A 72,089-nucleotide genomic window follows, 5' to 3' on the forward strand; every position below is an offset into this window, starting at 1 on the left:
ATACTTCGACTGTGAAAGTTAGGTTTAGCAATCATAGCCTCTGCTCCGTATCGACCTGCCCATTCCGTTAACAGTTTGACTTGGACGTGACTACGAACATCCTCCATAGTTTTTCCAAACACGGCATTATTCATTAATTTGAACAGATTTTTTTCAAAATCATTTTTCGCACGTGTACGAAACTGTGTATTCAAATCAATGTATGTTTTGAGCCAGGAAGATTGCTTAAACTTCAAGACTCTATGAATTTTAGTGATTGTCAAACCATGTTTCAAACACTGCTGCAATGCACGATAGTGGATGACATATCGTTTTTTCGCATTCACCGTGGCAAGAAGCTTCTCTTGCTTCGCGCCCGGAGGTTTGTCATGCGTTGGACAAAATGGCAAATCACTATGTGCATCGTGCAAGTGTTTCGGATATTCCAGATCAACCTCAAGAATATAGCCAATTTCAGATTCAAATGGATGAGACTCGATGTTGAAGTTGGCAAGGTCTTCAATCCATTCGAAATCTGCATACGGCAGTGGTTGACTCATTGCCCAACCATACAAATTGTTCACATCAAAATACATCAAGTATGACGATGGAATAGATGGGTCATACGAGTTCATGTACTTGTTATTGGCACGGGCATGTCTTTTGGAGCATTGACTAAGACCACCTCGGATACCTCTCTCCACAAACAATACCATGTCGATGTCTGTGAGCAATTCAAACTTTACTTTTGTATATTTCATCATGGCATCCCAGGTATATCCGGGGAGAGTGTAGTAAAACGCAGGGTCAAGACCATAACTTTTCAGGCAAGTATCGCGAAAATTCTCAAAGATATCGGCTAATAGTAATACGTCAGTCTTCAAGTATAAATCGCTGTATTCGCCGAGCGTTCGCGTTGAAAATCGTTCCCACAGATTTTTCGCATGTGCATACTCCTTCTCGGAAACTGTTGAATCAGTTAAAGAGCTGTAAAATGCTTCCCGCGGTGGAAGCTCCGTTTCATCCAACTTTTCGAAACTGTCAATATACTCGTACGGGAAGACACCTTTCCGTGTTAATAAATGAAAATGGTCTACATCTTGGAATTGCGACTTTAAAGTCGCGAGTTTATCTACAATTAAAAAGGATGCTAATTTGTCTAGGCTCGTATTGAGAAATCTGAGCGAGTCAATGAAACGCAATTTTATATTTTTCCGCGTGTCTTTGCCTGTTTGAACCGTTTTCGAGAAGGAGATGTACTTTTCTTTTGTTATTGGGAGCAAGTCGATTTTCCCCGCGAACGCAGTTGATACTTCTTTAATTATAAAATGTGCATCATAACCGGATAAATTGTGGAAAACTATTGGCATGAAAAACGAATTCTGATAGTTTAAATTACAATTTGAATGAGCCGGACCTCTGAATTGCCCTGTCAGGTGGCAATGATCGCGAACACGCTCATCACCCTCGACAAAAGGTTTCTCACAAATATGGCACTCTTTTTCTTCCCGAAATTTCCTCCATTCTTGCGGAGACAATTCTTTCATCGGAACGTTCGTAAGAAGAATCTTTTCTACGCGCAAAGCTAATTGTTTAAGTTCTTCTACGAACGATTCCACGCAGTCCTCACCTCGGCGTTCGTGGTATCCCGAAAGCGAATCATCGTAGGAGCACTTGACATAATATCCAATGCTGAAGACGCGATGATGTTGGCTCTTATTTTTCTCCCTTTCTTCAGCGCTGGTCTTCTCCAAGATGCATTCGAGGTCGGCGTATACCACGAACGGGAGACGCTCCTTCCGATTGGCATTGGTAAACTCCAACCATTTGTCGTTCTCAGCTGGTAGTCGAACGGCACAATCGTTGATAACGCCACAATCCACCTCATGGAACTGCAGCTTATTAATGGTTGGGAAGTAATGAAGGCATCTATAACAATAAAAAATTTCAAATATTTACAGTATATCAAGAGACTCGGTAGAGTCTCGGGACAAGTACATTGACAGCCCTGTCGTCTGCTGGCCCGAGGCTCACGCCGAGTATACTTTCTCTGAATAAAACGATTCGCCGTGGTGGGGGTAAAATTGGCAAGTGATTTTTTTGAATTACCGAAGTTATGAGTCATCTAAGGCATTGAAAATTGAACTTTCAGCTAATTAAGAAATTCTCTTTAGATTGCGCCCAAAATCAACACGATCGGTGGCGTAATTGCTGAGAAAAAACTTTGCACGGGCTCAAGATTATGCAAAAGTTACTGACACATCACGAGTTCGACGTATACGTATACGCGTTTTGACGTAGTTAGTAGTAGTAGAGTTGTTGCCTCTACGCATTCTGATTGGCTCAACGATGTCGGCTCCTCCAGCTGCTAGGCCGACCGCGGGTGAGGCTCAAGTGTTAGAAGGCCTAAAATAGCGAACAGGCATTCTGTATATCTATATATGCGTTATACAGAATGCCTGTTCGCCATTTTAGGCCTTCTAACTATTGAGTCTTACCCCGACCGCGCTCAGACTCCGTGAATATTATATTATATATAAACCATGTGTCAGTTTTCGATCATCGTATAAACAGAGTTTTGACACTATGGAATGCGTGTGGGATAAATAAAAAAAACTTTCGTCATCTAACGAAGTGCATAGTATTAAAACCTGTGGAATGCTAAACTAAACCGGTATAAAAGCAGTCGCGTAAATGTAGTCTGTGATCTGTGTGTGAAAAAGAATAAAATAAAAATGAAATGCATGTCGACGAAACTTTTTAAGATTTCATTAATTCGTTTGACTGAAAATAAGTTTATCATTTATATCATTTGTAAATAGGTTATATGATATCAATACATCGATACGCACATCCGAAACCACCTGAAACTTGTTTTCATACTGAACGTCATTTTGACAGGTGAGGTTATAATCCCCAAAGTGCTGTTGTGTGCAGACTCTAATTAATAAACGAAAATGGTTAGTGAAAAGTGGTTAATATTTATTTTGTTAAAACTTGTGGTATACTAAACCGGTATAAAAGCGGCCGCGTAAATGTAGACTATGATCTGTGTGTGCTAAAAAATATAAAAAAATGCGCGATGCATATGTCAACGAAACTTTTCAAGATTTCATTATTTCGTTCGATTGGAAATAAGTGTCAACTGAGATAATCTTTCAATTAAACCAGAGTTCGCGGAATATTGTCCAGTGTAAATATATCATCAGTTGCGTGATAACATATCATATGTAATAATGTAGGTCATATATACGAGTTCCCTTTGATAGCTGTGTGGTAACGAACCGGCCGGGGTTTGACGTTACGAAGTGCGGGACAAATGTAACAAACGTTCGCATAGTTAGTGAATAATATAAATAAGGCAAATCAGTTCATCAAAAATAGGTCTGGAAGTTGTAAGAAAAAATGTTCGTCAACCTATAACGTCAAATTTTCTTTTTGCGATCTGAAATATTATGGTTGATATTTAATAAAACAAGAACATACAGAACTGTTAGTATATATAATGTGAGAAACTCCAATCGAATAAATGTTTTCTAATTTATTTCTTGTGTCATCATTATTTTTGAATATTCCCATATTTTGCTTCCTATTGAGTTTGGCTCTGCTCTATCCGATCCTTGTTTTGACTCCATCGGTTTGCAGCGGATGGATACATATTATTAATTGGTTTCCTAATATGTGTCCTATGATTTTCTAATATTTCTTCATGCTGATTGTGGTCACGTAATTCAAGTGGTTTCCGACTATGATCATCAATCGCACATTTTGTATATCTGATTCTCAAAACAGTTTCTAGTGTTGATATAAGTGTAGTTATACTTTTTCCACCTGGTCTGTCGAGTAATAAATTTTGAAACTTGTTCCAAAAAGTCTTTGGATGTTTTTTTTGCTGATAGTATGAAAAGTTGAATCTTCGGAATGCGGTAGGCAAACACAAATTTTGACAACAATACTTATGAAATAACGTGTATGTTGAGTATTCCTACTCCGCAAACTGCAAATGTGGAATTATTGGTGAAAACATTCATTACGATATGTCTACAGTTGCTCAGTTTTGGATGCGATTAAGTATAATGCCTGCCAACATCATGGAAACCTACAGAATTTCTAAATGTTATGTGCACTATGTCATTTTAATGTAACATCATGACTTTGAACAACTTTTCACTATAATACTATATAGATTTGGATCATTGAAATACAGCAAAAATCTGCAAACTATAAAATTTATATACTTTGCCATTCATTTTACTTTTTGATTCTCACTGCAACATAAATATGAAGTGAAAAATTCATTAGAAAAGTCTTCAGTTGCTCATTTATGCTTTGAAATTTGATTTGAAATTGCTGTTTCCCAAACTCATTGCGCAGATACATTGAATTGCAGCAGATAGCTGCGAACTTTAAAATTTCTGTGGATAAATATATGTGCTAAGTATCACCTCCTATCTTTAATTATGGTAATATTGAGTATTCCTACTCCGCAAACTGCAAATGTGGAATTATTGGTGAAAACATTCATTACGATATGTCTACAGTTGCTCAGTTTTGGATGCGATTGAGTATAATGCCTGCCAACATCATGGAAACCTACAGAATTTCTAAATGTTATGTGCACTATGTCATTTTAATGTAACATCATGACTTTGAACAACTTTTCTCTATAATACTATAGATTTGGATTATTGAAATACAGCAAAAATCTGCGAATTATAAAATTGATATACTGTGTCACTCATTTTACTTTTTAAAACTAACTGTAACATATATATGAAGTAAACACTCATCACAGAAGTCTTCAGTTGCTCATTTATGGATAGATTTTAAATTGCTGTCTTCAAAATTTATTGCGCAGATACATTGAATCGCAGCAGATACCTGCGAACTCTGAAATTTCTGTGCATAAATATGTGTGTTAAGTATCACCCCCTATCTTTGATTATGAGAATGAGTAATAGAACTTGGTTTAGTAAGTTTTAAAGTATTTCTTTTTAAATACTATTGAAGTTTGTATTACTGCGGTATGAAGCGAATACCTCCAAACTTTCATATTTTTGTGTCGCAGCATGTGTGCCAATCATTTAAATTCTTTACTCCAACCGTAACATGTAATCTCAAAAATTCATCACAAACGTCTTCAGCTTCTCTATATTCCTAAATTTTCTGTTTTCTATTTTATTCTGAGATTTTATATTTCTAAATTCATTTTTAAATTCTCCTGAAATTGTTTTTCTCCAAAACCAATGCGCAGGTACCTTAAACGTCTTTGAATTCGGTTGCTCTGTTGAATTAAGTACGCTCAATTTTTTTTGCTTCTTTGAGTTCTGACATAATAAATGTTTCCAGGTGCCTTTTTTCTGCAACTATCAAACTGGATAATTGGATCTCAGCGGCCACTTGCAAACTTTGGAAATATATTTCATCGGGGACACGTTTTGAATGACACGAAAATGTCTAGATTCAGAATGCAAAAGCAACATTTAAAAAGGGCCAATTCTGTTGGATATGTTGTGTCTTGAATTTGATGTATCTTTCCTCTTTTCCTTTCTTTTTCCTAACGTTATCAGCCGAAAATCATATCTCGGCCCGCAACACGCATTGCTCCATGCTCTTGAGTTCCCAATGGACGAAACATATTAGAAGACAAGGAGAAAAATCACAAAAGTCCAAGACTAAACCTCTATCGAAATATTTTCAGTACAATTTCGACGAAAAATAGGTCTTTTTTCGTGAAAACCAACGTTATACGCCGAAAATTATAAACAATTCATAGAAATTTAAACTAAAATCTTACAGTCATCTGAACATAAATAAGGATCTTTTGAGAAAAAAGACGTGATATCAAACCATAAACTTCCCCTAGGGAAAAAAAAGGTTGGGACAAGTACATTGATGGTCCCTCGTTTGCTGATAATTCCACCCATAAAAAAAACTTAAAAAAAATTTTTTTTTAATTGTAAAAAAAATTATTTCATAAAAAAAATTATTACTATATATTTTTTAAAGTGTCAAAAGAATCAAATAACAAGTAAAAAATAATAAACCGAAAAATCGCCCTTGAAATCATTTTGGAAACCGATGCCTCACTCTTCTTATTTGATTCGAACAGCTAAATCAACTGAAAAAAACTCCATCTAATTTACGTGCGGCATTAAAATTTATTATATTAATTCGAGGCCAAGTATTTTCTAATGAATTGAAAAAAGTTACCATTTGAATTACGTGCAGCATTAAAATTTATGATTTCAATCGGTGGACAAGTATTTTATTAGTAAATCCAAATTTTGACATTATTAAATTCTTCTAACAAGGAACATCACTTTGGTGTCCCCCTCCGATTTTCTTGAAACTGCTGTATGTGAAAGAGCATTCGAAAGTAAGAGACACGTATTTTTTTTTATCGGCGGAAAAACGGTTTTAAGGGGTGAAACCACCCTTGAAAGTAAGGCATGTCAGGGGGTGATTTTGCAGTTTCACCAGCAAGCACTCAACAGATTTTGATAAAACCAAAACCAAAATGTTTCTTATCTGAAGTGATGAAAAGTTCACCCTGTGCACGAAAAAAAAAAAAAAAAACAGGGGGTTAACCACCCTTACATTCTTATATTTCTCACGCCACAATGAAAAGGAACGAATATGATGGAATGAAACGGGTTCTATTTCCATGAAAACATGAAAATAAAGTTCACATGTTTTTGCATTTTTGCAAAATAGCAGTCTTAAGGGGGTAAACTACCCCTTTTTTGAATTTTCGTACTGTATGTGGCTTATTTCTGTTTTACATGTTTTTGCTGATTCGAAATATTATAATAATTTCGAATCAAGATTTTCTGAGGTATCAAAGTCAATACAAGACTCTGAAAGTGTGAATCTCCCCCACTCGATTTTCCTCTTTATTCGCTATTTCAAAATTTCTCCCTGCATTTCGTTCAATTTGGTTGCTCTGCATCGAAATTACGAATTCAATAATTTTAGGAACGTATAATGATCGTATTGACCTCAATCTTGGCGGGCAAGGGAAGGAGGAGGGGAGCCATTTGATATTTACTACGATTCAACTTTGAAGTCTGAATAAGTCTATGCTGTTGATCTTGTTTACTAACGAACATTTTTTAAATGAAACTTCAATACACATTAACAATTCATTAACCGTCTCATAGTATAGAATCGGATTTTATTAGATAAGTACATATATCGAAATAAAATATAATAAAACCTATCATTTCCAGCAATTATGGCTCATACGTTGTACAATAATGATATTCATCAAAAAAATGTTTCAAACACAAAGATTTTTTGCACCATGCACATTTTATAATCGCTATATTATTGCAACCAGGTATTTCACAGTGTGTTTTTGATTGACCGAACCCAAAATCAACAGGATTTTCGAAATATTCCGGTTTTTCCGTAATATAATTACTTTTAAACCATGAATATTTGAAAAGATTGATATAGCGTGGAGATGACAATTGATTGTGGGCCAAAGATTGCAGTTTGATTATATTATTCCTCAAATGTAAATTTATATCAGCATCCACTAATAGAACACTATCTGAAAAATGTCGTACAAAATTTTTCCATATCCTGAATCCAAATACATCAAGCGGTTGAATTTTTCCAGTTGTACCTTTTGGGATAATCATTGTGATGATTTTTTTATCATGAGGGGTGGCTTCACGTACAACTTTGGGGCAGTGTCCACTCCAGGAATCAATCAGTAATACATTGTCACTTCCAACATTCGGAAAAAAAACTTTTTCCATCCAAATTTTAAAATGATCTGTAAACATATAACAAATTATATATTTATAACTATATTTTGGAAAAAGTTGATGCACCCTTAACGATAATACGCACCGGAAGTAAGTTTCCCAGATTTCGATGCTGTTACTATGACGTTATCTGGCTTAAACAATTCGTTCGTTACTCTCGGTCCAAATTCACCTTTTGCCTCCTTTAATACTATGAAAAGTGGAGAAAGTAGTTTCCCGTTGGCATTTATTGTTGGCTGAATCGTGTAGCTATGGGTCGTTGAAGACACTGATTGTACAACGCATTCAACTTTTTTCGATCCTTCCATCGCTAAAGTTCGTGCTGAATGGATTTCCAGTTGAAAACCGCTTTGGTCCGAATTATATACATTACTTGACCCATACTTTTCTATTAGTAATTTAACATCTTGAACAAATTTGTCCGCATTTGTTTGCAGAAGCGCTTCTTCCTCCACAGTTTTTCTCGTTATAAATTTATTAATTTTTCTGGAAACAATGCGATGCGATTTCTTAAATTTCCATAGCCAGTTATGAGAAGCTTTGAATCGTATATCTTCATGGCCTATTTCTTTCTGTGCCTGTAGAGCCCACTTTCGAAGGTCAATATCATGAACAATGACACCCGCGTCTACAGCAGTTTTCATATTCCGTAATGTGTATTCAGAAATTCGAGCAAGTTTTTCTTTATATGTACCACCCTTGTTCAGTTGTTGTGCCCAGCGTCGTAACTGCCGTATGGATTTTACAGATTTGTATTTTTGTTTGACGGTTTCAACACTGTAATTCTTTTTTTTACCAGATCTCCAATATTCAACAGCTTTTTTTTTATAATCATAGCTCAGCTCATCGTCACCAGAACAAGCGTCGGAATCGACATCATCATCCTTTTGCCATATCATATCTTCAACAGCAATTGCTTCGAACTCTTTAAATGGTTCTTGAAAATCAAGAGTTTCTTCCTGTATCATCTCAATCCCGTTGTAATCTTGCATAGAATCGATTAAAATTTTTTCGAAATTCTCCTTCATCTCTATTTCTGCATTATTAACAGGAGTTTGTGCAATGTTCATAGCTTCAAATGTAGCCAGTAACAATTTGATAACGTTGATTGGGTTGACTTTCATGCTGGTAAAAGTAGTAGGCACAATACACCAAAAGCACAGAAAAAGCACGCACGATTTGGAGCTCACTCAAAAATGCACTAGTACAATGCTAATGGTTACCGCCTTCGAAAATAAGTATCGAAAGAAAAAAATATTTATTAATCTCACGATGCCTGATAACGTTTTTATCTGATGCATGACTCAAGAATATTCGGAATGACTAATGTTATTCGGTGTGTGAGAATGCCAAAAATATCAGGTGATCATAACTACTTGATAACATTTTTATCTAGCACAAACACCGGGATCATATGTCTACGCCTCTATTTTTCCGCCAAAGTTATGAAAGTGTTTTATAGAGGCATTTTTATCTGTAGCATGGTACCTATTCATTTACGTGCAGTTTACAAGCTTTCTATGATCACCGAAAAAGTAGTTGTGAGAACTTCCCCCCCCCCCCCCCCCCCCCCCCCCCCGCCAAACCGACACCATCCAGGTCAATACGAGTTTTATATGTTCCTAAAATTATTAAATTTGTAATTTCGATGCAGAGCAACCAAATTGAACGAAATGCAGGGAGAAATTTTGAAATAGCGAATAAAGAGGAAAATCGAGTGGGGGAGATTCACCCATTCAGAGTCTTGTATTGACTTCGATACGTCAGAAAATCTTGATTCGAAACTATTATAATATTTCGAATCAGCAAAAACATGTAAAACAGAAATAAACCACCTACGGTACGAAAATTCAAAAAAGGGGTAGTTCACCCCCTTAAGACTGCTATTTTGCAAAAATGCAAAAACACGTGAACTTTATTTTCATGTTTTCATGGAAATAGAACCCGTTTCATTCCTTCATATTCGTTCCTTTTTATTGTGGCGTGAGATATATAAGAATGTAAGGGTGGTTAACCCCCTGTTTTTTTTTTTTTTTTTCGTGCACAGGGTGAACTTTTCATCACTTCAGATAAGAAACATTTTGGTTTTGGTTTTATCAAAATCAGTTGAGTGCTTGCTGGTGAAACTGCAAAATCACCCCCTGACATGCCTTACTTTCAAGGGTGGTTTCACCCCTTAAAACCGTTTTTCCGCCGATAAAAAAAAATACGTGTCTCTTACTTTCGAATGCTCTTTCACATACAGCAGTTTCAAGAAAATCGGAGGGGGACACCAAAGTGATGTTCCTTGTCAGTCTGGGATCCCATCCGACCGTATATAAAAGAGCTGTCAGTAGTGGCATACCTGCGCCCAGGGTTCCAGCAGGCCTTAGGGGAGTTGGCCCGAGACCTTACCCACCAGGAATCGGGGTATTGCCCCATATACGAAGGTGTTCGACATCCACTCGCAACGGCCATATCATCGGACGTACGCGACTACTCCTTCCCCACGGGAGCGGTAGCCACCCAAACCACCAGCGTAGAGACGGCCGACAAGGCGACCTCCACCAAGCCGCAAAGGCAGGAGACGGGCACGCAAGTCGACGCTGACCTAGCGCCTAACCCCGGCCCTCCCACATTCGTAGTGGCGACGAGCCCGTCCAAGGCCCCAAAGGACCCCAGGCCCGCCACACCAGCCACCCCACCGGCTACGAACTCCGCAGCCCAGACTCGACCAACCACGGTACCAGATGGTTGGCCATTCGAGCCGGAGAATATGGGCCTGAGACTATGGTTGTGCTTCAACTGTGGCGATTGGCGACATGATTGGCGCAAACCCAAACAAATCCGCCAATACCTTGGCGGAGGTATTGGTTTACCATGACCCCGACCGTCGCTAGCATAAGTCAGCATTTATAAGATAACGAAATGTGAGGATGAGATCAGCGGCAATGCGCGTCTTTACGAGGATGATTTTTTGATACCGGTTGCTTTTCCCTCTTCCCGCTGCTCCACCATTAATAAACCAGCAGTCCAGGACGTGGTGGTTCTGTACTCCCACAAGGCGCTGGAACGATCGTTATGAGAAAGTCATTTTTTTAATCTCACAGCGCTATTGAGAGCACACTTGAACGAGGTGTTTTTGTGTAGTAAGTCGTGAAATATGCAAAAAGTGCTGCTCTCAGGGAGGTTACGAGACAGTGGTTCTTCGTCCTCCTCTAGATTTATAACGAAGCAGTCTGTTAGCTGTGTCAAATATGCGGCTGCATCAGACCCTCTTGTAAACAGGCGATCGGATTGTACCGCGATTTGCTTTAAAGTAGCTTCGATCGCACGCAAAGATGTTTCACCCTCGAACTAGTCTATACCGTGATGATTGCACTTTAGCCACGTGTTTTGTCGTTTCACACTAGGAGGCAGCACGTTATAAGCGTGAGGCGGTGATATGACCCAGTGTGCTAAGTAAGATGTTTTCACAGAGACCACGGCAATTTCTTTAGGCACGAAGTTATTATATTTATCCTTCAGGCCTTCTATATCAACGACGATGTTCATGATGCCTCCCGATCGACGTAAAGTCTCAAGCCTTGAACGCCAACTGACGATGAGCGTTGAACGCTCTGCAGCTGTATTAGAGACAACAGCGCTGATCGTCAGCGAAATCTGACATCCGACCCACGTCACCACTCGTACAATTTTCGCCGAAAGAAACGGGATAGGAGACAGACACAGGATTTTAAAACGGCGCGCGTGATTCTTGTTGAAAGCAGCGAGACAGTCTTTAGAAGTAGTATTCAAAATTTTATTATCATGTAATTACCGAGAACGAGAGCAACAGTGCTGTATACAATGTAAATGCTTAATCCTATAACCCCTGCCGATACAGTCATCTGTATCGGAAACCACGCCCTTAGATTTACCACCCTTGCTGCTATACGCATTATAATACTCATGAACTATTTTATCGTTTCGCTGCAAATCATGCGAAAAAACATCTCTAAGTCGTTGAATACCGAGACCAGTAACCATATAATGAAGAAACATAACACAATACTGTCCACAGCACTGCGAATTAGGGCCTTGGAGCTGAACCGTGTTGCAACGGAGTGTCGACAGTTTCTTCGGAGACGCGCGAGATGCTGTGGGATGATTGGAGGTAGGCCGTAATTATCGAAGAACCATCCGTGTCCATTTCGATCGACGTACATGGCGACCCAGTGGGCCCCTGGCTGTTTGTATCCATCGGTGTTAACCACGAATGCCGTCGGTTTCGTCCACACCTTCGGGATACGATCGGCCGGGTAGACGCTTATAGCATGCTCCTTTTTGTTTTTGAGAGATTGTAAGATTTGAAGACTGTTCATGATTCGAGGGTTCTTTTTCCTCTTCGGTCCTGGTCTCGGACATACCAATGCTCCACGACGTGGTAGTCCTATACTCCCATAAGGAGGTAATCCGCTCGCTTTGACAGAGCCAGGCTTTGATTCTCATAGCGTTGTTCAGGGCGCATCTGTAGGCTTGTCTGTGATTTGCGACGCAGTGGTGCATACAGCATGCGTCGCTTCTAGGCAGCTGACGTAATGAAGGAGCCTCTTCATCATCTTCTAAATTTATAATAAAATAGCCCGTGAGCTGCGCTAGATACGATGATTTGTTAGAGCCACGCGTGAAAATCCGTGTCGCCTGACCCGCAATCCTTTTCAGATTTGTTTCCAACGCTTGTAGGAATGTATCGCCTTTAGACCATTCTATACCATGGACATTATCGCATAGCCACATATTTTTACGCTTTACAAAGACTGGTAAGTTATCGCCCGTATAGGGCGGCTTTACAACCCAGTGGCCATAGTCTTCAGTTTTTACCGATACGACGGCTACTTCTTTAGGTATAAAGTGGTTATCTCTACCTCTCATACCCTGCACATCAATAACAATACACATGATGCCGTCTTTTTTATTTTACCGTCACTCTTTGAATGCTCAGTGAAAACTGAAGGTGCTTCTCTCTCGCTCATCAACCACTGAAATCTACGATGATCTGTCTGGATGAGTCAATCTCAAGCACATTATCATATTCAGCGTACACAATACAGTTAATCATTGTAGGTAAAGACCCCGTGAAGCGTACTTCTATCCTCACGCTGCCATGCCTCACCAGGTTCCAGTGGGTGCTGCTATTAGCCGAGAGATCGGGTGTCAGATCAAACGCGAAAAGGCAATGGCCGTATGGGTAGTTCAAACGCGAGATACAATTACCGTCGTTGAGAAAGTGAATACCCGAGCCAGAAAATAACGTGTGATATGCATCCACATACATATTACTATCTGTGAAGTCTGTCTGCAGAGGTTTTGACGGTATCTGTTGGCCGTCTACTGTGACGTGACATTTCTGCCCCGCCACTCGTACGATCTGTGTCGACCAGTGGACCGGGTTTACGGTCCATTTTGGGACGCCCCTCGACTCACTGGCGATGTTCGGAACAAGACTCAGCGTCACGTATCTTTAAGTAGTAGTTTATTAACCCGTGTATTACCTTGCTAGCGAAATTTACCTGTGTTACCTTCTGTTACCTCCGCGTGCAAAGTAGAGAGAGAGAATTTTAGTTTGCCTGTTTTGAGCCCTAATGACGTTTGTTTTGACAGCTTCGTGTGATAGTGGAGTGATTTGGGGTTGCCACCCGCCGGGGTCCCCCCCCCCCCCCCCCCCCCTCATCAGTATTATTTTGCTTGAGGCTCGCCGATTGTCTGAGCCGATCTCGCTCATAAGGATCACCCCTCTCACACCGTCACCGAGCATCGAATAACATTCTCGACTTGCGGGCGGCTGAAAGAGCACGCTGGCATAGGCCATATTTTGAACGCAGCCCGTGTCTTTCCCGCTGTAGCAACCCAGAGTTGCACCGCCCGCACTACCGTGGATTCGGGTGTCACAGTCCGTGTGAACCGGCGCCTCGTCAGGTGGGATCTGGGGGAGTTTTTCTGGAGGCGAGGTGCTGTTGTACCTGGTGGTTTATTTTGTGGGCCCACCACGCCTCCGAGACGTCCGGAGTCGTGAGGGAGGCCTCCCCTCGTCCTTCCGGAGCTGCCCGCCGGATCCCCAAGAGGAAAGACACCCGGATCACGGCTATCAAGTCGAGAGAAGTGTTCCGAGTGAGCGGGGAAGGTGAGGACAAGAGGTGAGTTGTTATTAATCCGTTCAGGCAAAAGGCGTAACCACAATTACGTTCATTGCGCGCTCCTCATTTGAAAATCCCGCGCGAAAGCGCGAGCCAAGAGTCCGCGCTCGGGCTCGCGCCCAGCGTGAGAGCGCTGCCGTACCGGGGCCCGGTGGTGGGGACAACGCCGAATCGCGAGGACCGCTCGCACGCACAATTAGTCGAGTTCCGAACATCATTCCGGTGAGTCAGCGTCCAGTCGAGTCCAACGACCACCCCTTTGTGCAGCGAGCGTTCCTCGGTAAGTCCAACTCGTTATCTCCACCGAATTCACTGATCTAGTCGAGCCCTTTTCTTTTCTCTTATTGTTTCGGAATATAGTTCCGGTTTTTCATAGTTTATGTTGCGTTTAGGGGGGCATGAGGGCGAGGTATCGAGGGAGATTGCGGCCGATATTTCCCGTGTTTCCCGTCTTTTGATATTGTCGTTTTGAAGGGCTCAGCTTGATCAGTTTTTCGTTATTAATTTGGTCTCAGTAAATTCTTTAAAGTTTCGCGCTAAAGTAGAGTCAATCATAGAATTCGAGTCTTTGTGAAATTGCGTCGTACGCGCTGGAATGTTCCACGCGACGACGCCTCTCTCTCTCTCTCTCCCTGCACGCGCCGAGGCTCTAGTGAGCACGTTACCTCGCGTTTGTTTGCGCTCTGTCTCTCTCGCTCGCGCTGGCGAGCATCGTTTATACGGCGTTATATTTTGTCTTTCGTATCGAATCTTTTTCAACCGTTATTTTTACCTTCGCCTATATTGTTCTTTCTCTATTTCGTGTGACGCTTACCGTCTTTTCTGTTACCTTTTTCTGTGAGCATTATTACCTTGTATTATGGCATCATCTCTGTTATCTTCGCCAATATTAATCCGACGCTCATTATCCCTATTTTATCGCATTCTTTATTCGTGTCAGCTCGTATTACCTCCACTGAACGCGCGGGAACTTCGGCGTTACCTCGCGCTTGGCCGAAGTTCGTCCCGCTGTTACCTTCGGTTACCTTTCATCGCGTATCGCCGGATTCCTCGCGATCGAACGGGTGCCAATTACCTTTTACCTTGGATTACCTAGGGCGCTGGCTGTTCTGGCGTTGCTTACCTTTTACCTTTTACCTAGAACATCCGCCTGGCGGACGGCTGATTACCTTTTACCTGCACGCCAGAGCATCGGTTGTCGATTACCTACGGCACCCGGGAGACCACGAGGCGAATCGTTAACCACGATATTACTCGGTGAATTCGGGCGCGCCCCGCGCGAAGCCCCTCGTTACTGCACGAGCAGTCAAAGTTTTGCGACCTGATGCCCCCCCGAATTAATTTCACTCAAACTTTATTTTGTATCGAGTCCAACCCGGTTATAATTTATCTCTTTTGCTGTATTCGAACTTATTCGGTCACTTTGAATAAAGCCTGAAATATGTCCAGAATTCTGCTTTGTCTTGGCTTATTTTTTTTTTGCGAGGCGAATTGCTACCTTTTCCCCAAGGATCCCCCCCTCTACCTTTCAGTATCTCAGATGAGCTGAGTAGCCGGACCGTCCTCAGTCACGCGTGTCTCTCGTTCCCTCTGTGTCGTACATTATATTATTTAACGTTACCATCGTTGAGAGTGAATGAATCAAAAGTCGAGTAATCGGCGGTACTTCGTACCTGGCGCCCAATTCACTCTCATGGCCGGAGAATGGTGCGAGAGGACGAGACGGGTGAGCTGAGAAGGGACGTGATCGTACCCATCGGGGGAAAATCATTGTTACACTACATATAAAGAAAGATAATTGATTGAGTAGTGGTGAAAATTGAACGGATTTTTTCCATAATCACCGTTGAAAGCCTTATTATCGACAAATCCAATTATTATACTATAAGCAAATTGCTATAATTTAAGTTTGAAATCGGTGAGGATTCTTTTATTGAACAAACTTATCTAAATCAGGACGGAGAATATAATTTCACATTTTATATAATCTTAATCAAGTACATGAATATTAACATAGTAATTATTCTCCCATCGACGAGCGGGATTAAATCGTGAGATACAGTTGAACAAATAAATGAACTTATCTGGTAAAGAGGTGTAAATTCGCTTTGTCGTCCCGGGACCCCGATTTCCTTCCGATGATCAAAACGAATAATACCACGATACAATTTTATTCCAAAATCGAGGATGGCCAGTCCGGGATTTGATTACGTGATTATAAGTGAAGTAATCGGTTGACGGTCCCGGCACGAGTCAGTACTTATTACAGGCGAAGAATTGTCGGCGAGAAATATTTCGTACATCCACCCAAAATGGGGATTGGTACTTTGGAGGGGAGATTTGGAGCGGCGAATATTGAGATTATTATTATTTGAGTTGATAGTCTCCATGCTTTTCAAATCTCACAATACGTTTTGGTAGTTGGCCCAGTATGACGTTATCAAGAGTATCGCCGTGTATTCCGGCGTGCATTGATATAGCTTTAACCTCGACACGTGTCAGCGGATATTTTGCTGTAGATTTAGACAGATCTCTCGCATGAGACAGGAGTATACCGGGCACTATTTTAACGCGTCGCACGATTAGCGCTGCTTCTGTAATGCGGATTTTACAGTTTTTCAAATCAGTCATGAGACAGAAAGCGCTATTGTTCTGCGCAAGTCGCAAACGCACCTCAACACCGTTCAGCAAAAACCTTTCCTGATTGAAGATGTCACAATGCAGATTTCCAGGAAGATCGATCGTTCTATCCTTGCCTAATACATCCCGTCTCTCTACAAGTCCTTTGTTACCATCATCCTTATCATCCATTGCTCCCTCTGTATCACTATACCATAAAGCGCTCGTAAGATGCGAGGTCTTCGCGGCGTACGCGTAGTTCGATAGAGTTTCAATATAAGCTCTATAAGCATAAGCATTGTTAGGCGGAGACACAAGTTTTTGATTCAAAAATACATCGATCTGGCTGAACATTGAGTGTAGGAGATTATTGACAGGCCCTACATCGGGTGATACGCCAACTAACTCCGTCTTCTTTTTATAATCTGGAGCATCTATCTTAACGCGTATACTTAGCATTGTATGCGCGAAATCAATGTACTCATCCCCCTGGCCTGGGACGACAAATTCTATCGGTGAATCATCCGTCAGCGATGAGATTGGTTTGTAGTATACAGAGTGTGTCCCCGCGATCGTTGTCTGGGTTGGCGGTAATGAAAATAATTCAAACTCCGACTTAAGACACTCGCACGAGTGCGCGTGTAGGAACACCATTTTTCAGAGCTCAGTTTAAGCAAAAATATCAGTCACTGTTCTTGGCTTCTTGTTACGTCTCGTAACGCGTGGTTTAGCCGATGATCTTCTACCTCTCACAGCCTTCTTCCTCTTCTTAACACACTTCGTTCTCGCGCCACCGTCGCTTGAACGTTTTCGCGATTTCACTGCCTTTCTTTTTCTTTTCACAGAGCTGTGCCGTGATACGCTCCCAGCAGCAGAATGCATGAATTTATTAATTTTGCTGCTTTTATAGCCGGAGCCCTTCATGAGCGATGTAATTTTTTCCTCAGCTTTACGCCTCAGGTTTTGTCCTGATTCGCGCAGGCGCGTTTGAAACGCTTCTCTCGGTTGTATGCCGGAGTTAACGACATCAGAGGCCATGTTAATCCCCGAGCGAAGCGCCTCTCTACCAACAGTCCGAGCCCCCTGTTTCAAGAGAGGTATGAAATGTCGAAAGAGACCCCCTAAAAAACTTCCAATACCATGACCTCGCTGGTTTGGTGAGCCGATATACACATGGCTGATACCACCATAGCCTGTTCGAGCCCCACTCCCCGTTTGCACGTCGAAGTACTCGTCATAGTAATCCATTGTAGATACACCCAGGTCAATCTATACGTTTGAACTGTAACGTCACCATCAGCGTCCCGTGCTCGAATGGTATTGGCTCGCCAAACTCATTCCTTATATCAATGGTTATTGTTTGAAAACTAGTATATAGTAAGGGAACATAACGCGGTGGCGAGAAGCTTCTTATCCTCACAGATCCGTAATTATGGGCATCGGCGATAGCAACAGGCACAACACGTAGCAATGGTGTGCGAACATCACCGGTAATATAGGGCTCACAGATATCGGTATAAACGTACATCATGTTGGGGGTTCCGTTGGCTAAATTGGCAGGCCTCTAAGCAGTGTATCCTCCACGGGGTACTACTACGCCTCTTGTTTCGGTGAACCCTAAAATCTTGCTCAGTACGTCGGAGAAAAAAAAGGTATGCTCCAGGTTCTCACAGGATTCGCAGACGCGCTTGACCGTCACATACCCGTTGCGGGCGTACTTGAATTTCAAATGGCCCGTGACATAAGGTATTTCGTTAATAGCCTCGAGCAATGTCCCTATGTTATGGTATACACCGGGCGGCACACAGGCGTTATCTTCCTTAAAAGCAAACGTCATTGAAACACCAGCCGCCAACTCGCGCTCGATAGGCACGTACTTCGCTGAGGTACCAGCCGTCTGCTTCGTTGTCACACTCAGAAGGTTTCGCTCGCCCTCGATAGGTACGTACTTCGTTGAGATACCAACCGCCTGCTCCGTTGTCATATTCAGGAAGTTTCGCTTGCCATCGGTAGGCACGTGTAAAATGGTTGTGAGTATATGGATCTCAGCTAATGAAACAGCCCAACTACCGTGAAGAGACATACGTTTCAGTAGATGTGTGGTATACCGTGTTGTTACATTATCGGGATAATAATTCATCAAGAGACTCGGTAGAGTCTCGGGACAAGTACATTGACAGCCCTGTCGTCTGCTGGCCTGAGGCTCTCGCCGAGACTATATTTTCTCTGTAGTACTATTGCTAGGCAAAACTATATAAAACTCGTCTTTCATTTTAACACCCGCTGTTTAACCTGTTTTGTTTGCACTCTCGATAGCTCGGGCTCATAAAATATACCATCAATATCCTCGTCGTGGAGATCGTGCAAGAAGTATACCACAGGGCAAATACCGAACGACACACGGTGAATCTTGAATAGCTCGCTACTCCAGCCACCTTCGTAACCTTTTGCAAAGGCCGCCTTCGCACTACTGATACACAATGTCACCCACCTTATATTTAGGGAGACAATGCTCTGGTCTTTTGTATCGCTGTATCAGGTTATTCCGAGCCCTAGCGGCTGTAGCAAACGTCACTGAGACGGGCGTCATTTTTATAGCACTATGCGTAGAGTTGTTGTATGCTGAAACAATGCTCTGTAGAACGTCGAGGTAGCGTTTTTGCCGGGAATACGTGAAATAGCGCCACATTCTCTCCTTTAGCGTTCTATTGAATCTCTCGACAATAGCCGCTTTGATATCGGGGTTTCTCGCAATGCGAAACTGTATGACTTTTTTCTTTAAGAAATCCTGAAACGCAGCACCGACGAATTCTTTACCTCTATCCGTCTGCAGATAAATGGGCGATCGACCGTTGCTATTTTTCTTAGACAAGATGAGACCCCTAGGAAAAAACAGGTTGGGACAAGTACATTGAAGGTTCCTCGTTTGCTGATAATTCCATCCATAAAAAAAACTTGGAAAAAATTTTTTTTTTTAATTGTAAAAAAAATTATTTTACAAAAAAAATACAGAACAATTCGAAAAAAATTTCTCAAATCTTGAAAAAGCATTATCTTTAAAAATAACTAATCTATATGTATTTTTTAAAGTGTCAAAAGAATCAAATAACAAGTAAAAAATAAAAAACTGAAAAATCGTGCTTGAAATCATTTTGGAAACCGATGCCTCATTCTTATTATTTGATTCGAACAGCTCAATCAATTGAAAAAAATTCCATCTAATTTACGTGCAGCATTAAAATTTATGATATCAATCGGTGGACAAGTATTTTATTAGTAACTCCAAATTTTGACATTATTAAATTGTTCTAAGAAGCTTTTAAATCGAAAAAAATGACATGAAAGCTAGTCATTTGTTACTCTATGGTGGCAGAGACTTATAAGAAAATCGATTCTTCTCAGACTTTCAGGATCCTCTGATATTATTCACAAAATTCGACGTCGATTGGATCGATCCAAATTATGTTTAAATATGTGTTAAAAGTACTTGTCCGGCCCATCACTTTCTGTTCAAATTGTTTATCCAAATAAAAATCAGGGCTTGTCTAGAACTGATGGTTCACAAGTCACAAGTATTCATGCAGAGGGAATTGAGAGAATTATCTTCACGTAATTTTTACTTAGTTGCACTAATTTAATAAAAAACGGAAACAAATTATTCCGCAATATACAAGGGATTTAATTCTGCATCGATAAATGAAACAAATTGTACATAATATATATGTTCAAGCTTCCAAAATAACTCTCCAGTTTATATTCAATGATGTCAATTTTTACTTCCTACTTATTCTTCCAGCCAACGAATTCCATACGGACTAAGAACTAACCTCTACTATTATTAATAGCATTAAACTAATAATGAATCGCATTTCAACAAATTTTTAACCAGATTCTGCCGTACAATTTCATTTTTTATGATTGATTTTTTATTGAATGAATAGTGATGGGCCGGACAAGTACTTTTAACACATATTTAAACATAATTTGTATCGATCCAATCGACGTTGAATTTTGTGAATAATACCAAAGGATCCTGAAAGTCTGAGAAAAATCGATTTTCTTATAAGTCTTTGCCACCATAGAGTAACGAATGACTAGCTTTCATGGGATTTTTTTTGGATTTAAAAGCTTCTTAGAACATTTTAATAATGTCAAAATTTGGAGTTACTAATAAAATACTTGTCCACTGATTGATATCATAAATTTTAGTGCTGTACGTTACTCAAGTGGTAACTTTTTTCAATTCATTAGAAAATACTTGGCCTCGAATTGATATAATAAATTTTAATGCTGCACGTAAATTAGATGAAATTTTTTTCAATTGATTTAGCTGTTCGAATCAAATAAGAAGGATGAGGCACTGGTTTGCATAATGATTTCAAACGCGATTTTTCGGTTTTTTATTTTTTACTTGTTATTTGATTTTTTTGAACTTTAAAAAATAGATACAGAATATTTTTTTTTAAACATAATGTTTTTTCTAGGTTTGTGAAATTTTTTTCGAATTGTACTGTATTTTTTTTTTATAAAATAATTTTTTTGACAATTTTTAAAGAAAATTTTTTTAAGTTTTTTTATGGATGGATTTATTAGCAAACGAGGGACCATCAATGTACTTGTCCCAACCTTTTTTTTCCTAGGGGAAGTTTATGGTTTGATATCACGTATTTTTTCTCTAAAGTTCCTTATTTATGTTCAGGTGACTATAGGATTTTAGTTTAAATTTCTACGAATTATTTATGATTTTCGGCTTATATCGTTAGTTTCCACAAAAAAAAAGACCTATTTTTCGTCAAAAATGTACTGCAAATTTTCGTCACAGGTCTGTTCTTGGACTTTGGCAATTTTTTTCCTTTAACTCTAATATGTTTTATCAATTAGGAACCCAAGAGCACGGTGGAAAGCAGGTTGGAGGCCGGGTTATGTTTTTCGGCTTGTAACTTTGGTTTCCACGAAAATAGACCTATTTTTCGTAAAAATTGTATTGGAACTATTTCGACAGAGGTTTGTTCTTGGCTTTTGGTGATTTTTCTCCTTGTCTTCTAATATGTTTCGTCCATTGGGAACTCAAGAGCATGGAGCAATGCGTGTTGCGGCCCGAGATGTGATTTTCAGCTTATAACGTTAGAAAAAAGAAAGGAAAAGAGGAAAGATAGATCAAATTCAAGACACAACAAATCCAACAGAATTGGCCATTTTTAAATGTCGCTTTTGCATTCTGAATCTAGACATTTTCGTGTCTTCCAAAACGTACCCCCGACGAAATATATTTCCAAAGTTTGCAAGTGGCCGCTGCGATCCAATTATCTACAGTTTGATATTTGCCGAAAAAAGGCACCTGAAAACATTTATTATGTTAGAACTCAAAGAAGCAAAAAAAACTGAGCGTACTTAATACAACAGAGCAACGGAATTCAAAGACGTTTAAGGTACCTGCATTGGTTGTGGAGGTAAACAATTTAATTTCAGGATAATTTAGAAATAAATTTATAAATTCAGAAATTCAGCATAGAATTTAGAAAAAGGAAAATTAAGTTAATTAGTAAAGCTGAAGACTTTTAGGATGAATTTTTGAGATTATATGTTACGGTTGGAGTAAAAAATTTAAATGATGGACACACATGCTGCGACACAAACATATGAAAGTTTGCAGGTATTCGCTCCATACCGCAGTATTGGCACACATGCTGCGCCACAAAAATATGAAAGTTTGAAGGTTTTCGCTCCATACCACAGTAATACATTTTCAATACTATTTGAAAAGAAACACCTTAAAACTTGCTGAACCAAGTTCCATTACATATTACCATAATCAAAAATAAGGGGTGATCCGTAGCATATATATTTATCCACAGAAATTTCAGAGTTCGCAGGTATCTGCTGCGGTTCAATGTATCTGCGCAATGAGCTTCGAAGACAGCAATTTCAAATCTATCCATAAATGAGCAACTGAAGACTTTTATAATCAATTTTTTACTTCATATATATGTTACGGTTAGAGTCAAAATGTAAAATGAATGGCGCAGTATATAAATTGTATAGTTTGCAGATTTTCGCTGTATTTCAATGATCCGAATCTACAGCATTATAATGAAAAGTTGTCAAAAGTCATGATGTTGCATTAAAATGACATAGCGCACATTGCATTCAGAAATTCTGTATATTTCCATAGATGTTGGCAGGCATGATATTTGATCGTATCCAAAACTGAGCAACTGCAGACTTATCATAATGAATCTTTTCACTATTAATTCCACATTTGCAGTTTGCAAAGTGGGAATTCTCAACACACATGTCATTTCATAAGTTCTATTGTCAAAATTTGTGTTTACACACTGCATTCCGAAGATACGACTTTTCATATCATCAGAAAAAAGTCTCCAAAGGCTTTCTGGAATAAGTTTCCAAATTTATCACTCGACAGACCAAGTAGAAAAAGAATAACTATACTTATACCAAGACCAGAAATTTTTTTGAAAATCTGATTTACAAAATGTGCAATTCAAGATTATGGTTAGAAACCTCTCGAATCATGTTACCACAATCATCATGAAGAAGGAGTAGAAAATCATAGGACACATATTAGGGAACGAATTAATAATATGTATGGATCCTCTGCAAACTGATGGGGTGAAAACAAGGATCGGAGAGGGCAGAGCCAAACTGAATATCAAGCAAAATATGGGAATGTTTATATATAATGTTGACACAAGAAATAAATTAGAAAACATTTATTCAAGTAAAGTTTCTAATATCATTCTAACAGTTCCGTGTGTTTTTGTTCCATTTATTCGTATGTATAACCTATTTACACATGATATATAACCACGCCAGTGACGATATATTCGCACTTGGCAATATTTTGTAATCTGGTTTAATTGAAGGATTATTTCAGTCAACACTTATTTCCAATCGAACGAAATAATGAAATCTTGAAAAGTTTCGTTGACATATGCATCGCGCATTTTTTATATTCTTTTTCACACACACATCACAGACTACATTTACGCGGCCGCTTTGATACCGGTTTAATATATCATAAATTTTAACAAAATAAATAGTTATATGCACTTCTTTAGATGACGAAAATTATTTTTTTATTTATCCCGCACGCACTTCGTAATGTCGAAACTCTGTTCATGCGATCAAAAACTGACACATGGTTTGTATATATTGTGATGTGACATTTTTGCCCCGCCACTCGTACGAATCGTGTCGACCAGTGGACCGGGTTTACGGCCCATTTTGACGCCGTTCGACTCGTCGGGTGTTGGTCGGAACGAGACTCATCGTCACGTAATTATAAGATTTATTTTTAAGAATCGCGTATAGTACCTTTCGAGCGACAATTTACTAACAAGGAACATCACTTTGGTGTCCCCCTCCGATTTTCTTGAAACTGCTGTATGTGAAAGAGCATTCGAAAGTAAGAGACACGTATTTTTTTTTATCGGCGGAAAAAACGGTTTTAAGGGGTGAAACCACCCTTGAAAGTAAGGCATGTCAGGGGGTGATTTTGCAGTTTCACCAGCAAGCACTCAACTGATTTTGATAAAACCAAAACCAAAATGTTTCTTATCTGAAGTGATGAAAAGTTCACCCTGTGCACGAAAAAAAAAAAAAAAACAGGGGGTTAACCACCCTTACATTCTTATATATCTCACGCCACAATAAAAAGGAACGAATATGAAGGAATGAAACGGGTTCTATTTCCATGAAAACATGAAAATAAAGTTCACGTGTTTTTGCATTTTTGCAAAATAGCAGTCTTAAGGGGGTGAACTACCCCTTTTTTGAATTTTCGTACCGTAGGTGGTTTATTTCTGTTTTACATGTTTTTGCTGATTCGAAATATTATAATAGTTTCGAATCAAGATTTTCTGACGTATCGAAGTCAATACAAGACTCTGAATGGGTGAATCTCCCCCACTCGATTTTCCTCTTTATTCGCTATTTCAAAATTTCTCCCTGCATTTCGTTCAATTTGGTTGCTCTGCATCGAAATTACAAATTTAATAATTTTAGGAACATATAAAACTCGTATTGACCTGGATGGTGTCGGTTTGGCGGGGGGGGGGGGGGGGGGGGAAGTTCTCACAACTACTTTTTCGGTGATCATAGAAAGCTTGTAAACTGCACGTAAATGAATAGGTACCATGCTACAGATAAAAATGCCTCTATAAAACACTTTCATAACTTTGGCGGAAAAATAGAGGCGTAGACATATGATCCCGGTGTTTGTGCTAGATAAAAATGTTATCAAGTAGTTATGATCACCTGATATTTTTGGCATTCTCACACACCGAATAACATTAGTCATTCCGAATATTCTTGAGTCATGCATCAGATAAAAACGTTATCAGGCATCGTGAGATTAATAAATATTTTTTTCTTTCGATACTTATTTTCGAAGGCGGTAACCATTAGCATTGTACTAGTGCATTTTTGAGTGAGCTCCAAATCGTGCGTGCTTTTTCTGTGCTTTTGGTGTATTGTGCCTACTACTTTTACCAGCATGAAAGTCAACCCAATCAACGTTATCAAATTGTTACTGGCTACATTTGAAGCTATGAACATTGCACAAACTCCTGTTAATAATGCAGAAATAGAGATGAAGGAGAATTTCGAAAAAATTTTAATCGATTCTATGCAAGATTACAACGGGATTGAGATGATACAGGAAGAAACTCTTGATTTTCAAGAACCATTTAAAGAGTTCGAAGCAATTGCTGTTGAAGATATGATATGGCAAAAGGATGATGATGTCGATTCCGACGCTTGTTCTGGTGACGATGAGCTGAGCTATGATTATAAAAAAAAAGCTGTTGAATATTGGAGATCTGGTAAAAAAAAGAATTACAGTGTTGAAACCGTCAAACAAAAATACAAATCTGTAAAATCCATACGGCAGTTACGACGCTGGGCACAACAACTGAACAAGGGTGGTACATATAAAGAAAAACTTGCTCGAATTTCTGAATACACATTACGGAATATGAAAACTGCTGTAGACGCGGGTGTCATTGTTCATGATATTGACCTTCGAAAGTGGGCTCTACAGGCACAGAAAGAAATAGGCCATGAAGATATACGATTCAAAGCTTCTCATAACTGGCTATGGAAATTTAAGAAATCGCATCGCATTGTTTCCAGAAAAATTAATAAATTTATAACGAGAAAAACTGTGGAGGAAGAAGCGCTTCTGCAAACAAATGCGGACAAATTTGTTCAAGATGTTAAATTACTAATAGAAAAGTATGGGTCAAGTAATGTATATAATTCGGACCAAAGCGGTTTTCAACTGGAAATCCATTCAGCACGAACTTTAGCGATGGAAGGATCGAAAAAAGTTGAATGCGTTGTACAATCAGTGTCTTCAACGACCCATAGCTACACGATTCAGCCAACAATAAATGCCAACGGGAAACTACTTTCTCCACTTTTCATAGTATTAAAGGAGGCAAAAGGTGAATTTGGACCGAGAGTAACGAACGAATTGTTTAAGCCAGATAACGTCATAGTAACAGCATCGAAATCTGGGAAACTTACTTCCGGTGCGTATTATCGTTAAGGGTGCATCAACTTTTTCCAAAATATAGTTATAAATATATAATTTGTTATATGTTTACAGATCATTTTAAAATTTGGATGGAAAAAGTTTTTTTTCCGAATGTTGGAAGTGACAATGTATTACTGATTGATTCCTGGAGTGGACACTGCCCCAAAGTTGTACGTGAAGCCACCCCTCATGATAAAAAAATCATCACAATGATTATCCCAAAAGGTACAACTGGAAAAATTCAACCGCTTGATGTATTTGGATTCAGGATATGGAAAAATTTTGTACGACATTTTTCAGATAGTGTTCTATTAGTGGATGCTGATATAAATTTACATTTGAGGAATAATATAATCAAACTGCAATCTTTGGCCCACAATCAATTGTCATCTCCACGCTATATCAATCTTTTCAAATATTCATGGTTTAAAAGTAATTATATTACGGAAAAACCGGAATATTTCGAAAATCCTGTTGATTTTGGGTTCGGTCAATCAAAAACACACTGTGAAATACCTGGTTGCAATAATATAGCGATTATAAAATGTGCATGGTGCAAAAAATCTTTGTGTTTGAAACATTTTTTTGATGAATATCATTATTGTACAACGTATGAGCCATAATTGCTGGAAATGATAGGTTTTATTATATTTTATTTCGATATATGTACTTATCTAATAAAATCCGATTCTATACTATGAGACGGTTAATGAATTGTTAATGTGTATTGAAGTTTCATTTAAAAAATGTTCGTTAGTAAACAAGATCAACAGCATAGACTTATTCAGACTTCAAAGTTGAATCGTAGTAAATATCAAATGGCTCCCCTCCTCCTTCCCTTGCCCGCCAAGATTGAGGTCAATACGATCATTATACGTTCCTAAAATTATTGAATTCGTAATTTCGATGCAGAGCAACCAAATTGAACGAAATGCAGGGAGAAATTTTGAAATAGCGAATAAAGAGGAAAATCGAGTGGGGGAGATTCACACTTTCAGAGTCTTGTATTGACTTTGATACCTCAGAAAATCTTGATTCGAAATTATTATAATATTTCGAATCAGCAAAAACATGTAAAACAGAAATAAGCCACATACAGTACGAAAATTCAAAAAAGGGGTAGTTTACCCCCTTAAGACTGCTATTTTGCAAAAATGCAAAAACATGTGAACTTTATTTTCATGTTTTCATGGAAATAGAACCCGTTTCATTCCATCATATTCGTTCCTTTTCATTGTGGCGTGAGAAATATAAGAATGTAAGGGTGGTTAACCCCCTGTTTTTTTTTTTTTTTTTCGTGCACAGGGTGAACTTTTCATCACTTCAGATAAGAAACATTTTGGTTTTGGTTTTATCAAAATCTGTTGAGTGCTTGCTGGTGAAACTGCAAAATCACCCCCTGACATGCCTTACTTTCAAGGGTGGTTTCACCCCTTAAAACCGTTTTTCCGCCGATAAAAAAAAATACGTGTCTCTTACTTTCGAATGCTCTTTCACATACAGCAGTTTCAAGAAAATCGGAGGGGGACACCAAAGTGATGTTCCTTGTAAGTCTAATAACCGTTACCTTTTACCTCGGTGCAAGGAAGAGAGAGAAATTCTTGATTGTTTAATTTTGAGTTTGATGAAGTTTCCTTTTGACTATTCCGTTTGTTTTTTTTGAGAGATTTGGTGTTAACGTCACCACATTGGTCCCAGCGAGCATTAGTTATTTGACGATACTTTCCTGCTGTTCGAGCCGATCTCGCTCGCAAGAATCATCCCTCTCACGCCGTCTTCGAGTACCGAGGAACATTCTCGACCTGCGGGCGGTTGAAAGAGCACGCTGGCATAGGCCATTTATTGAACGCCGCCCGTGTCTTTCCCGCCGTAGCAACCCAGAGCTGCACCGCCCGCAATACCGTGAATTCGGGTGACAAAGTCCGTGTGAACCGGCGCCTCGTCAGGTGGGGTCTGGGAGAGTTTTCTGGAGGCGAGGTGCTGTTCTTGCCTGGTGGCTTATCTTGTGGGCCCACCGCGACATCCGGAGTCGTGAGGGAGGCCTCCCCCGTCCTTTCAGAGCTGCCCACCGGATCCTCAAGAGGAGAGACACCTGGATCAGGGTCATCTAGTCGAGAGGAGTGTTTCGAGTGAGCGGGAGAGGTGAGAGCAGCAGAAGGGTAATTATTGCGAAATTGGGTAAAGAAGCGTAACGGGAATTATCCTCCGTACACGCTCCCTTGTTTTGAGTTTCCCGCGAAAGCGCGAGCAAAGACTCTGTACTCTCGTTCGCGCCTAGCGCGTGAGCGCCGTTGTGCATGGGCCTAGTGGTAGGGAGAACGCCGAATCTGGAGGACCGCTCGTACGCACTATCAGTCTTCTTCCGATCACCTCACCGGCGAGTCATCAATACCTCCCGATCATTCCTTTTGTCTTTCGGCGTGCGACGAGCGGGTTCCTCGGTAAGCCCTTTCTCTTTCTCCCGGAATGATTAATGGAGTTGAGCCTTTTAAGTTTCGGAATTTAGTTCCGGTTTATTTGGCGTTTCGGGGAACATGTGTGTCGAAATTTCGAGCGAGATTGCGGCCGATACTTCCCGTGTTCCCAAATTTTATAGTTTTTGCGGCTCAGCTCCACTAATCGATTCGATATTAATTTGGGTCCATTCAGTATCGTTTATTTGACGTAATCTTGTTGCGCATTAATTAATTAATTTTGAGTTTTGTAATGTCGAACTTTTGATATCGAATTTTGGTAGTACGCGCTGGAATATTCCACGCAGCTACGTTTCTCTCTCTCCCTGCACGCGTTGAGGCTCTAGCGAGCACGGTCGTTGGCGCGATGTTTTCGCTCTGTCTCTCTCGCACTTATTGTCGCGCGTCGTCTATACGGCGATTTATTCTGTCTTTTGTATTGCGTATGTTTCAGCCGTTCCTGTTGCGTTCGCAGTTATTTCCTTTTCTCTATTTCGTGACGATCGTATCATTTTGTGCCTCTCTATGGCGAATTATCTTACGGCACTCTTCCGTTACCTCTGTTACCGTTTCAAAGATTATCTTGCTATTAGTTTCTGTGATTTATTTTATCGTATAACGCCGCTATCTTCGTATTATTGTACTGATCGTTCGGGAATTTCGATGTTACCTCGCGCTTAGCCGAAGTCGCTTCACTATTACCTTCGATTACCTTTCGTCGCGAATTATTTTAGGGTTACCTAGCGTCAATTACCTTGCCTATATTGCCTATGACGCTCTCGCGAATTATTTAGGGTTACCTAGCGTCAATTACCTTGCCTATGTTGCCTATGACGCTCTCGCGAATTACTTTCGGGTTACCTGGTGTCGATTACCTTTTACCTTTTACCTGAATTTACCTAAGACACCGGTTGTTCTGGCGTTGGTTACCTTTTACCTGTTACCTAAGGCACACACAAATTTTTGAATGTGTTGGTAACTTTTGCATAATCTTGAGCCCGTGCAAAGTTTTTTCTCAGCAATTACGCCACCAATAGTGCTGTTTTTGGGCTCATTCGATAGAGAATTTCTCAATTAGCTGAAAGTTCAATTTTCAAAGTCGTACATAACTCATAGGCTTCGCAATTAAAGAAAATCACATGCCAATTTTACCCCCACCACCGCGAATCGTTTTATTCAGAGAAAGTATAGTCTCGGCGAGAGCCTCGGGCCAGCAGACGACAGGGCTGTCAATGTACTTGTCCCGAGACTCTACCGAGTCTCTTGAATAAACGCTTTAGCCACAGATGCGGCAGATTTGTCGCGTAGAGGTTGAATCCATGCGAATTTACTGAGAGTGTCTATCACAACGAGTAGATAAACATAACCATCGTTATAATCTTTAATTGAGCGAAGATCTACCAGATCAGCTTCCCAAAATTCATCAATGTTCCGTACGTTATAAAAACGTCGTGGAAAGTGCTGTCGCACGGGTCTGTGTTTCGTGTAAGCATCCTGTCCCTCAAGCCACTGCAGAGTCTTCGTTCTGGATACTTTTTTCTGACGTGCCAGACGTAGCAGTTTATTAGCACCTTAAAACGACGCTTCATGGGATGGATTAAAATACACTTTTTCCAACGTTTTCATATTTATAATTTGAGATTGCGCCCAGGTTACATGTCTTTTCTTATGATATTTATTAGGATAACCGTTGCCGCTCTGCCCTGCGTTATCTGATTTACTATCGCGGCCGCTGAAGAACGGTGACTGACTCGTCGCACCTGTACTGCCGCTGTTTGTACTGCTGTTGCTGCTCTCCTCGATCTGCGACGGTCGTAGCGTTGAATTGGCCCTCGTCTCTTGCCTCAACGCGTCATTGCCGATGAACTCCTGCGGTGTCTGTATTGCTCTCAAAAATTTAGCGAAAGCACCACGCCCCGCCGGTTTAGATATTTTTCTAGCTCTCATGGCGTCGTTCACAAGATCAACAATATTCGAGCCCTGAATCGGGCTACCCCCAATCGATACGACTCCTCCGGAATCCCAAGAAAAATTGTATGCTTTCAATTATGACGGAATCGTTCATGCCGTTACGGGTTTCTCCTTTTTCACTTTTATCATAATTAGACGTCGTTGTATGGTCGTTCTTCATAAGCTCGCTGTGTTGTCGAGCTCTCTCGTCATCAGAAAAATGGAGATAATGCTGTAGCACAACCAGGTACGCTGTCCATTTTTCCCTCTCATTCTTGTAGGTATTAGAGTTCAAAATTTCATTCATCTCCGCGTCCAGTCTGGATAATACGGTATCAGTAGGTTGTGGCGGTTGTGCCGAGGCGTTCCAGCCGGCCGTTGGCTCTCTCTTATTTTGCATGCCCAGCTGTGCCACATGCTCTTCAGGGATAAGAACCATTTTTCTCGCGTGCTCCATCATCCCCGTCCGCCAATTAGGCTCGAAAGAACAGTGCCTAGTATCGGTGCTAGTAGGAGCGGTAGAAACCCGCCACTCTGGATAACAAAGCGTTTTTTACTTTTCCAGCAGCCTTTTCTCGCGGCTAAACGACGGAGAGCGGGAGCGTGTCGTCGTAGCTTTTTTCGCTGATCAGCCTTCAAAGGAACGTTACCGCAAAGAACGTTCAAGGCACACTCGCAGATACAGCGGACGATGCTTGGGTCCGCTTTATGCAGGACAGCCTCGCGTTGCTCTTTATTGAGATACTGAGGAGCCCGTAGTATCGCCACGTGCTTTTTACAGAGCGGTGCACCGTTTCGCGCCATTACGCGTGTCAAACTGTCTAACCTCTCGACGTATCGCCCCTTTTAGCCGATTTTTTCGACCTATAGGGATGGGGAGTAGCGGTGCCTTTAAGACTATACCACGCGCATAGACCAATACAATAATAAGGGTGGGAGGTGTTTCCACAGGTGCTGGGTCCTTGCGTTATCTTGTTAGCTCGCTGAAGAGCGCTCAAAACGATTATGCATTTATCACAGTACGATAACCCTTCGAGCGCCATTACATGCGCTGAACTGGTAATTCACCAGCACTGCATCCGCTTTTAAACTTTTTCCGCGGTACGTAGACAAAATGATGGGGGTCGTCAGGAAAAATACAGGTACGGAATCTACAGTTGTCAGGCGTCGATTGTTTCAGGTCGAGTAGCAAATAACCGTGCGGCTTGGATGTTGCGTCGTGGTACGCCTCCTGTAGAAAACGCGGGTTTTCAGGATACACCTGTCGCGCGAGATGCTGAATTTGAGCACGATCACGGGGATTTTTGAAAATCACTATATAGTTGGCATTCTGCGAAATATCTCGCTGGCCGTGTCCTTGATGGAATAAGTTCTGGGTAATAAAAATAACGCTCAGATTTTTATGATGACTGCCTTTGGTGAAAAGGTCTACAGCATTGTTGTTAGATGCCTCGCGCATGAAATCATCGATTATGAGAAGTATTGCGCGGGGGTCGTTAGCATAACCAGCACTCTGAGGTAGACCCTCATGGAACTCTATTGATTCACCATACTCCGTGTACGCTGACTGCCACTCGGAGTAATAGAAAATGACTCTCTCAAAAGGCTCACTGTTCATCCGTGAAATAAACTTTAAAAACTTTTTTACAAAGTACGTTTTACCGCAGCCTGTGGGACCACAGATCATTGAGGTCCAGGGATGCTTCCACCGTACATCCATCTGCACGAATGACCACGTTTCCTGCGGGGCGGTATAATATAAAGAATTCGAACAGTTGAAACATGTACAGAGATTTTATTTTCCGGTAGCAGTATAAATATTTTACAGTAATAACATAGATATTTTACAACGCTGCTTAACAATGTTTAAAGCGAGAGTTTTTATAAACTGTTATTTGTAGCCGTAAGGGAGCGAGCCGTATTCGCCATCACGTCTTCGCTTGACGTTCAGAGGCATGCACGATTTCTTTTCGGGTCGTGTGACAACCTACCTGGTGGAACGGCGTACGACGTATTGAATCAAACTGTAGCACAACAGGATTTTCTCTCTCACCTATTATAAATGACAGTATTGATTCGTAATTTATCAGCGAGCTGTTTGCGTAATTCAACGTTATGCCTTTAACCTTGCAAACCTCGCTTTCCGCGCCACTCGGTGTATTAACTATGAAAGAATAAAATTTAGGGCCGCCTGAGATGAAAGACTTAATGTAACTGCCCTCGCCGTAAGAGCTTAGCTCGTCAGTTAAATCCCCTAGCAATTGACCCGTTGGCAGTTCATACTCTCCAGGCTCTTTTCTCGTGACATAAATAACGGAATCGGTGTCACAGTACAGAGCACGCTTACCCAGCGGTTCGAGATAGGTGTAAAGTTTTAAACAGGCTTGGGCTGTGGTGTATGCAGCTATGACAGTATTTGCTATATTAGACGGTATTACAGCATCATCGGTTTTCGTATAATTAACATACAGCACCTGGTTGTTAACAGGTAGCATACCAGTGATCTCGTGCTCGGGGCTGTTTAGCAACTCCATAAGTTTTTCGCGTGTCGACACTATTTCTGTTTGAGGTAAATTTTCGCGTTGTCCAAATTTACCCCAAAAGGAGTTAAGACAAAGTTTGGCTACCGAGCGCAGCCCCGGGTTTTTCGCTACCGCACCACGCTCCAGCTGAACCCCTTCGGCTGTCTTAAAAGAAGTTATATAACGGTCTTGGGCAGCCTCATCACCTGTATAACCCTCGGGCCAACCGCTAGCCTCTTGTTTGATTTTAAGAAAAGTGTTTATGTACCCGGTGAAAAGGCCCCCCTCCTGTGTATCGCGGTTGTACTGCGTTATCTCATACTGCCAAATCTCGCTCACGGTTAATATTTTATACCCGCACGCAATAGCTTTTCGCAATTCATCCACCACCCAAGTACCGCTAAATACACGCTCCGCGGGGTCTTCATGAGGACACGCGTCCTGGTTCATTGTTTCGCAGCCGCTACGACATAACCCGAATAACAGGCGCTGGTGCATTCGCACCGGCAGCACCGGATGATAAAGATTTTGCGGTGGAAGCACTGTACATTTAACAAGGCCTTCGACGCAGGAAAGACTGATATTATTTTCGGGACCTCTCAGCGCCCTGCACTCGTCGCCGACGTATACCGTTGGATGGCCCACCGGATATTTACCGTACTTGCAGATGTATGGGTACAAAGAGCAAACGTCAACATATCGTATCTGCTCCCCGTCTTTCACGTCGTACAGAGTGACCATGTTTTCCGTGCGACCACCGAAAAAAGCATCGCGCGGATTGAGAGGCTCCGCTCGAACCAGAGGGTGATCACTCACAAAAGCGCTCATCTCTAAATCTGTTTTTATCATCCGGTCATACGCGCACTCCCAAATCTCGGTTAACGTGTAGCCGCTTGAGCGGATTCTCTGCGATATAGCGTTTGTTCTCTCGAGACGCTCGTTCAATGTATCACCGTCGCTTTGTACACGGTCTCTGTTTACAGTGAAACAGCTCAAGCACCCGTGCCAATAGCAACCGTGAAACTGTAACACGTGGGTTGAATCAGGTGTTTCGTAGTAACCGTCTACTAATAAATTTTGAGGCAATTTAAAGAATGCTCCATCCACACGAGCCAAGAGATCGCTTTTTTTGACTGATTATGAGCCCATCTGTAACCACCCGTAGGTATAATACCGATCGTGTTAGGTTTTAAAAAATTTTTTCGAAAGATTTGAAAGCAGGCGGACGCGATTGTTGTGTTTTCGCTAAACGGGCAAACGCGTCCGCTGTCCATGAACATTTTCCGGAAAACCACACAGGCCTGTCTCAATATCGTAACGTCGTTTTTACAATAGGTTATGAGCTTGTTTGAAAAGTTAAATACATAAGAGGCATTCTTTAACGCGTTATACCATGCAAAAAAACGCTCGCGTTCCTCCGGGCGCATAGTGTCGGGAGAATAATTGACTGCGGGCGGCATCAGCCCAATATAATTTTGATTCTCTGGTCTATTGGACAGATGCGGAAAAGATCCTTTGGCGAGAGCAGTTTTTAGACCGAAAGATTTAGGCAGTGCGCTCAGAAGCATGTAAAAGTAGTTCAAGCTGTCGAGAAACACGAGTTTGCCAATGCGCATTGTGATGATTTTAGTGCCGTTCATTATTAAAGACGGGAGCTGTGTTTTTTTCTCCTCGATGAAGTAGCGCAGGATAAACTGGGCGTCGAAGCCACCGGCGTTATGGGCTATTAAAAATATGCGTGAGAAGCCCGGGATACTCTGCATGGCTAACTCCACAAGTTGACACACAGGGTTCGTCCTAAATATAAACTCGTGATCCCCGCAAAGCTCGCACGGCTCGTCTATAGAAGCGTTATCGCAGCACTTTGTGCAGACATGTTGAGCTACGCAAAGATTCGGTTCGTGAACACGCGTTGCAGGATCACCTTTTACAGGCGTACACTGCTGCGTTTCAAAATCATAGAATATGAATATGTTCTCTTTTGACCTCTCATCGGCGCGAATAGGCCTCATATAGCACAGGTGATTATAGGGCTACTGCGATTTACACGTTATACAGAAACCCTTCCCGCACACATGCGTCTTTTTCTCTAAAGGTTTTATCGCGCGAAAGCAGTTACGGCACCGCTGAAGAGACTCGCAAACAGTGTTTACCCTGCGTTTACGACGGATGGTAATAGCCCTGTGATTTTCTAAACATTGTTCCCCAAAAAAATCGCGGTTACATGTCTCGCATCTGATCGCAGCAGCTGCGCCCAGAGCGCAGGGCGGTGCTTGAAGGCAGCGAGGGCATTTCTTTTTTAAACACCTATGATCCCGACGAGAACGGGTGTTACAGATTGCGCAGAAGTTTAAGCTGCCTACAGCACCAGACAGATTCATGATAGGCTGGAAATGATGCGACCGCTCATAATACAGAATGTATAACGTGTGCCGGACTGAGCCTACTGTATCCATAACCGTCTGTGTACCGTCAAACACCGGTCTTTCGCGTCGCCCCAAAGTCAAAAACTCGAAAACCACGATAGCTAACCCCTCGCGAGCCAAATTATTCTGGTATATAGCAATTTCGCGCATACCACAGCCAGCGGGCTGTATAACAACATTTGCGCTTCTCGTGAGCTCAAGCGCCGCCTCTTTTTGAAGCGACCCGTGAATCTGTCGTATACGCTGCCATCTAGAATGCAGAGCCCCCGAGCGTATCTCACCCTTTTCCGCGTACGCGCGTGCTGTTACTAACGAGCGCGGTAGACACAGATTGTCGGTATTTCGAATCGTTAAAATTGATTTTTTAGCAACGCCCTCGTGTGTCAAACCTTTTCGCCCCCTACCCTCCAAACCTTTAACGATACATACTTTTATATGGAAAGAATCATCAATATCCAGAGACGCTGCACTTTGAGCTATGTTTGTTATTAATTGCCAGATATCTACAAATGTATAGGCGCGGACAGGACGGAATGAAAGCCAGACGGGGCCGTGCGCTAAGCAGCTCGCGGAGAACGAGATCCCCGCGTAGTCACCACCCTCACAGTGACTCGTGAGATGCGTCAGAAGATCGCGGAATGCTTCTTCAAGCCATGTTGTCACGTTTGCGCCAGCGTGAGGTTGGCGGATACGCAATGTTATCTCCCGACCACGTAGTTGAAAACGTTTGAAATAACGGGCTGTATCGTGCGTGATGATGATCCGCCCTCCCGGGGGTTGCACATCCCCGAAAGCCTCGTTCCCCTGTGTATTGCGTGTTTTTCCCCCGCCCGTTTGTATATCTGTAATCAAACAAAGGCGTGAGTTATAGAGTAGAGATCGCCGATAAAAAGGCATATTGTAACTTTAGTGTACCTCGTACTAATCGCGGTACGCCTATAACGAGACAGCTGACGAGTCAGCTGACGAGTACCCTGTGGTAAATATAATAAAGCCTTTTTAAACATATCCTGTATATACTGCAAGGGCTAGAGATAAAGAGAGAGAAAGCGCGCGAGTGAGGGAGAAAGAGAGAGAAGACGTTATTATTTCTTTACCTGAATCACACCCCATCAGCTCTTGAAACCATAGGCCGAAGCGTCTAGCTTCTAATCGCTCCTCGTTTAGACGCTCCTCCTCCTCCTCCTCCTCCTCCTCCTGTCGAGCATCCATCGGATACACCCCCAGCTGATTCTCGGGCTGTACGAGGTCATCTTCCTGCTGACGATGGTGGTGATACGATAGATCCGCTATCGCTCCGTCGTCATCGTTTGCTCTGGCTTGTCGGTACACAGCTGTTTGGGTTATTTCATAATTTCTGTTTATTAACGCGGTTTATTTTTATTTTATTATCACTGTACGACTATGCTTACCCAGTATATCAGACCGATCGCTAAACATCAAGGAGGGGTTGAGAATAGTCGACGCCTTGTCGTCATCAGACTCGGGCTGCAGCGGTATCGGTTCGGCTGATGCTGCCGAGGTGCTCGCTCTAGGCTCTTCCTCAGCCCTCTCCTCATGCTGTGGTTCTGAAAAAACACCGCTCCAGTAGTTTTTATATCTAAAAACGAAAATCGAGGGTAATAATGCCAAAACAGAGTTGAATACGCACGGTAGAGGGCGGTTTGACGCTCTAGATCCGTTTCCTCCACAGCTCTCGTCGCCTCAGCGAGAGCCTTTTCTTCGTTACTTCCCGCATCGTAAAACTGCCGATAGCCTATGGTAAAATTAGCTGCTGTATTGCTAACCGCCAACAACAGTGATTTATCGTAATAAAGGTACTTACATCTGATTTCATCGACAAGGCCTCTTATGCGGGGAGCTTCTAAAACACCGCGGCGCTGTAACTCCTCATACACAACAGCCAGCACTCGTTGACCACTTAATATGCCTCTGTTATAGGCCACCACTAGAGCACGTAAAGGGGCCCACCAGATTACGTATTTAAGTCTGTTCACGAGTCGATCACCCGATAAACGCAGCAGCTCGTAACACCATAGGTCGTTACACCGACGTCTCAGCTGAGCGCTATGCGGTTTTGTTAGACTTAAAAGACCCAAAATACAAGAACGCACTGATTCATCCGACATTGTAAGGGATAATCGTTAAACACCGTTCTATATGACGGTTGAATCGCTACTGACATATCTCGAGCGAAAAGATAGGTGTGAATCATAATTAAAATGTTAGCGATACTTTTTTCAAGACAGCAAAGAAAGGAGCAGTCGCTGAAGTTTAATAGCACTCTGCATGGCCCCCCAGGTGTTTGCGTGAAAAAGCACGCGCACGAGTGAGACAGCTTTGTTTGTGCCTGTAAGCATATTTCCGAGCATATTGCTCCATCTCCTGTATAGCATCTTCTCCCGAAGACCGAGCTGTGTCTTTAGCCCTCGGAAATACGCCCTTCATAAGTGAATCGGTTGAATCCGTAAAAATAGCATCGCGTTTCACGGGAGAGCGAGAGAGAGGATTGCTCGCTAAAGGATCGGTATGACGAGAGCGAGCGAGACGGTATACGGTATCACTGCTACAGCTCTGAAGCGCTGTGCCTCTACATCTAGCTAAAGAGCGGGTGAGAGAATGCACGGTGTCACGAGTGTGAGTGAGAGGGTATATGTTGTTGCTGCTGCTCTCACACTCGTACGCTTCACAAGAGAGAGAGTGAGCGAGAAGATGTATCATGTCTCTGGGTGTGGGCGAGAGGCTGTGTTCTATCCTCGTTACAGCTCTGGAGCTCTCGGCCGATGCACGTGCAATTCTGATGACGCTGCAGGACGACGTCACGAGAGCACAGGGCCTCGCATCTCATGAGAGAGCGAGCGAGAGGGTTTATCACGGCACGGGTGCGAGCGAGATAGCATGCGCTATCATTGCCACGACTCTCAAATGCTCGAGTATTGTGGCTCACGAGAGAGAGAGAGAGAGAGAGAGAGAGGATGTATCATGACACTGGAGCGAGCGAGACGGTATATGCCATCGCTGCTGGCTGTTGCTTAAAGAATCAGCGCTATGCTATGACTTAAGGTCAATGCTACGATGACGTACTCCCCTGCCTGCTTAGAGACTGTGCACGGTGAGCGCGAGGTATCGCATCTCAAGAGAGAGCGAGCGAGAGCGTATAAGTTGACGCGTATGCTAGCACGAGAGCGAGTAAGAGGGTGTACGTCGTCGAGATTGCAACCACGTGCAGTTTTAATGAAGCAGCGAATACCTCAAGCTGTCGCGAGGCATCGCGCCTCGCGAGCGATCTTATCTAAGCGTGAGAGTGAGCGAGAGGGCATGTGTGAATCCTTTGCCCCATATACGAGGACGACTGCATCGAGCCGAGGTGTTAGCTGTTTTTACACCCCTGCTGTCCTTTTGCCCCTGCAATGATATGCTCATCATAAGCACGTATTTGCATAGACGTCTTAGCCTCTTCTCCCATCAGTCTTCAACTGAAACGCGCGCGAGCATCTCGTCCCGATCAACTCTGTCTTTTTACATCAAAATGTATCCGCGTTACCGGCATTACGAGTTTCTCCGTGTGGCGTTTACGTGTCGCGCCATACGGCTGCTGAGCGTTGCGTCGCTGTACGTGCGTACCGACGCTCTAGAGCAGCTGTATTTGCACGTGGTGGAGTTACTGCACAATGAATTTATAGACAGGAGATTGGGCCGGCCCGTCCAAAGAGAGGAGGCAACGCCGGGCGTGAGTTGTGTGGTGGTGCCGCGGAGGTCGTGTATCGTGTACCGTAGGGAGGTTGTGTATTGTGATAGCTGTGACTATGTCGAGGTATATCTGGTAGATGGTGGCGACAGCGAGTTCTACGATTTAGACTGCCTCTACCACCCCTCACCAGCATTAGAGGTAATACCAGCGCTCATGATAGAGTGCTCCCTCCACGGCCTCGCCTACTCAGACGAATATTATTACGCGATCCGGGAGGTGGAAGCGTTGTGCGAGGGGCTTCTTACGGCCATCGTCATGAGCCCTCCCACACGACACCCCCTGAGCGTCCTGCTGTTTGCTGAGGACGGCCGGGATCTCGGGGGTGTACTCGTGAACGAGCTGCTGGTACCCAACGGCTATCACCGCTACGACGACGGGTTCATCGACGTTGTCGATGCCCCGGCCAGTGCCGAAGAACAGGTTGTGTGTGTGTGTGTGTGTGTGTGTGTGTGTGTGTGTGTGTGTGTGTGTGTGTGTGTGTGTGTGTGTGTGTGTGTGTGTGTGTGTGTGTGTGTGTGTGTGTGTGTGTGTGTGTGTGTGTGTGTGTGTGTGTGTGTGTGTGTGTGTGTGTGTGTGTGTGTGTGTGTGTGTGTGTGTGTGTGTGTGTGTGTGTGTGTGTGTGTGTGTGTGTGTGTGTGTGTGTGTGTGAAACGATGGCGCGCGAGACAACGGTGTGGAGCAGAGACTGGATCGGGGAGAGAGACGCGTCACCCTGGTGAGTTTTTAAATATATATTTTTTATTTTTATTTTTTATTTTTTCTTTTTAATTTTTATTTTTTTTTTATTTATTTAAAATAAAGTTTCCGATTTGTTCGATAAGTATTCCAAATTATTAATAAAAACTTGTCCTCCAATCGATATCACACATTTTTATACTGCATGTAACTTGGATAGTACATTTTTCAATTTGTTCAATATTTATGAATTTTTTTTTAAATTTTTTATTTTTCTTTACAGAATTTTTTTCGATTGTTTTTTATTTTTGTTAAATTTTTTTGAACTTAACAATTTTTCGTTTATTATTTCTATAGAATTTTTTTCCTGGTTTTATGTTATGCAAAAACAATTCTTCCCACATATTTTTTACTCAGATTTAATTCTTGAAATAATAATCCATTTCAGGAGAATGGAAAAATGTTTTTTCAAAACGTGACACAATTTTCCACCACTATTTCACTCTTCGCCCAAAACACGTACACTTCATTGGTTCTTTTTACTTCTTTTTCAAAAAATGACTTATCCTGTTGTTTTTTCTGCAGCCATGGATTTGTCAGCTGAAGGTCTCTCATTTTCCCAAAGTGATTCTCATATAGTTATTATGCCAATGGAAATAGGGCAACAGCAGGGTTCCACTCATTACCTCACTTCGGCATCTGAAGATGTGAATTCAAATCATCTGTCTGAGAACCATGCTGCCCTTTGTATTCGTTGCAAAAAAAGTGATAATATTTATCACTTTTTTTGAATGAAATATATGAACTGAATAATGAATGAAATATGAACTGAATAACTGAATATATGAATGAAATATGAACTGAAAATATCCGTTCATATTTGAATTCGGAACCTGAAGGACTCCTACTGTTAGCAGCAATTGAGAGAAGTGAAAATTCACTAATACCTGGTTCCATGATAGGCACTCTTGTCAGGCTCTTAATTAATAGAGAACTCGCTATAATTTTAAAACGTGAAAAAGTAACTCTGCAAAATCCTCTCCATCGATTCGAGTAAGAAGCCGCTATGTAATATCATGATACTCTATGTTATATGTTTAAAAATTTCATATTCATCTCATTTTTTTTCATTTGTGGCATTCATTTTATATACATAATAATCATGCAAGTAATGCATATTAACCAACTATCGCTGTACAGAGTGCCTTCAAAGGTTCTCAGTTCGCTTGCTAGTGAGATTGAAAAAGAGTTTGGCTGGAGAGCTGTAACGTTTTACACGCCAGCCGTAACCGAGGGAAAACGCTCAGCTAGGGCCATTGGAAAATTCGTTTCTCGCGTAGATTACGTTCGAAAATTATTGATTCAGTCTCGACTCTTAATAACTGCAGAGTCTACACGATCTTTTGATAATACAGTTCCTGTGACTGCTCCGAGTACATGTCTCTACTTTCATAGATCTCTAATTATTATTTTATCGTATGGCGCGATTCTAAAATAAAATGTAGTATTCAATCATCTTAGATTTTTTTATTCATTATGAGTTTCTTTCTTTATTTCTTTTTTCGGACTGATCACAGACAATCTTGAAACTGATTTGACACTACTACGGAACTCTGTTGCGTCGTGGGAGGATCTTTTCCAAGCTTGGCATCATACCTTCCCGTTAAAATTGTTATAAACGCTGTTCTTCTGAAATTTTGTTTGCAGATCGTTGATGATTTTGGTACTTTGTTTCCCAGCCAAACAACGGACATTGGCGCCTACTGGAAAGCTCTCCGAGTAGCGTTTCAAAAATTTTTGGTCACAAGGAACATTGTGGGCGAAAAAGCCGACCACCTTTTTTATTGTTTGGGTAAAACCACCGATGGTATGTCTCATTAATATTATTATTAACGAATATAACAATGCCACTATTATTAAATGCGTTGTTATTTTTTTCAGAAGGGAAGGACGTTGCTATTTTTATGCTTCTCCCTTGGGGTATGAAAGCACCAAAATTGAGAATTGGCGAACGTCCTCTTACGATTTCCTCAAACAAACGTCGGAAGCAAAAAACGGAGGAAGAAAAAGCCGAGAAGCAAAGAATTCGTCAAACGTTTATAGTCCACCTCGAGGTAAATATTCGTACATAAAAAAAATAAAAAAGGCACGCCAAGTATTAAAAGGTCGTGACCGTCGTTTTAAATGATTTTCTATATTCGCATTGTCAATAAATAAATTTTTAAAAATGTTTAACTGTGAAAAAATATGAGATCTATTGTAACATATACAGTGAATGGATTACGTTTCCTGTAGGAATTCTGAATTTTGGAAATAAAAAAAAATGAGATCATTTTCTAACGTAGCCAAGTACAGTGAATGAATTAAGGTTCTTGTGGAATTCATTCGTGTACACTTTCAGCTCTAATCCCTCACTTATTCAGAAAAATTTTCCAGCAAACGTCACAGAGCAACAAAGGTTTCTCGAATGATTCTGCAATTATTAAGAGATTATCATCTGTTTTTATGCTAGCTCGGGTTATAAACTTAAAACAGTTTACGCGTACAAGTGCATGCATTGTATCTATACGATGTACTGCACAAATTCATTTTCAACATTACACACAAGCTTGGCGTGCATGGTTTTCAATCGGAAGCTCGGGAAGAGACAATTGTTCAAATTTACTATGAAAACAATAATTAATTAGAACTGTATGAACGATTGTGAAAAAAACCGATTCCCCAATAAAATAAGAGAGGCCCTGTTATATAATGATTTGGTAAACAATACAGATGGGTGAAATTTGTGGATAAAATTGAACAATTAAACGAACGGATAAAGAAATGAAATCAATCAATCCCTTTATATGCCTTTATCTTGTACGGATAGACACGGCCATTCTTTCATGCCCATACGCATTTTAATTTATCCACGCGTCACTTTCACTCGTTTGTCCGTACACTCATTTTTTCACCAAATGGGCAGATGATTGGATGAATTACACAAATACTGAAATGGATGAACAAAGAAGTAAGCTGTGTAAACATTGATTTGAGAAAAGACAACGCGTTGAATACGAAACATTTGGACTAATGAATTTATCAGTCGAACTATATAGTCAAGAATAGATATTTTTCTTTGTGTACACAGCGCGGGATCTCACGTCGAACTACTCAATAAAATAGTTGGATGGAAAAGGGATGGCAAATTAAAAAACAATTACATGAGAGGATCATCAAGTTTTCTTCAAATATATGGACGGATGAGGCATTCCTTCGCCGAGCTTCCGATTGAAAACCATGCACGCCAAACTTGTGTGTAATGTTGAAAATGAATTTGTGCAGTACATCGTATAGATTCAATGCATGCACTTGTACGCGTAAACTGTTTTAAGTTTATAACCCGAGCTAGCATAAAAACAGATGATAATCTCTTAATAATTGCAGAATCATTCGAGAAACCTTTGTTGCTCTGTGACGTTTGCTGGAAAATTTTTCTGAATAAGTGAGGGATTAGAGCTAAAAGTGTACACGAATGAATTCCATAAGAACCTTAATTCATTCACTGTACTTGGCTACGTTAGAAAATGATCTCATTTTTTTTTTATTTCCAAAATTCAGAATTCCTACAGGAAACGTAATCCATTCACTGTATATGTTACAATAGATCTCATATTTTTTCACAGTTAAACATTTTTTTAAATTTATTGAAACGGCACTCCCTTTTATTTTAAAGAAATACCACATTTGAATCCCGCGCCACGCGAGCTCGTACTTAGCCGCTCGACGCGACTCTCCGTGGCTCGGCGTAAAGGCTATTGTCTTATTGAATAAACTCTCTTCTCCCACACAATTACTCTTATTTTATGTCTCAAAGACACTTAATTTCATTTTCAGAAAAGTCAAGGTTCAATTGAATAAAACAAATTAAAAATCCAGTCGAAAAGACAATTAAGAGAGTTCAGGTAAAACTTGTCCATAAAACTCCAATTGCGTGCTGGCTCCAACGGAAATGACCAGTCACGAGCGAGCACTTGGTTCTAGGAGAAATAATGCTCCGAAATGATGACAATTTATTAATTTCACGTTTACTAAAGACAAACTTGATCCATTGAAACTTAAAAAAGCAGAATACAATTTTTGTTCGTTAAAAACATTTATTTTCACACAGAAATCATTTATTTTACAAAAGCGAGGGAAAATAGCCTCTAGTTTGTCCAATTACAGTTCGGGAGGGAATTGGGGAACCAATCCCAGAATTTAGCAATCGAAACTCTGGTTCGAGTTTATTTTCCAAGCGAATCACAGTTCAAGTTATTTTTAGAATGAATTATGATCATTATTCCTTTGTCTGAACGAGTATAAAAGGCCGGGCGGAGCAGCAACGGGGCTCATTCTTGAATCAGCTCTCGCTCTAATACAGAGGTAGTGACTCTGGAAACAAGCTCCAGCAAACCCAAGACCTTAAGAATTCCAAATTTCACGCCGAGAGGGAGGGGACTGTGCGATTCCGTGCAGGCCAAAGATTCGAGGGTGATTTTCTATCCATTCAGTTTGAGAGGGAGGGGACCTTGCGATTCCGTGGGGTCTGAAGATTCTCAAACTTGATCCATCTTTCCTATGCTAAAGAGGGAGGGGACCCTGCGATTCCGTGGGGTCTGAAGATTCTTGACATAGGACCATTTTCAAAATTGCCCTTTTTATTTTGTTGGAAGCATTAATCATTTATTTTGAGAGCATAAGCCTCCACTATTCTCTTAGAAGCGAGGGCTGATTAAAATAAAAATTAATTTAATCGTCAAGAAAAATTTAATCAATCTCAGTTGATTGTATCGAGCCAAACCGCAAGTTTGTTTAAAAATTGTATAGAGCCACTTAACAGATCAGATTGATTGGACAAAATTATTAACAAATAGAATGAGTTAGTGAATAACAGGAAGAACTATCAGATTGTAGGATTTATCGAATTGGACAAGTTTATTGAAATAAAAGAGCTATTTTGTCAAATTGGACAAGTTAATTGAAACAAGAGAGCGAGTCCGTAAAATTGGACAAGTTTATTGAAATAAAAGAACAGAATTGCGAAACTGGACAAATTAGAGAAAGAATTCAAATCTATCACAAAAAAACCAACGATTTGCATCACAATTTCTTTTTGTATTGTGACGATTTTATTTTACATTATCGTCACAAATGACATGTTCGTAAGACGGAGAATTGTCGAACCGGCATCCCGTCCTCCTCGCTCGTTGTCGCGGCCACGCATCGACCACGTAGAACTTTTGAAAGGCAGAAAATGACAGGGAAAATAATAATTTATTACTACGTAGTTTATTTTAATTTTTCTAGGGAAGCAACCTTGGAGAAAAAGGGGCTGAGAGCGAGAGAGAAGGAAGAGGGGAAGAACTCAACGTTGTTACTTTGGAATATTTCAATTATTGGAGCATTAACATCGATTTTCCTGCCCGAGATCACTCCCGTCGGATAGTCCGAGTGAAGCCAGAGGGGAGGGCAGAGAAACGAGGCTCTAAACATCGGCGTACTTCGAGCGGGGCTCGTACGCGAAGTCCCGGACAGCGTGGACACTCACACCAGCATAATACCTGCGTCGAATATTCTCGAGATTTCGAGAAAAGAATTGAAGCGAAGATTTCAGGGGAGTCCCGTTAAGAGGGGCGTTTGACCTTTTTTGTTGAAATTGAATCTCATTCGCGATACCCGAATCACAAATCTAAAGAAGTTATTCTCTCTCTTCCCGTTACGTAAATTCATATTCATCGCATGTTCGGGCTAGGGGTTATTATCATCGAAATAATATCATCAAACAATTTTTCCCGTGAAATTTGGGGCCCCGTCTAACGCCCGACTAGAAAGATTGATGTGTCGCACCTGATGAAGGGCGAGAAAAGATCGAAGCAAGAGGGGAGAGAGAGGAGTGACACCGCGTAATGAGTATCGATCGTTTTCGGCAGAATTTCGTAGGATATCGAGCGAGCAGGACGTGTGATCCCGAGAGAGAGTGTAACCCCCTTTTCATTGTTCGTTTGGTTCAGTGAGCTCTCGCAAATATTAATCCCGAATATTGTTGTCTGTTTGACAAAAACCGTAGTTATTGTTAACGGGAAGAATTATTGTGTAACAGATCCCGTCTATTTGATTTTGGCTCGACAAATTGTGGCCACGGCGACGATTTCGCCGCGCTGATATAGAAGCTTTAGTTCGCTTAATTTTTTTTGTTTCCGGTGCCTGCGTTCCATTATCGCGAAGTGGGTTTCCTTTCATATTAATTCGTTGCGTAAAAGAAAACAGTTAATTCGCGTGGCCGCGTACGAAAGTTCTTACGAGTCGTGTCGTCAACATTTCGGAAGTAACCGTGGGGAAAAAGTCGGGAACCTTGGTGCGAGAGTGAGTGAGAAAGTACGAGTGGATCGGGAGCGCGTACGCGTGCGACGGGAGAACAGCCCGGCCGAGTAATCGAATAACGGGGGCTTGGTGATTTTTCTGATATCCCGAATTTCTTTAATATCAAAATTTTCAACAATAGTAAATTTTCTGACCGCGAGTAGTTCCGCGACAGAAAGAACGGGCTCGATAGAATTTTGTGGTGTGTGTAGTTTTCCCGATCAGAGAGTAAGAGGGAGTGTGAGTTCGTGACTTTTTCCCCTCGTGTTTCGCGATCCTCCCGTACATTAAAAATTAGAATAATTCTCCGTCACAGAAAGTGTAATCCCGTAAGGAATAAATCTCAACTGTAAATATTGGAATGACTTTCAATTTACCCACCCCTTCCCGCTGAACTACGCTGGTAAATCGTCTTTCTCTCTTTTTGGTCGAGTCGCTTTGCGACTGGCGCCCACGAAATTATTTTTCGAAAAATTAAATCGGCGAAATAGAGAGAGAGATTTTGTGACATCAAGTACCAGGTTGAAGGAAATTTCGGTCACAGTATACTAAACCCGTTGTGAATAAACACGATCATTATAATTTTGACCACAAATTTTCACTCTTTCGTTCATTTCATGCCTGCTCCTAAATTTTAGTAGCTCGAAAACACCCGTAGCGGGTGACGTCATAAAAGCGTGGCGTTACATTATTTATTGACAATGCGAATATAGAAAATCATTTAAAACGACGGTCACGACCTTTTAATACTTGGCGTGCCTTTTTTACTTTTTGAAGTTTTAATATTTACTGATTTCACTTATTTTTGCGAGGCGTGACAACTATATAGGAATCGTATTTCATTCACTGTATTTGTCAACTTCAGAAAACAATTTCATTTTTTTTTTTATATTTTGAAGTTTTTTTATTGATAATGCAAATATAGAAAATTATTGGAAACTACGGTCGCGACCTTTTAATAATTGGCGTTCTTTATTTACTTTGTCAATTTTTTTTTCTGATTTAGCTTATTTTTTAGAGGCGTGACAATATTTACTTAAGAAAAAAAATACATTCCTCGTCTTCGACGAAAATTTTTAAAACGATTTGTTTCAAGTTGAGTGCTTTTCTCTATGTGGCAAAAGCAATCGACACAGCCAATTTTTCTATGTAGACGGACGAAAACTGTGCGGTTATGTTCATGTGAGTTGAAACCTTTCACAAGCAATAATGGTGACGACTTTGATTATCCATTCAGCAAATCGAATTTTCCATTGAAAGATTGGGAAATTCCTATGCAATGGGATGATATTTTCATTTTCTATTCCTTTTTTTGAAAAGCTCCACTTGTTTACTTGGAATGATGATTTTTGAAACTATCTTCTTCTCATTCATGGATTCCATGTTGACATGGATACTGTCAATGGTTTGCAATGTCCAAGGAGATGTTTCCATGGTATTCAATTTCTAAGACCACAGCTTTATGGTTATTGGTGTCCAGTGATATTTTTTCATGGTCTTTTGTAACGTCTGAACCTGCCTCGTCAATGTAAACTATTAAATCGCAGATCTAAATATCGATAACTATGAGGAAATATATCGTAAACCATTGCACCGTTTACCTAAATATCGGGAAATATAAAATTCGAATATATATTGAAAAATACGAAGGCATCCACCTAGACATCGAAAACCCTATAGTCGCTAAACCAGACATCGAAAACTATAGAGCCGACGACCTAGATATCGAAAACCTTAGAAAAACTCACCACACTATCGGAAACAATGGAGCCGTTGACTTTCATATCGGAAACCATGGACAAATTCACCTGAACATTGGAAACTATGGAGCTATCGACCGGGATAGTGAAAACTATGAAGTCGTCAACCTAGTCCATGAAAACAATGCGAAAACATACCTGGACATTGAAAACGACGGAGCCGTTGATCTAGAACTCGAAAAGCATGAAAAAACATACCAGGACGACGAAAGCCATAGAGAAATATACCTAGCCATTGAAAACCATGAAGCTGTCGACGTAGACATCGAAAACAATGGAGCCGTCGACCTAGACCATGAAAACCATGGAGAACTATAACCAAACATCGAAAACTATGGAATTGTTGACCTAGCATCAAAAGCCATGACGGAACATACCTGGACCACGAAAACCATGAAGGAACATACCTAGAAGAAAACTATGAAGAAATATACCTGGACATCCGGAACCATGGAGGAATATACCTAAACATTGAAAAATATGTAGATACATACCTAGACATCGAAAAGTATGGAGTCATCGACATAGATCACGGAAATGATGAAGAAATGTACCTAAAGAACAAAAACTATGTAAACTCAAACCTAGCCATCGAAAACTGTGGAACCATCAACTTAGACCACGAAAACCATGGAGAAACATATCCATACATCGAAAACCATGGAGGAATATACCTGGACCACGAAAACCATGAAGGAACATGTCCAGACATTCAAAACCATGAAGGAATATACCTAGACATCAAAACCCATGGAGGAATTATCCTAGACCACGAAAACCATGATAAAACATGCCTAGACATTGAAAACCATGGAGGAATATACCTAGACATCGAAACCTATGGAGCCGTCAATCTCGATCGCGAAAACCATGGAGGAATATACCTAGACATCAAGAACTATAGAGAAATTCACGTGGACATGAAAAACTATGGAGAAATACACTCGCACATCAGAAACCATGGAGGAATATACCTAGACATCGAAATCCATGGAGGAATTATCCGAAACCATGAAAACCATGGAGAAACATACCTAGACATCGAAAACTAAGGAGCCGTCGACCCAGACCTCGAAAACCATGAAAAAACATACCTAGACGACGAAAGCCATGAAGGAATATATCTGGACATAAAAAACTATGGGGTCGTCCACCTAGAAATCGAAAATCGCGATAGAATGTACCTAAACCTAGGCCTCCAAAACCAATGAGCTATCGCCCTAGGCATCCTCGAAAAATCCAGCGGCGTCGACCAGAATTTTATATTTTTTTTCATTTTTATTATTTATTATTTAATGTTATTCGTATTATTTAATTTTTTTATTTTATTATATTATTATCATTTTATATTATATATTGTATAATATAATATATATATATATTATATATTATATAATTATATACATATTTTATGCGCAAACCAGGAGCTGGTATTGCCGCCGCTGTGCGCCCATTCTCTGTCTCTCTCGCTCGCCGACGCAGAAGGAGAGGGGGTAGCCGCGTTCAGCGTAGTGCGTGACGTAGAGTGTGACAAGACGTAAGAAATCGTGCAAAGGACGTAAGTCCAAACGTAAACATGCTTAACTTACGCCCGTCTTTCTCTAAGAATTCAAAGTTCCCGAAATGATGGATTTTAAATCACTAACGTTACATATCTCAGGATCGACTGGACGGATTTACTTGCAACAAAGACCAATGGAAAGGGAAAAATCGAAAAAAAATCAACACCAATTTTCATGTTCTTTCATAAAATGGTTTGTTTATGAGAGCCGTTTGAAAATTCTGTGAAGTCATAAAACTGGCATATTCGCGTATATAAGAGTAGCGGCAGGGCTCGCGCTGGCTTTTCTTTTGCGCTGCAGTTTTTCCTTTTAATACTTGGCGTTGAGCCGCTACCGCGTCTCTTGATATGAAATGTATTTATCGCGATTATTTCTAACGATCTCACTATTGTTTCCAGTCCCTGGAACAACTTGAGGAGTTCATAAATGATAGAATTACCGAATACGCGGTCACAAATCGAACGTTGACTCCAGTGTCAATTATTATTGGCAGCAAGACATTTGCTGAAACCTCGTTCTGGACGGTCGTAGGAAAGGCTCGATACCCATCAAATACACTCGTCGAAGCTGTGGCCCTATGCGTGAAAATCTTTTTTGCTTTTAAATTATCTTATCCTGGGGAAACGCAGCCCCTATGGTTGCTACTGCAAAAATCCCTCCTCGAAATTTCCATGAAAGGAGAAAAAGTGTCCATATCACTCAACAAAGTTATAGGCTTTTTGGAGCTGGCGGCCAACGTTAAGATAGTGTAGCAATTAGTATAACAGTCAAATTTTACCTCTTATTTACGGGCTATTAAAGTTAAATTGAAAAGTAAACTGACAGCAATTGTAATTTTAATAGTCATGACAATGGATCCAAACCAATTTTCAGATTCGTTCAAGTTTTATGCTTCGAAAATAGTCGCTGAATTATACAGCATCCCCGATTTACCTCGATTTCGCGTTCAAGAAGTAATACATTGCTTCAACAATTTTCTTCAGCAAAGTTTTATCACTGCGTTTTTTGAACAAGTGATTTAACGGTTCCAAGCTCTTGGTGAAATGCCGAATAATTTTGCTGCTATTAAAGCAATTACGGAGATGATTCAAAAACCATCCGAAGATTTCAAAAATGAATTTCAATGTTTACAGCACTTTGAAAAAATCGGTACTTATATTCCTCCCCAAGAAATCGTCGTGAAAGAAATCAAAGAACACATACCAGCTCACCCTAAGGTTGTAAACCCAAACAAAGTTGTAAAGATACAATTAATCCCTTTGCGACGTACTTTAAAACAGTTTTTCGAATTGCCTGGCATCTTCGATAGTGTCATGTCGTATATTTCTGAGGTCAAACAATATAAATCATTTATATTTAGCCTTATTCAAATGGAATTCTGGAAATTGATTGAAAAATCTCATGAAGGCCAAATTGTTCTCCCATTGCTCTTTTACCAGCATGATGTGGAAACAAATAATCCACTGAGCAGCCATAGAGGCATTGGAAAAATAGGCTTTGTCTACATAATCGTTCCATGTTTACCTCCCAACTTACAATCGAAAACGGAGAATATATTTCTCCTTGAATTATATCAATCTCAAGATGCCAATGTTGTCCCACTGTCATTTATTTTGGCAAAAGCTGTCGAAGAAATACGTTTTCTAGAACGTAAAGGAATTATCGTTTCTACTACTTCGGGTGAACGTAAAATATATTTCCAACTAGTTGGTGTTATTGGGGATAATTTAGCAGTTCATACTGTGTTGGGTTTCTCAAAAAGTTTTTTTTCAAATTTTCCATGTCGGTTTTGCTTGACGAATAAAAAGCAGCTGAGTCAAATTTACAATGCGTCATCGTGTATCATGCGAACGAACGAAACTATGGATCAACATATTCTTGACAGTACACCAAGCACGAGCGGTATACTAGGGCCATCGATTGTTGACAGTACATCATTATCAACACTCGAACTTGTAACCGTCGATTGGATGCACGACTTATTGGAAGGTGTAAACGAATATGATTTAGGGTTGATTCTACATCATTTCATTGTAGAAGAGCACTTTTTTACTTGTGACGATCTGAATGGTAGAATTGCATCGTTTGATTATGGTGATAAGGAGTCGCGAAACAAACCCACAGAAATAAAAATTACCAGTATTTTGAAGAAACATATCAAGATGTCGGCGGCGGAAGCGCTATGTTTTTTACGCAATATTGGTATTTTGATCGGCGAATGGATTCCTGAAGGCAATCACTACTGGAAAGTTATCATACTTCTAAAAGAAATCATTGAGCCGTTTGAATACTTTGTTTCCTGATTGTTTCAAACCGAAACATCATTTTCTGGTCCATTATCCTAGCATTATGCGTCGTTTTGGACTATTGACACAATTTTCTACAATGAGATGTGAGAGTAAACATCGCGACTTCACAGTTACTGCTCATGTGTCTCGCAGCCGCGTCAACATTTGTAAAACGCTGGCAATGAAAGCACAATTACGCCTAAATTATCGCATCCTCCAAGGGATTTACTTCAGCAATAGACCGTTTGATATCGAATATTCGAAAGTACTGCCAGCCCGCGATCTCCCTGACTTTCATCTTTTTCATTCGCAGCTAGCTTTACAAAACGACGAACAAATTCACGTAGCAAAGTCAATCACATATCAGGGCAAAGTAATCAAGGCAAGCTCTATACTTATGATCCTAATCGAAGGCGAGAACAATTTTTTTATCGTCCATGTTATATTTGTAAACAAAGCGACTGAACTTAAAATTATTTCGAAAAATGTCACGAAGTATACTCATTATGATGAACATTATCAAGGCTACCGACTTGATCATAGATATTTGTTTGCGAAATCAACTAAGTGGCATAGTTTAACTGCTGAGGATGTTTTTGTGGCGTTTGTTTCCCGCGTAAGCACCACTACTTGCGGAAAACTTTATATTTTAAAACGATGGGTTTAGAGAAATATTTTTTTTTTATAAAAGAAACATGAATTGAATGAATGTAATGCGTATGAATGTAATGAATATTAATGTAATTTGCGAAATTACTTAGTAATTATAGATAATAGTCAATGTTGTAAATAAATTGTCCAAACGAAATGATCAGTGGTTATTTTCCTTACAAAAATCCTTTAAGAGGTTTCGGATGAAGATATAAAATTAAGCCATATTATTAAAAATTGATAATGTATTATACATTTTTTTTAAAAAATTTATGCAATATTTCAATCCAATTTATCGCGTACTTATTCAATTATTAATTTTCAATGATTGCAAATTATTCTTCGTGTTCTTACGAGGAAAGAGACAAATATAAGAAAAAACAAATAAAAAATGAACAGATCGAATTATTTTTTGCATATATTATTTTTTCAATGGAACATCATTTTATCAAATTTAAAAAATATATAAATGACCGCAGTTGGTAAAAATGATTTTTTTATTACCAAAATTGTAATTGAAGTCACTTTATTTTATGCAAATAGTTAATGAATAATTTTATGACTTCGATGTTTCAAATTAAAGATTTACTGTACAATTCTTCAAAACAAATCATTATTCAGTCCTTTTAGGGAAAAAATACTTGAACAAACAAAAATTGTTCGGGCGTAGTTATTATTATTCAATTCATTTATACGAAAAGTCTAATTCGAACTATATAGATTAATAGTTTTTAATTCAATCATCTAATATGCCTCCGTCTACATGAACGGTACCGAAAAGCTAGAAACTGTGTGCGAAGAAACGTTTTCGGCTTCAGTAGTAATATTTACTACCAAGGCCGAAACTATTGCTGCACCTCGAATTCCGGCGGCGACAGCAATGGTTACTGCGCGTTAATGTTCGAGCAGTGACCGATACTGTCTATTGCGCATGCGGCTGTTGTGCAGAGACGACAGTTGGACAGAAACGACAGTTGGATTAACCTCCTTGAATGAGTCACGAAGGCTCAGTAAGCTCCAACACTCTTTAATCGATTCAAGAACAGAGATTGCTCGATCGTTTTCGAAAAAATGTCGATTTTTCGAGAATAGAGGCGATTCCGATAGAAAAGGCGGTTTCTTCGGATAGTTTCTGGTGTGATTCGATCGTACAACGAAACACGACAATTGGATCAACCTCCTTGAATGAATTACGAAGGCTCAGTAAGCCTCAACACTCGTTATTCTGTTGGAGAACAGAGATTGCTCGATCGTTTACGAAAAAATCTCGATTTTTCAAGAATAGAGACCATTCCGATAGAAAGGGCGGTTTCTCTGTATAGCTTTTGGTATGCTCCGATCATTCAATAAACCATGACGTTTGGATTCACCTCCTTGAATGAATGAGAAAGGCTCAGTAAGCCTCAACACTCGTTATTGGATTCGAGAACAAAGATTGCTCGATCGTGGTAGAAAAAATCTTGATTCCTCAAGAATTGAGATTATTCCGATAGAAAAGGCGGTTTCTTCGTAGAGTTTTTGGTATGCTCTGATCGTTTAACAAACCATGAGGATTGGATTCACCTCCTTAAATGAGTCACGAAGGCTCAGTAAGCTCCATCACTCGTTATTCGATTGGAGAACAGCGATTGCTCGATCATGTTCGAAAAAATTTCGATTTTTCATGAATGGAGAGGACTCCCATAGAAAAGGCGGTTTCTTCATAACCACCTTCTCTATCTGAATCGTCTCTATTCTTGAAACATCGAGACACTTTCGAACATTATCGAGCAATCTCTGTTCTCAAATCGAATAACGAGTGTTGGAGCTTACTAATAAGCCTTCGTAATGCATTCAAGGAGGTGAATCCGTTATCATCGCTTGTTGTGCGATTAAAGGGTGTTTAAAACTTGTCGAAGAAACCACATTTTGCATTGGACTCGTTTCCGTTCTTGAGAAATTGAGATTTTTCCGACTTTGGTGGAGCAATCTCTCTTCTCAAGTTGAATAACGATTGTTTGAGGCTATTGAGCCTTCGTTATCCATTGAGGAAGATGAATCCATTGTTATTGGTTTGTTGTATAATCGAAGCATTACAAAAACTACATGAAGAAAACCGTACTTTCCATTAGAGTCATCTCCATTCTTGGAAAATCGAGATTTTTTTCACTCAGGTGAAACGATTTGCTCTCTCTCGTCGAATAACGAATGTTCGAGGCTACCGAGCCTTCGTTATTCATGGAGGAAGATGATTCCATTATTTTGTTTCGTTGTGCGGCCAAAGAGTATCTTAAACTTCTAAAAGAAAACCACCTTTTGTATTGGGTTCACCCCATTCTCCGTTCCGCTTCTATCGCTTGTCCTACGGCCAAAAAATATTAAAAATTACTTACAAGGAACATCACTTTGGTGTCCCCCTCCGATTTTCTTGAACTACTGTATGTGAAAGAGCATTCGAAAGTAAGAGACACGTATTTTTTTATCGGCGGAAAAACGGTTTTAAGGGGTGAAACCACCCTTGAAAGTAAGGCATGTCAGGGGGTGATTTTGCAGTTTCACCAACAAGCACTCAACTGATTTTGATAAAACCAAAACCAAAATGTTTCTTATCTGAAGTGATGAAAAGTTCACCATGGACATGAAAAAAAAAAAAAGCAGGGGTTAACCACCCTTACATTCTTATATATCTCACGCCACAATAAAAAGGAACGAATATGATGGAATGAAACGGGTTCTATTTCCATGAAAAAATGAAAATAAAGTTCACGTGTTTTTGCATTTTTGCAAAATAGCAGTCTTAAGGGGGTGAACTACCCCTTTTTTGAATTTTCGTACTGTAGGTGGTTTATTTTTGTTTTACATGTATTTGCTGATTCGAAATATTATAATAGTTTCGAATCAAGATATTCTGACGTATCGAAGTCAATACAAGACTCTGAAAGGGTGAATCTCCCCCACTCGATTTTCCTCTTTATTCGCTATTTCAAAATTTCTCCCTGCATTTCGTTCAATTTGGTTGCTCTGCATCGAAATTACAAATTTAATAATTTTAGGAACATATAAAACTCGTTTTGACCTGGATGGTGGCGGTTTGGCGGGGGGGGGGGGGGGGGGGGGGAGTTCCCACAACTACTTTTTCGGTGATCATAGAAAGCTTGTAAACTGCACACAAATGAATAGGTACCATGCTACAGATAAAAATGTCTCTATAAAACACTTTCTTAACTTTGGCGGAAAAATAGAGGCGTAGACATATAACCCCGGTGTGTAAGGATGTCGTAGAAGTGCGTTATATTCGTGTGTGCTGAGGTGTTCGATGTGAATATGAAATAAGAAAAGAGGGCTTTGGAGAAGTAGTGGGGAGATTCCCTCTCCACGGTCGGACCAAAGGTCTCCGAATTTTCGCTCGATGGAACGATCGAGGATATTTTGAGGATACTTAACCCTCTCGGACCGTATGTTGCTTCTACGCAACACGCGCTTCCAGGCCCAATAAAACTGCATCGATCAGTGAGGTTGGGGTTCTAACTGCCTATTTCCATCAAGCAGGGTTAGATTACACCATAGATACTCCTAAACCAAAAGATAAACCGCTTTAACCCATAGAAATATCAATATGAAGTCGGCGTTTCATGTTGAGTTGGCGTTGTGTAAAAAGGTGCTTTAGTTAATCACAAAAGAAAAGTGAGTACATATTTTTTTTCGTACTCCAAACGTTATTTCCTTTTCAAGGGAAGCTGATATTATGTATTTAAGGTAATCGGTGCTAGATTCATTCGTAAATTTTCCTGATTTTGCTCCCCAAGGACCTGGTGCTGCGCGCAGCGAACATTCAAAAATTCATATTTCCCAACAAAAAACTGAAATGTCACAATGAATTCGCAAACTAGAAAGTATTTTGAGATAAAATTATAAAGGGAATCATTTTCCGTCAACGCGAAATAGGTCTCGGTCTGAGAGGGTTAATCTCGAACAATCTAACATAACGGATCTAAATATAATCACCGGCCTAGATCATATATACATATCTATATATCTCTGCATACTGGCATTCATAGACAACATCGATAATAAAAATCAAGACAGATCACAAAGAATCTGTCTGATCTTCGCTGTTGGTGTTTTAAAAACCAAATTGCGTTCATGAAGAGTGACCGCATCGAAAAAGAATATTACGATCGCACCACTCCTGGAATTCGTCCTCGATCGTATTATCGCCACAAGGGGCATCATATCGCAACTTCGTTAACGTTACATACCATATCGGCCTGTAAAGTTATTTTCATCACCTTCGGTCGAGAAACGAAGATCAACGGGTTTGGACACAATAAGAAACGTCGCCTCGAGGATCGGGGAGATGACGAACTCACCCGCCGCAAACATCTTTAGAGCGTAATTAGATAAGTGAAATCGTTCCGTAATTATTTCTTTGTTGTTTGTTTCTTATGTATCGGTCTGATTCAACTCCGAGAGTCACAAAATTGTTTTTTCACAAGTAATTTCTGTACTAAAATTGTGCAAGCGATGGAATGATTTTTGAGCAAATAGGAAGCTGATCGTGGAAGTTCAGCGAGAATGTCAGAGTTTTTTTTGAATAGATGATTTGCCTCGCGTAACATCGAACCATTATACGCCTATATGTTCATCTTTGGTTTTTATTTTCGTTATGATATTTTCCGTGTACAAAAAAAAACATATATGCACTTATTGACTTGTTGTTTGCCTATATCAAAAATGTATACGGAAGTTTGGAAATTCGCCTTCGAATTATCGTGCACTGCCGCCCTTGTATGAAATTAAGAGTTTCGCCTGTGAATCAGAGCTTTGTCATTTATATCGACATTAAATCAATATGTGAATCCTTCTTATACGCTTTTGTTCTCAATCGAATCCGAAACTAAATATATCTCTACAACGATTATTCTGAACCTCACACTAAGAGAATAAATGTTGTTACAGGTGTTTGTGCTAGATAAGAAAATGTTATCAAGTAGTTATGATCACCTGATATTTTTGGCATTCTCACACACCGAATAACATTAGTCATTCCGAATATTCTTGAGTCATGCATCAGATAAAAACGTTATCAGGCATCGTGAGATTAATAAATATATTTTTCTTTCGATACTTATTTATGAAGGCGCTAACCATTAGCATTGTACTAGTGCATATTTGAGTGAGCTCCAAATCGTGCGTGCTTTTTCTGTGCTTTTGGTGTATTGTGCCTACTACTTTTACCAGCATGAAAGTCAACCCAATCAACGTTATCAAATTGTTACTGGCTACATTTGAGGCTATGAACATTGCACAAACTCCTGTTAATAATGCAGAAATAGAGATGAAGGAGAATTTCGAAAAAATTTTAATAGATTCTATGCAAGATTACAACGGGATTGAGATGATACAGGAAGAAACTCTTGATTTTCAAGAACCATTTAAAGAGTTCGAAGCAATTGCTGTTGAAGATATCATATAGCAAAAGGATGATGATGTCGATTCCGACGCTTGTTCTGGTGACGATGAGCTGAGCTATGATTATAAAAAAAAAGCTGTTGAATATTGGAGATTTGGTAAAAAAAAGAATTACAGTGTTGAAACCGTCAAACAAAAATACAAATCTGTAAAATCCATACGGCAGTTACGACGCTGGGCACAACAACTGAACAAGGGTGGTACATATAAAGAAAAACTAGCTCGAATTTTTGAATACACATTACGGAATAAAAACTGCTGTAGACGCTGGTGTCATTGTTCATGATATTGACCTTCGAAAGTGGGCTCTACAGGCACAGAAAGAAATAGGCCATGAAGATATACGATTCAAAGCCTCTCATAACTGGCTATGGAAATTTAAGAAATCGCATCGCATTGTTTCCTGAAAAATTAATAAATTTATAACGAGAAAAACTGTGGAGGAAGAAGCGCTTCTGCAAACAAATGCGGACAAATTTGTTCAAGATGTTAAATTACTAATAGAAAAGTATGGGTCAAGCAATGTATATAATTTGGACCAAAGCGGTTTTCAACTGGAAATCCATTCAGTACGAACTTTAGCGATGGAAGGATCGAAAAAAGTTGAATGTGTTGTACAATCAGTGTTTTCAACGACCCATAGCTACACGATTCAGCCAACAATAAATGCCAACGGGAAACTACTTTCTCCACTTTTCATAGTATTAAAGGAGGCAAAAGGTTAATTTGGACCAAGAGTAACGAACGAATTGTTTAAGCCAGATAACGTGTGGCTTAAACAAAATCTGGGAAACTTACTTCCGGTGCGTATTATCGTTAAGGGTGCATCAACTTTTTCCAAAATATAGTTATAAATATATAATTTGTTATATGTTTACAGATCATTTTAAAATTTGGATGGAAAAAGTTTTTTTTCCGAATGTTGGAAGTGACAATGTATTACTGATTGATTCCTGGAGTGGACACTGCCCCAAAGTTGTACGTGAAGCCACCCCTCATGATAAAAAAATCATCACAATGATTATCCCAAAAGGTACAACAGGAAAAATTCAACCGCTTGATGATTTGGATTCAGGATATGGAAAAATTTTGTACGACATTTTTCAGATAGTGTTCTATTAGTGGATGCTGATATAAATTTACATTTGAGGAATAATATAATCAAACTGCAATCTTTGGCCCACAATCAATTGTCATCTCCACGCTATATCAATATTTTCAAATATTCATGATTTTAAAGTAATTATATTACGGAAAAACCGGAATATTTCGAAAATCCTGTTGATTTTGGGTTCGGTCAATCAAAAACACACTGTGAAATACCTGGTTGCAATAATATAGCGATTATAAAATTCGCATGGTGCAAAAAATCTTTGTGTTTGAAACATTTTTTTGATGAATATCATTATTGTACAACGTATGAGCCATAATTGCTGGAAATGATAGGTTTTATTATATTTTATTTCGATATATGTATTTATCTAATAAAATCCGATTGTATACTATGCGACGGTTAATGAATTGTTAATGTGTATTGAAGTTTGATTTAAAAAATGTTAGTTAGTAAACGAGATCAACAGCATGGAACTTATTCAGACTTCAAAGTTGAATCGTAGTAAATATCAAATGGCTCCCCTCCTCCTTCCCTTGCCCCGCCAAGATTGAGGTCAATACGATTATTATACGTTCCTAAAATTATTAAATTCGTAATTTCGATGCAGAGCAACCAAATTGCACGAAATACAGGGAGAAATTTTGAAATAGCGAATAAAGAGGAAAATCGAGTGGGGGAGATTCACCCTTTCAGAGTCTTGTATTGACTTCGATACCTCAGAAAATCTTGATTCGAAATTATTATAATATTTCGCATCAGCAAAAACATGTAAAACAGAAATAAGCCACATACAGTACGAAAATCCAAAAAAGGGGTAGTTTACCACCTTAAGACTGCTATTTTGCAAAAATGCAAAAACACGTGAACTTTATTTTCATGTTTTCATGGAAATAGAACCCGTTTCATTCCATCATATTCGTTCCTATTCATTGTGGCGTGAGAAATATAAGAATGTAAGGGTGGTTAACCCCCTGTTTTTTTTTTCGTGCACAGGGTGAACTTTTCATCACTTCAGATAAGAAACATTTTGGTTTTGGTTTTATCAAAATCAAGGGTGGTTTCACCTCTTAAAACCGTTTTTCCGCCGATAAAAAAAAAATACGTGTCTCTTACTTTCGAATGCTCTTTCACATACAGCAGTTTCAAGAAAATCGGAGGGGGACACCAAAGTGATGTTCATTGTTAGAGAAACAACATTTAGCATTGGAGTCGTCTCCGTTCTTGAAAAATCTAGATTTTTTCTACATAACTGGAGCCAGTTTTTAGTAATAATCCTCGGTACTGTCAAAATAGGGTTGAATTTTTTTTGTCAGACCAGTCTGACCGTCGTGCAATCGTACGTCGACCGCTCTGAACACTTGTTACAACCAAGCGGTCCAGGCATTAATGGAATTCAATGATAAAAACGAGAATGAAAAATGGAACGAGTATGAAGAAGAGAATCAGAACCACAACGAAAACGAGAAGGAAGAAAGAGACGATGACAAAGACGAAGACTCAGACCGTTCGTTTTATAAACATTTACGCAGACTGTTTGCAAAACAAAATAATTTTTTTTTTTTTTTAATTTATATACCGGGGCTGGGGAAAATGCATTTACGCACTAGAGGGGCTTGTAAGGCCCCCTGTGTGCCGGACTCTCCATAGTGGAACTACCGGCTAAAAACCCCGACCCCGGTCTCCTAGCAGCCACCCCGGAACCGCTTTCGCATTACTTCGGGGTGGCGCTCTATCTCCCTAGACGCCCCTTAGGGCATCCCATCCTCCACGAAGGCCCGCTTGCGGCGGAGGATGACCTCGACAAAAAGGTCAACCTCCGCCCAGGACCCTTCGCCCAGGAGCATAATCCGGACAATATTATCCGGAGTTATGCTCCCGTACCTTTCCTCCAGTGGGGCCCTCCACACTCTCCATTCCTCGCATTCGAAGAACGTGTGGAGGGCATCGTCCCGCGGAAATCCGCAGCATCGGCAGGACGGATCCGGAACCTTCCCCATTTTGTGGAGTAGGCCCGAAACCGTCCATGCCCCGTCAGCATCTGGGTGAGGTAATAATTTACCTCCCCGTGCCGACGGTTGACCCAGGCGTCCAGCTGAGGTATGAGCCTCGCTGTCCACCTGGCCCGCGGATCCCCCTCCCATCTTTCTTGCCAGGTCCGCATACTCACGGCCCTGGCAAGCTCTCTCCCCCTGGCCCGGTCCTCCGGGTTGCCCTGGTGGACGGACTTCCGCTCTTGTGCGAGGAGATCAATTGGGATGACCCCGGCTACCACGAGCACGGCTGGCTCCGAGACCGTACGGTAGGAGCACGCGATGCGGAGGGCCCCTCTCCGCTGTACTCCGGCCATCCGCTTGCGGTACATGTCGTACCGAAGCGAATCGGCCCAGACTTCGGCGCCGTAGAGCATGATTGACTCGGCGGTGCGTAAGAGTAGACGCCTCTTGCAAGGTCGGGGACCGCCAATGTTGGCCATGACCCTGCTGAGAGACGTCGTTATCGCAGCCGCCTTGTCTGCTCTCCTCCTTATTTCTTCCCCGAAGGTGAGTCTCGAATCGAGGCTCACCCCCAGGTACTTAACCGACGCCGTCGTCTGTACCGTCGCCTCTCCCATCCGCATATCCCGCTGGAGCGGAATATGCTTTTTGGTGAGGAGGACGATCTCGGTTTTAGCCAGCGCTAGCTCCAAGTCGTGGTCATCCATCCAAGAGCGGACCCGACGCATAACCTGGTTGAGCAGCATCTGTGCGGCCTCAACGCTTCTCGCGATGATGAGGGCGGCAATGTCGTCCGCATACCCAACCAGGAAAGTGCCTTCAGGCGTCTCCATACGGAGGATCCCGTCATACGTTACGTTCCATATGTCAGGACCCAGTATGGAGCCCTGGGCTGCCCCAGCCGTTACCTCCCGGCTCACCGGACCATCCGCGGTGGTGTACTCCAAGGAGCGGTCCTTCAGGTAATCCTCGAGCATCCTGAGAAGGTACCCGGGGACCCTGAAATCCCGCTCCAGCGCGCTCAAGGCGTCGCTCCACCGCACCGAGTTGAAGGCGTTCTTCACATCCAGCGTGACCAGTAAACAGACGGGGCGGGAGAAGTGATTCCCCCGCTCCGTGCCCCTGGCTGCCTCGACAACCTCCTGGATAGCGTTGATCGTCGACCTCCCTTTCCGAAAGCCGTATTGCCTTGCGGAAAGGTCTCCAGCGGCTTGGAGGGCCGCGTGGAGGCGAGGTCGAAGAAGCTTTTCCAGGAGCTTGCCGGCTGTGTCTAGCATGCACAGGGGTCTGTAGGACGATGGACTGTCCACTGGTCCGCCTTTGCCCTTACCGATTAGTACCAATCTTGCCCGTTTCCAGCGGCGAGGAAAAACCCCCGCAGCCAGGCAAGCGTTGTACATCGTCAGGAAGAGCCTCGGATGTCCTTCAACTGCGGCTTTCAGCACCTCTGCTGGCAGGCCATCTGGGCCTGGTGCCTTCTTGTTTTTGAAGGTCCGCGCCGCGCACTTTAACTCCTCTTCCGTAAAGAAGAGGAGTGGTGCGTCCTCCGGTGTTCGAGGGCGGCGCGGCAGCTTGGGATGATCGGGGAAAAGGGTATCGACGATATTGCCGATGATCCTCGCGTCCATGGGAGCGTTTTCGGAAAAGGCTCCCAGTTTTCGGAGGACCAATTTATACCCTAATCCCCAAGGATCGTTGTTGAGATCCTCTCCAAGCTGTTTCCAGCAGCGGCGCTTACTCTGCGCGATGGTGCGGCGGAGCACTTTTCTCGCCGCCTTGTAGGCGGCAGTGCTCGGGGCTGCGTCGGGATCGCGGCGCCGGGCTCTCTGGGCGAGTCTCCTTGTTCGGAGACACTCCCGCCTCAGCTCCGCGATTTCGTCCGTCCACCAGTACACGGGACGCCGCCCGCCACGGGGTTTCACCCGCGGCACGGCGTCCCTACAGGCCTGGTGGAGGTGGCTCATGACCACCTCCACCGTTACTTCGGCCTGCACGGGCGGGGTTCCTCTACGTCAGGTCCCGGATAGAGCTCGCTGGCCCCGTATGAGTGCCGGAGACAACTTTTCGGGGTTCATCTTCGCGACAGGGCCCTGGTGATTCCGGGCCCGGACTGGAGCTACATCACGTATACAAAACGTGATGTATTGGTGATCGCTGGCTGTGTAGTCTTCGATCACCCTCCAGTCCTTGACTCGCGATGTCAGGTGTTCCGTCGCTAGGGAGACGTCAGGAATCGTCTCCCTGAACCCTGGCCTTCGGAAGGTGGACGTCGAGCCGGTGTTAAGGACCACCAGCCCGATCCTGGAGGCCATGTCCAGGATTCTTCCATCCCGAGAGTCTTGCCAGGGTTCCCTCCACTCCAGCGCCTTGGCGTTGAAGTCTCCGGCCACTACCAGCTCGCCCTCCATGGTCCGGGCTGCGTCCTCCAGGCCATCGAGTTTGGCCTGGAAATCCGCGATCGGCTCGTTCGGGGTGAAGTAGCAGCTGACGTAGGTTACGTCGCCGCTCCTCACCCAAACGAAGCCGGAGCCCGAAGGTGAATGCTCGGTGACCCTATAAACGGGTCTTACCGAAAAGCGAATGTCCGGGGACTTCTATAAACGGAGTCGCCCGTAAGCGAGTGAAGGGGATCCCTATAAACGGGCTCTCCCCATGAATGAAGCCCGGTTTGTCACTACGGGAACCCACACGCACGCACACTTTACAGGGGGGAACACAGAACCCACAGGGAGAGGGGGGGGGGGACCTCAGGGGCCGTGCGTTGTCCCAGCGCGGTTCGTGGAGTCGCGACCACGAGGGACCCGTAGCACGACGGGACAGACAAAAAATGGACATGCACAAACAAAACAAGGACATACCTCAAGTGGTAACCCCTTCTCAGGGGAAATCCACCCCGGGTTCCGATCGGGTGAAAGCCCCGGTGGCCACGGGCAGCGGCACGGATTTTGAGGGCCGCACCTTGTGCACGGCGACGAGGAGGACGACACGGACTAATAGTACGGACAAGACGTTACTGAATATACCGAGACGACAAAGGACGGACAGCGTGTCTAGCGGCAGCAGCGCGGCAAGCTACGCCTCTGCCGTAAACAATGCAGCACTGACGACGAGACAAAAAGCCACGACAGCAAACAACAAAGGAGACCTTACCGAACTGCTCCGGCTCATACACGAGACGGCGACGAAAATGGCCGAAGCAGCGAACGTACAAAAGAACATGAACATGACAGTTAAAACGGGAATTAAGACAATCCTCGAAACTGTGGACATCGCGCTGCACACGCAGATGGACACAGCTTCGGGAAAACGTCTCCCGGACAGCAACAACACAGGAACGGCAACGGACAACAACGAAGAGACGCCACGAACGAAATGAAAATGTTCGCCGACCGGAACAACGCCGGAGTCCTCCCAAAAGAGACCTCCGACAATGGGACCGCCTAAAGACTGGCAGACTGTGACACGGAAAGACAAGACAAAAAAGAAAACAGACGCAACAACCCGAGCTGACGGGAGTGGCCCGGCCCCCCGGAAACGGGGACTGGCTGTCCTGGTCAAACCGGGCACAGACACGACGTACTCGGACATAGTACGAAAAATACGGACGACGATCGATCCAAAGGAGAGTCACGTACAGGTGACGACCATGAGGAAGACGAAGAACGGACTGTGTCTGCTGAAATTACAAGTAGAAGCAGACAAACCAGACGGACGCGAACAGTTTGGACGACAGATCCAAGACGTGATCGGGGAAGCGGGCAGTGTCAGGGCTATGACCTCCAAGGTTCAACTAGAGATCATGGACCTGGACTGTGTGGCGACCCCGGACGACGTGACGGACGCGCTCAGGCGAGAGACCGGACGAGACGCGGACTTTCGGGTCCACATTTTCGGTCCGAACCGCGCTGAGCAGTACATGGCGGTCTGCGAACTCGATTCGCGGGAAGCCGATGCGCTGCTTCGGCGCGGCCGGATTGGAATTGGCTGGGTACATTGCCGCGTTCGGAAACGACTGACGGTGACGAAATGTTACAGATGCCTGGGCTTCGGCCACGTTAAGGCCGAATGCAAAGGCAAAGACAGGACGAAATGCTGCCGCAAGTGCGGTGCATCCGGACACCTCGCGACGGACTGCAAGAACAAACCGGTCTGTCCACTGTGCTCCGAGGCCGGGCACAAGGACGTGGCGCACCTCGCCGGAACCGGCAGGTGTGCCGTGTTTCGGGCCGCGCTGGAGGAGTGCAGGAAGCAGGCCGGAAGACGGACAGAGTGATTCAGGGAAACCTGAACCGAAGTAGGACCGCAGACATGCTCCTACCACAGATAGCAGACGAACACGACGCGGACGTCCTGATCCTGTGTGAACCATACAGGAGAAGGACGACTCAGACGTACATTACGAACGAGACAGAGACCACAGCTATCTGGGTAAGGGGTGCCACCCAATCCCGAGTCTCTAACCGCGGTGTCGGGGACGACTACGTCTGGGCTAAAGTCGGCGCTGTCACTAACGTCAGCGTCTACTTGACACCCAACTGCACCGCGGCCGAGTTCGAGAGGAAGGTGGCACTACTAGAAGACGGTATCAGGGACCTGCCCGGGGACGTCGTCGTTGCGGGGGACCTCAACGCGAGGGCGATCGAGTGGGGAATGACGGAAACGAACAGACGCGGACGACTGCTGCTGGAGATGGCCGCAAGGCTGGACCTAGCAGTGGTCAATACGGGACATACGCCGACGTACAGACGACCGGGATTTGGAGACTCCATCCCCGACGTGACGCTGACGTCGGACGGTATCCTGTCACGGCTGAGGGGGTGGCGGGTGATCGAGGACTATACAGCCAGCGATCACCAGTACATCACCTTCGAAGTGGCAGGACGGACAGAAACGAGACGAACGAGAGCCCACCAACCCCCGCGGTGGAACCTTGACAGACTGGACGGACGAAAATTTTCTGAGGAGTTGATGGCAGCACCAGCTCCGATGACGAAAATTCCCCCGAGCTAACTGGCCGGCAAAGGGCGGAGAGACTGACAGACGAGACGGCCAAACTAATAGGCGGCTTGTGCAACAGCACAATGCCGAAACGAAAACAGACACAGAAAAGACGACCACAATACTGGTGGACGGACGAAATCGCCGAATTGCGCAGGATTTGCCTGGCAAATCGGCGACGAGTGACGAGGGCTGGGGGCGGACCCGAAAGGGAAAACCTCCAGGCCATATACAAAACAGCACGGAAGACGCTGACGAAGGCAATACGGGACAGCAAGACGCGATGCTGGAGGAAGCTCTGCGAGGAGGTGAACGAGGATCCCTGGGGAACGGGTTACAAGATTGTGACCGGCAAACTAGGGGCCCGAGTTCCACCAGAACTCAAAGACGCCGAAACAGCAGGACGGATTGTTGACGGATTGTTTCCGACGCACCCGATACGGATGAACGTGACGGACGACGCTGACGCACCGGCGCCCCCCGTCTTTGTCGCTGAGGAGCTCACCAGAGCAACGAAGGCGATGAAGAGTGGTAAGGCGCCGGGACCAGACGGAGTACCGGCTGAGATCCTCCGGCTCGTGGCTCGCCTACGGCCGGAGATACTTTTCGACCTGTACAACACGTGCTTGACGACAGGAACGTTCAGCGATCGGTGGAAAGAGGCGAGGCTCGTCCTTATCCCGAAAGGTAAGGGCGACCCTAACACGCCCTCGGCCTACCGACCGTTGAGTTTACTTGACACGACAGGTAAACTCTACGAACAATTACTGAGACCGAGACTGACGGACGCGATGCAGGACGGAGGGGGTCTCTCCGACCTGCAGTTCGGTTTCAGGAGGGGTCGATCGGACGATTGGAGCAATCCAAAAGGTGGTCGACTCTTTCCTGGAACTGGACAGACACTGCCACGCAGCCCGACCTATCGTGCTGCTGGCGACACTGGACATCAGGAATGCTTTCAACTCGGCCAGGTGGGTGGATATCTTGGAGGCGCTGAAAAGCAACTTCGGGATCCCATCTTACTTGGCTCGGGTTGTGGAGGATTACCTGAAAAACAGACGTATAACGTACGAAACGATCGAAGGACAGGTAACGAGACAGGTCACCGCTGGGGTTGCCCAGGGGTCGATACTGGGACCTGACTTCTGGAATGGCTTATACGACAGCTTGCTTCGGCTGGAGATGCCGCTCGGAGTGATCCTTGTCGCCTACGCTGATGACGTAGCGGCGGTGATTACAGAGCGCTCTCCGGAACTAGCACAGCTGAAGTTGAACCAGACCATGAGACGAGTTGGACGTTGGATGACAGACCACGGACTGCAACTCGCAACGGAGAAGACGGAACTGACGCTCCTTACGAGAAGACGCATACAGACGATACTGCCCATGAGAGTGGGGGCACACGAGACGGAGACCAAGGGGGAAGTCAAGTACCTTGGGGTAACCCTTGATACGAAGATGACCTTCTGGCCTCACATACGGAAGACGGCCTAGAGGGCGGCAGAGAGGATAGCATCCTTGAGCCGCCTGATGGCCAACACGACGGGACCGAGACCGGGGAAACGGCGACTGTTAATGGCGACAGCTCACTCGATCCTCCTGTACGGTGCGGAGATCTGGGCAGACTCCCTGCAGACAAAGAAGTACTGCAAGACGATGACGATGGTACAGCGACAAGGAGCGCTGCGAATCGCTTGCTCCTACCGGACAGTCTCTGCACAAGCTGTTCTGGTGGTGGCGGGCGTAATTCCCGTGGATCTCCTTGCGTTTGAGCGTAAGAGGGTCTACGGGAGCAGCGCAGACATAGGACGGAAGAACGCGGCAATTGCCGAGCGCGAAAGGACGATAGACACATGGCAAGGACGGTGGACAAACGGAAACGATGGTAACTGGACGAGACGACTTATACGGGACCTGAGGCCGTGGCTCGGAAGGAAGTTCGGGGACGTGAATTTTTACGTTACCCAGCTCTTGACGGGGCACGGTTACTTCCGACGGTACCTCCACAGAATGAACAGAGTACGGACACCAGACTGTAAGTACTGTGGACATGAACGAGACAACGCGGAACACACGTTTTTCGTGTGTGACCGCTGGACGAGACAGAGACAAGAACTGGAAATAACAGTTGGCAGTATTACCCCGGAGAATATCGTCGGGGTAATGCTGCACGAACCCGACTGGTGGTGCTTAGTCGCCACCTACACGGAAACGATACTGCGACGCAAGAACGCGGACGGCTGCTTGACGGATGACTGAGCAGACGGAGTGACGCGACGTGACGATAACGGTGGGACAGAACGGACGAACGAACACAGACAGAACCCCCAGTCAGAAGTAATATCAACATAGTCCCTGGCTGGGGGGAAGGACAACAAGGAGGTGGCGGTTTTAGTGGGTAGGCCTATTTTTTTGGGAGTCCCACATACCCATGTAGTCCGTAAGACTACATGGAATCCGTAAAAAGGATTTCCGCAACTCCTTGGTAAAAAAAAAAAAAAAAAAAACAATAACAATATCAATAACAATAACAATGTCCATGGTATTATTATTGTTGTTGTTGTTGTTATTAATAATAATAATTTCAGCATTTCGTACGACGTCACTTTCGCAGACCGTCACCTGAAATTACGGAGCATTTTCGTCCGAGTGGTATGACGTCATGTGCCTCATCCTATCGGTAACACAGCTGACAGCCGCATGTCAAGTGTCACTTGGAATCAAACAGCGTTTCGCGTGAACATAGCCTCCGCGCGAAGTTGACTCTCAAACAAACGATATCGCTGTCGGCTGATCGTTGCTGGCCCCAGCCATGATCGCACCCGACTTCTACGCTACTGAAGCGTCGCCTGTCATGGCGCCAAGCGACCTTCTGATTCGTTGAGAAATGCAAAATTCTATTGCTTCTCATTTAAAAACTATTGCACTCACAGAAAAACGCCTTTGCAGTTTTGCTTAAAAATGCGTCCCGAACACGCCAGTAACGGGTTTATAGGTTATTCTGAATCACCCTGTATACAAAAAAAACTAAAAGATATTTCTAAAAAAATCCATTCCGAAATTTTTTTTTCTCCGATCCAAGGTCATGCGCCATGATGATACGTCGTGTAATAATAATGTTTTTTAGTCATAACATACCTTTAAAAAAATTTACAATCCAGTTACAGATGGTGCTGCGATACTAAATATTTACCCAAAAATAAATTAATAATGAAGAATGTAAAAAGCGACTACAACGCATGCGCGGAGAGAGCGTTAATGGGCTATAGGATGCGTACGTGACTTTTAGCGATTGAAATTATTCGAATCATATTAAACAAAGTAAGAATGCCAAATCAAAAAAGAAATTAAAAGTTAATTGATCAAATTGACATTTTTATTGTTAATAATCACACAAAGCTGAAAAACGTGAAAAGCTGTAGTCCGCGCATCGTATGTTAGCCCGCGCAACCAACGGGCGAGCGTGAATCATGGCAACGGGCCAATAAGAGAAGGCGTTAGAAATAGATGCGCAGAACCGATCTGAAAACCGAAAATTCGGTGTTTGATAATTTTATGGTGGGGACACGGGTATAAGAAGCGCTGCGCGACTCATTCGGGAGGCAGTCCTTCCTCAAAATTCTGACTCGGAATAAAAAAGGGTGACCTCAAACATTCTTCCTGATTTTGGCGAGCAACCTAACCTATTATCCTAATTTTTCCTGCATGCCTGCAATCTCGGAGCGATTCGGCGACGTTTCAATCCCAGAGTCCAGGGGCCGCACCTAACCTCTAAACTTTCCAAATTTCCGTTGCACGGGATCTCGGAACGATTCGGTGACGTTTCAATCCCAGAGCCCGTGGACGGTAAATTACCTAACCTTGCAGATGCTCAGGATCTCGGAGCGATTCGGTGACGTTTCAATCCCAGAACCTGGGGTTTGTTCCTTAACTTAACCTATTTTTATTTCTTCTTTTGCTTGCTAGAATCACGAATGATTTTTTTTTTGTAAATTAACTTGTGAATTTGTAAATTCTGTAAATTTTCTTGATTATAATTTTTTTAATTCAAACTTATCACAACTGAGCCCGAGTCAGACCTAAAACTTTATTTTTGTAAATTTTGTAAATTCCGTAACATTATCGATAATTCAAGAGGTCGCGGTACGAATTTGAGATTATGTCGCTGCAAATTAATAATAATAATAATAATAATAATAATAATAATAAATTTTTCTTTTTGTATAAAATCAAAAAAACTTTGAATTATCGAAACCTTTTTGCTTTTTATTTTGAAAATAGACGAAAAACGCGTAAATTAAAAATTGTTCAAATTCGAAACGGCGAGTAAAATAAAATTTCTCACAATTGGCGAGCGCGATCGTGAACATTTCACGACAACAAATCAAAAACGAATTTATCCTGTAAAATCGATCAAAATTGAATAAATCAGATTTGTTAAATCTTTCAAAATCAAATTCCGCGTTCTCACGTTTCTTTCATACCTGTTCCTTTTAAAATTAAGGTAGCTCGAACCGACGCATGCAGGCGTTCAGGCCAGGTCGGCAAGAGCGTTACGTTACGATATATTTATATTTTTTTTTTTTGATGCCTTAGATTCCCTTTCCACGAATAAACGCTTCTTTGGGTAACTTCATCATCGGCTTTTTTGAAATCTGGAAAAATATGAATTGATTAATGCATAAATACGAGGGCTGCTGAAGACGAGCCTCGTGGAAAATTTGATTGGTCGTTTTCTGGCTTCTGAAAAATGGGGACTTCGCCGGTCCACTGCGGCCAAAGACAAAAAGTCAAAAAGAAAGAAATAGGGATATTTTTTTTCTTTGGAGATTTAGGATCCTGATTCGTCTAAGCGGGACTTGTCCGTAGCGGCCAAAGACGGAGATAACTCGTGTCAGAAAATGATTTTTTTTCTTTTTTTTTTATCTGGTTAGTGGTACACGGGCCGAGGTCGAGTTCTTTGCGTGTATCTCTACAGGATAATTGCTGTCCTCTTGGACTCTTTAATTGTATGTTATATCGTTAGAACTTTACTCCTGCGATGGACGCTACGCCAGTACATGAAATCGAGTTATGTTGATTTTATAAGCCGGGCATGCTCAGGGAACAACACAGGTGGACCCTCGGACCCTTTATCACTTTACAAGATGATAAAATCTGTATCCTGAGAAAAAGCGTCGGTGCTTGTAATCGTATACACGCTTACCTGCACCCTATCACTTTCGGGAAACCCGGTATGTGCTAGACGCAATGCTTGCACATGTGGGTGATGCTAAAGGGATAGGACAGAGCACTGCAATCGTGCGATACGATTACGTTGCTTCTTTTTCTTTGGAGCGCCGAATATGCGCTAAACGCGATGCTAGTACAATACTCGGCGATGCTACAGGATGGGACGGTGCGTGGCAATTGTGCGATACCATCACTCGGCACTTGGAATACGAGGAATCTTTCACTAGGCGTCAGGCACAATGCTGATACGTAGTGAGATGTATACGAGAACAGGTAGTTTGGAATTATGAAATTTGAATGTTTGTATTCCAGTTTGCTCGCCTATTATATCCGTGATCAGCAACATCGAGTGTCTCCTTGGCGGGGATATCTGGATCGATCTGGATTTTCGAATCGTTTATCTCTCTCATTGCTAGGCAACGACGAGATGACGCGCTGAGCATAGCGCGTACGGGAGGGTGTGTACGTGCTCGGCGGTGGGGATCGCGGTGCTCGTGCGTGTGTATGGTTGTTCTGTTACAATTTGTAGTAATTTTTTAATGTTTATAACCAATGTATGTACATACAATTAGATCAGCTATTTCGCCACACCTGGCGCGGCCGTGATTCTTCGGCTGCCAGGGCTCTTAAATTTATTCTCTTAAAATTTTCGTTGGGCGCCAATCGGTAGACCCGCTACCGATAAATATAAAGGTTCGCTTGGTGGACCATTTAATTAGATAATCGATTGCTCAGAACAGAAAAATGGGTTGTTCAGAGTACATACGCCACACTCGTATTCTGGAGTATTT

General features: G+C 42.2%; 2 protein-coding genes and 1 long non-coding RNA gene across 3 annotated transcripts; 1 reads left to right on the forward strand and 2 right to left on the reverse strand.

The window, feature by feature from the left end:
* Positions 1-35,906: 35,906 nt before the first annotated feature.
* LOC122407911 (uncharacterized) lies at positions 35,907-36,603 on the reverse strand. Its single transcript, XR_006260312.1, has 3 exons — positions 36,539-36,603; positions 36,357-36,415; positions 35,907-36,283 (listed from the first exon to the last, which is right to left on the reverse strand). It is a non-coding gene; the product is annotated as an uncharacterized lncRNA (long non-coding RNA).
* A 1-nt stretch (position 36,604) lies between these two features.
* LOC122408475 (uncharacterized) lies at positions 36,605-37,570 on the reverse strand. The gene is made up of 5 exons (XM_043415269.1): positions 37,556-37,570; positions 37,093-37,321; positions 36,854-37,009; positions 36,682-36,775; positions 36,605-36,638 (listed from the first exon to the last, which is right to left on the reverse strand). The coding sequence occupies exons 1-5, from the start codon at positions 37,568-37,570 to the stop codon at positions 36,605-36,607; spliced, it is 528 nt and encodes a 175-aa protein (XP_043271204.1).
* A 590-nt stretch (positions 37,571-38,160) lies between these two features.
* On the forward strand, positions 38,161-51,827 carry LOC122408476 (uncharacterized). Its single transcript, XM_043415270.1, has 5 exons — positions 38,161-38,323; positions 39,269-39,612; positions 41,575-41,734; positions 41,809-41,981; positions 49,969-51,827. Exons 1-5 carry the CDS (start codon positions 38,161-38,163, stop codon positions 50,320-50,322), a joined length of 1,194 nt encoding a protein of 397 aa, XP_043271205.1. The 3' UTR covers positions 50,323-51,827.
* Positions 51,828-72,089: the final 20,262 nt, after the last annotated feature.

Source organism: Venturia canescens, chromosome 3 (assembly GCF_019457755.1).
Source record: "Venturia canescens isolate UGA chromosome 3, ASM1945775v1, whole genome shotgun sequence".
In the NCBI taxonomy this organism is placed as follows: Eukaryota; Metazoa; Arthropoda; class Insecta; order Hymenoptera; family Ichneumonidae; genus Venturia; species Venturia canescens.

Excerpts from the sequence above, each read along its gene's own strand:
- LOC122408475 (XM_043415269.1), bottom strand. Across the intron at positions 36,776-36,853 it reads CGATCGGTCTGATATACTGG|CTGTGTACCGACAAGCCAGA; the intron begins GTAAGCATAGTC and ends TAACCCAAACAG. Across the intron at positions 36,639-36,681 it reads CAGGAAGATGACCTCGTACA|GAGGAGGAGGAGGAGGAGGA; the intron begins GCCCGAGAATCA and ends GATGCTCGACAG.
- LOC122408476 (XM_043415270.1), top strand. The coding sequence starts at position 38,161 with ATGTCTCTGGGTGTGGGCGAGAGGCTGTGTTCTATCCTCGTTACAGCT. Across the intron at positions 39,613-41,574 it reads CGGCCAGTGCCGAAGAACAG|ATCGTTGATGATTTTGGTAC; the intron begins GTTGTGTGTGTG and ends TTTTGTTTGCAG. Across the intron at positions 41,982-49,968 it reads CGTTTATAGTCCACCTCGAG|TCCCTGGAACAACTTGAGGA; the intron begins GTAAATATTCGT and ends TATTGTTTCCAG.